This window comes from Hordeum vulgare, chromosome 6H, assembly GCF_904849725.1.
Source record: "Hordeum vulgare subsp. vulgare chromosome 6H, MorexV3_pseudomolecules_assembly, whole genome shotgun sequence".
Classification (NCBI taxonomy): domain Eukaryota; kingdom Viridiplantae; phylum Streptophyta; class Magnoliopsida; order Poales; family Poaceae; genus Hordeum; species Hordeum vulgare.
In genome coordinates, this window is record NC_058523.1 from 546,481,973 (window position 1) to 546,554,061 (window position 72,089).

At 46.3% G+C, this 72,089-nt stretch overlaps 2 protein-coding genes and 1 long non-coding RNA gene across 5 annotated transcripts; 2 read left to right on the forward strand and 1 right to left on the reverse strand.

Moving 5' to 3' along the window:
- Positions 1-16,226: 16,226 nt before the first annotated feature.
- On the reverse strand, positions 16,227-22,470 carry LOC123404691. Of its 3 annotated transcripts, none has more exons than XR_006611895.1 (3): positions 22,289-22,470; positions 17,179-17,369; positions 16,227-16,478 (listed from the first exon to the last, which is right to left on the reverse strand). It is a non-coding gene; the product is annotated as an uncharacterized LOC123404691 (long non-coding RNA). The 3 variants fall into 3 exon arrangements; XR_006611896.1 differs by lacking the exon at positions 22,289-22,470 and adding an exon at positions 18,196-18,268; XR_006611894.1 differs by lacking the exon at positions 22,289-22,470 and having other exon boundaries at positions 17,179-18,251.
- Positions 18,267-22,282, forward strand: LOC123404690 (receptor kinase-like protein Xa21). The gene is made up of 2 exons (XM_045098628.1): positions 18,267-21,198; positions 21,282-22,282. Exons 1-2 carry the CDS (start codon positions 18,267-18,269, stop codon positions 21,662-21,664), a joined length of 3,315 nt encoding a protein of 1,104 aa, XP_044954563.1. The 3' UTR covers positions 21,665-22,282.
- A 5,522-nt stretch (positions 22,471-27,992) lies between the features above and the next one.
- On the forward strand, positions 27,993-31,765 carry LOC123402797. Its single transcript, XM_045096757.1, has 3 exons — positions 27,993-28,224; positions 28,555-30,329; positions 30,414-31,765. Exons 2-3 carry the CDS (start codon positions 28,574-28,576, stop codon positions 31,436-31,438), a joined length of 2,781 nt encoding a protein of 926 aa, XP_044952692.1. The 5' UTR covers positions 27,993-28,224; positions 28,555-28,573; the 3' UTR covers positions 31,439-31,765.
- Positions 31,766-72,089: the final 40,324 nt, after the last annotated feature.

Consider the following 72,089-nt stretch of genomic DNA (forward strand, 5'->3'; position numbering starts at 1 on the left):
CCATATCCGTTGCTTGCACACCTCAGCATCTTCAATCTCACAAGGTAATGACATGGTGAGTGAAGAAATATATGTTGATGAAAATGTCATAGCCTCTATGGACACGAGCATATCTAGCACCACACATAGTGTAAATTATTGTGCTGATAGGTCATGCATTTCACCTAAAGATCCCTCGACAAATGTCTGTGGTGATATGCCTGCTTCCTCGTGTCCTCTTGATCAAAATATCTTGTTTCTCCCTAGTTGCTCTATGACTAATCATTTAAGGGAAATCAAGAAATATGATGTACTTTTGACTAATGAAGAATCTGATTCACCAAAAGAATCATCATCAACTCCTCCAGTTCACATGTGCCTCATGGCAAGAGGTAATAATGAGGTATCATCTTCCCTGTGCAATAACGATGATATTTGCGATGAGGATGATGGTGATGACTTGACTGAAAATATCTATGTGATCAGTAAAATTCTTCATAAAGCTAAAAATAACGCTCTTCAAAGGTTCCAAGATGTTCTTGCTTACTTTGAAAATTGTAATGATTCACTTAATCATGAACAAGCTAAAAGTGAACAACTTGAACATGAACTTGAGAAGAGTCATCAAGCATGTAGAGACTTAAGATCTTCAAAAGGAGAGACTGAAGTTGCTCATGCTAAACTTAAAAGGGATTTTGAGGTCCTTCTCCTTGAATGCAAGAATGTCAAGGGAGAGCTCGTCAAAACCTCTAAGATATTTGAGGAGCTTCAATCTACTCATGAGAAGTCTCTAATCGCTACTTACTCCTCTCATATTGTTGATGATACTTGTACATCTAACCCTTTCTCTTTTGAAGTATCAACATTGAAGGAGAATGTTGAGCTACGTGCTCAACTTGACTTACTAACTAGCAATTATGGGAAGTTGGAAGAAAACCATGTAATGCTCACAAGCTCTCATGCCGATCTTCTAACATCCCATAATGTGCAAAAGTTAGCTCATGAGGCTATCATCACAAAGGGAACATCAAGTGAGCCTCATGTGGACAATGGCACTACTTCTAGTCAAAGTACTATATTTCCATGTGCTAGTCCTCGTAATTCGTCTACTCACAATGTCGCTACCTCGTGTGATGAATTACTTTCCTTGCCTTGTTGCTCTAACATTGAAGCTTACACTTCCTCTAGTACTTGCATTGATACTAACCGTGCGGAGGAAATCGAAGAGCTCAAGGCCCAAGTCACTTCTTTGAAGAAAGACTTGGAACAGTGTCATGAAGGGATGTCCACACTCAACAACGTCATGTGTGAGCAAACATCTCCGAATGACAAAAATGATGTTGGAGTAAACTCAAACAAGAACAAGAGGGGCCTAGAACAAGTCAAGAATTCGGCCAAAATCATTTGCTTTAAGTGCAAAGTTAAAGGGCACCATGTTAGATCTTGCCCTCTGAAGACGAAGTCTCAAAGTCACAAGCAACAAGGGAAGCGGCCACACACTCAATCACATATTCAACTACAAGTTAAAGGAAGGCCTCTTCCCAATAAAACCCAAGCCAACACTCCCCAAGGTGAGAAATCAACTGGAAAGAAAACAAAGGGTAGATGTTGCTACTTATGTCGTGAGAAGGGTCACGTCGCTTTGTCTTGCACGAGAGGTAACTTATCCAACCCAATCACTATTGATGATACCTATTCCCTTGGGAAGGATAAGGTTGGCAATGTGTTTGCCAAGTTTGTTGGTACTCAAAATGGTGTCAAGAAAAGAACCATTTGGGTTGCCAAGCCTATTGTGATTAACCTCTTAGGACCCAACGTAGTTGGGGACCAACAAGCTCAAACTTGATCAATAGGTGACTATGGAGGACATTAGAGACTTGGATACATAATGAAGAATTAAGGGGTCTTCATCATTCATATTATCTCAAGCCAAGTCATTTGGATTATCAAGTTTCTATCTTATATCCAATGTGCCTCCTTACGGTAACTTATACTTAAACTATTTACATTGTTAGGTGTTTGCCCCTTTGCATGTTTTGGTTTTGTACCTTGCATGTGTTTGTATATGTCGTGCTTCCAACCTGCTTATCTTGAGTAATCGAGTATGGGTATGTTGGTTTGCATATCATGTACATGTGAGTCTTGTATTGAGCCTTTTTGCATCTTGCTTATATTTTTTTTGTTGGCTCTTGTGAGAGATTAATGGATTATCCCATTGTGGGGGAGTGATGTGCTTTGCACACCTCACAATCCTATAAATGTGTATACATGGGGAATACCACTTAGTTTTGATACTTCAAGATTATCTAGTTTCTATGTGGTATGTCTTACTCATGAGAAATTCAAATTCTATATGGTCCATTAAGTATCTCTTGTTGGTTTTAATCTGCCACTTGTTAATGTTATTGGTTTATCACATTATGGGAGAGTAATATGCTATGTGCATATTACAAACCTAGAAAATGTGTACATTGACGTGTTGCCACTTAGTTTTGATATTGTAAATTATCTTGTTCCTAGGTGGCATGTTAGCTCTACAAGTTTCATTTGCTTGCGTTTTAAGGGTAAAGATGATCTTGGATATATTTGTGATCTACCAATGAGTATCACTTTGAAAATACTTCTTGTCCTTGACAATTGGTATTCCCATCATGTGATAGGAATTGCTAATCATCTTTACATTGGATTTTGTGTTTCGTTTGTCTTCCTTGCCTCTTATGAATCTATTTTAACATGTCTAGTGTTTTTATAGATATAGAGAAAGTGATGACCCATCGTGTGCGTTTTGTATTCAAATGCAAATTCTATATAATGCACGTTCCTTGGGGGAGCTATCCTATTTTCTTTAGAACACTCTCTTTATTCACCCATCATAAAATCTTTTGATCCCCATCAAGTATGTGTTGATGGGAGGCAAGTCTTGCTCTTTATGATGCTTTGTGCCATCATGAAAATTTGTCGAGGGCTTGGTTTGTTGGAACCTAGCTCTCTTTTGGAAACTAGATACCTCGTGTTTGTTTTCCTTCAATTGGTTTCTTGTTGCCTTCTATTTGGCACGCGTCAATGGATATCTCATTCCTTGAGGTATGTTTTAATTGATATCCTTCAAGTGATAGTTCTTTTGTTTTAGGATCTTATTATCACTTGATGCCTTGTCTTTTGGTGACTTATCAACTTTGTGTTGAGTTGATTCTTGAAATTCTTGAGCATGCGTATCTAGCTACTATATACAACTTCTTTTGCTTGCTTTCCTTCTTTGACCCAATATATAGGAGAAACTCCAACTTGCCATAAATTGGCTAAAGTGTGCATGAAATTCAAATTCATATCTGTATGCACATATGTATGTGGAGTTTGTCCTATGTATTGCTGGTTTTCTAACTCTTTGGTCCCAATGAGTTTGGGCACCATTTTGTTTGTTTTGTTGTTCCAGGAACAACTGGAGATGCATTGGATGCTCGGCTCACCTATAAGGAAGATGTTGAGACCATGTGATTATTGGAGCCAAGTTAGGATGATCAAAGAACAACTATCTACTACATCAATCCAATGTTGTCTCGGTAACAAGTATCCACTTCATGCATTCTTTTCTTGCAAAGGACCCAACCTGTCTTTTCTTTTCCAGGTTGCATCATGGCATGAATCTCTTTATTTGTTCTCGTAGTACTTGTTTGCTTTCTCAAAGCATCCGAACGATGATGTCTTACTACTAGTTGGGATGTCTTTGATGTTCGTATGTTGGAAGTTCATATTGTACAATAAGAAAATATTAGGCCATGTGCTATGCTTCCAAGCAAAAGATCTCATTGATATATTTATGACTTCCTTTTGGATATCTAGTTTGTTCCTTCTTGTAACCATTTCGTGTGTACATCTTTCTTTGTGGATATATATCATCATGATTGTCTTCTACTTAGAATCTTTTACACATGAGAGAAGTTACATCTCTAATTAATATCCTCTTTTCTTTCACGATCATCATTGCATTTCCTTTTTCAGCTTTTGGTGGCTTCGTGAAAAGTTTTATTTTAAGTGCGTATCTTATTTTCCTACATATTGATGCACTCTTTGGCCGTGAAGATTATTTTTCCTCATGCTTGTCTTGATGAGGGTCTTGCCATTTCAATTAGTATCTCTCCTCTTGACAAGGTTCTTACTTTCTATCTTCACAATGGGTTGTCACAAGCGTTGGTTCTTATTTTGTTTATTAGTAAGCTTGTGAACCCATTTTCCAGTATGTGTGTGTGGGAATGATATGTCTTGCACTTTGTATCTCATTTCATCAAGACTATGTTGATGAGTAATGGTCATCCTTATCTTAGTCTTCTCAAGTGCTTTGCCATGACTCACACACATTACTTTGTTTGAGCCTATTCTTAAGTTGCTTCTTTTACATGTTGCTCAACCATTTGTTTTGTGCAATTGATATGCTTATTGTCTCATCTATCTTCTTGCACTCGTTGTGTGTTTTTATTAATTTTGGGGGAGCAACGATCCTATTTTGTGCACCTGTATCAAATACAAAAATCTCATATTAGTGCACAAATCATGGGAAGCTTCTCTAAGTTTGTGATAAAACACTCTATTGCCTTTATCATAATATCTTCTATTCATGTGGTTCGAAGGACCATATGATTGTTTGTTCCATCTGGAATCTTTTGATTGCTTGCCTCTATCTTTGTATGTCTTTGTGGCATACGATCCTTTTATTTGCAATCTTTGGGTCCTCAATATAGTGTGCTTTCCTCCAACTACTTATTACTGTATTTGTGTATTTTTCCGCGCTCATTTGCTGAGAAGTACACACCTTTTGGAGGACCACCTATTATATTGGCTTTCTAAACTTTTTGTCCATTTTGGCAATCGATGCCAATGGGGGAGAAGTTTAGAGAGTTTAGTTTGGATATGTTTAGACGGTTTTGCTTTTATTGCGTGTAAGCATTTACATCTTGCACGCATGCATTATTACCTTGTATGTGTGCGCTTGGTTATGCTTATTTCCTTATATAAACTCTCTTGAAGTGGTTGTCTTCAATTACCAAAATGGGGGAGATTGTTAGAGCATATATCTCCATATGTGGTTTTGGTAATTGATGACAATTCCTATGGACTAATGGTTGCCTTAAGTTATATTTATAGGATTTGTCCATAGGCACTTCTTGAAGTCCATCTGTTGGGTTCAGAGAGTTTACATGATGACCAAGATGGTATTCAAGGTATTATCCAAAGAATGGTCATAGATACACTAGGTTGATCAAGATCTTAGACAAAGAGTAAATCAAGATGACCAACACACAAAGCGTATAAGATGTACCCAGAGGAATCAAGTGATCCCATGGTATGGTAAGCATTGTCCACTACGTGTTTGTGTACTAACCCATGGTCTTTGTGAGAATCCTATGTGGGGGTAGGTGTGCTTCCATGGGCTTGCGTCAAAAGGAAGATCTCATACAACCCATGAAGGATGACGTCAAGTGGCGATCGTCATCAAGATTGTGGTGTGCAAGTTCAAGTGGATCAGCACGAATATATCATTGAAACTATTGTTAATGATCATGTGTTGATAAGGACAAGCTCATGTGCTAACAAGGACAAGATCAAGATAAGCATTCCTGAGCACTACATGCTTGATTCTTGTGGATGTTCACATGGTGGACAAATGAAGATGAATACATAAGCTAGGCTTTCCACATCGTGTATGGGAGAGCTACTTGAAGAATTTATCATGTCTTGCTTTCAACTTGAGCCAAGAAGGAACAACAACATCAAGCTCAAGTGAAAGGGCTAACCCAAAGGTATCAGTTCCTGTGACGTTAGTTGTGCGGAGTGATGATCAGTGAATAAAAGTATACACTCAAGCATGGGTCATCAGTACCCCTTTTATGATTCTTGAGTCTTTAGGGATCCCGCACTATTAAGAGGGGATCACAGGTTTTGCGATGAACTTGCTCAAACTACATCTCCACTATTTTGCTCAGACCACATCTCCACTGCTCTGCTGTTATCTGAAAACAGAACCAGTGCCTCGGACATCCGGCTTCCTCCAGACGTCCGAGGGCCGGACGACCGATTGCTTCAGAAATCCGGAATCCTATACCAAAGAAATCAGAGCCATATAACTCAGACTTCCGGCTCCCTCCGGACGTCCGAGTCCCGGATATCCGACCAGCTTCGGAATTCCGGAACTATGCACGAGAGAAACTTGAGCCATATAACTCGGACTTCCGGCTCCCTCCGGACGTCCGAGGGCCGGTCAAGGGTCGGACGACCGACCAGCTTCGGAAATCCGGAGCCCTCCAACAGAAGTATTTGAGTCATATAACTCGGATTTCCGGCTCCCTCCGGACATCCGAGAGCCGGACGTCCGACCAGCCTCGAAAATCCGGAACCTTGCACCAGAAGAAGTTGAGTCGAATAACTCGGATTTCCGGCCTTCTCCGGACGTCCGGTCGCTGTTCAATTCACAGTATTTTCAGTGATATCTACAGGCCTCGGATGACCGACCCCTGTCGGACGTCCGACCCCTCGCGGTCGCCCAGACTTCCGGAAACTATCGGACGTCCGGACCCTATGTGACTTAAAGTGTCCCCAACGGTTGTTTTTCTCTCCCCACTATAAATACCCCCCTCCCACTTCGTGAGAGGGTATCCCAACACAACCTTATCCTCATAAGAACACACTTCTACCTCACACACATTTTCTCACACCAAATCTTAGATCCCAAGAGCATTTGTGAGCCCCTTTGAGAGTTGTTCCAATCAAAAGATAGATCGTCTCCCTCTCCTCCTCTCAACCCAAGCTATTTGAGATTTGAGCAAGTTTTGAGCATTCCCCGTGATCTTATTACTCTTGGAGGTTGGAGACTCCTAGGCGGTAGGAGTCCTTCGGAGAGGAATCAATCCGTGTGATTACTCCCCGAAAAAGTTTGTGAGGGTTTGGAAGCCACCTCAAAGGCTTACGACTAGTGGTTGAGAAACGCCTTCGTGGTGTTATCTCAAAGGGAGAATAGGGTGAGCCTTCGTGGCATTGGTGTGCCTTCGTGGTAACATCCACCTCTCTAACGGTGACTAGCTTCCCTTCAAGGAAGTGAACATCGGGATACATCTTCGTCTCAGTGACCTTGGTTATCCTTAACCCTAACTCCTTACTTGTGGTTTACTTGTGTTACATGAGCATACATACATTGCATATTGTTTGTGCTCATTATATTGTATGGGCTATTTCTTGTACAAGATTAATCATTCAAGCATACCCTCTATATCCACACGTTCATACTTGCAGCCCTTGATATATCGTGTGATATAGTGTGATCTAGTATCTTGTGTTATTCACCTACTTGTCGGGTGATATAGCTCAAGTAAGTTTGTGTAACTTACTTGTGCTTGTTAGTAACTGTATTGTGTCCATCTTGGTAGATCGTGTTGTTGATACACGTTGTAGTGCCTAGTGCATTTAGGATTTGTGCTTGACAAGTACCCTCTTAGTTTATTTCCGCATTAGTTTCAAGCCAAATCCGAAGAAGTTTTTAAATAGCCTATTCACCCCCCCTCTAGGCGTCATCGAGGTCTTATCACCCGCAAAGAGGTATTTTGCCGTCAGTATTCGATCGGGTAGACGAATTTTTTTTTGCTGAAAATGGTTTGCCATCATTTGTTACAAAGTAGACGACAAAAAAGGCAGTCTAACAGAACCGCACGCTAACGGACGATGTCAACTCTTTGTCATCAGCCTCAATATTGTCTTTGCAGTCAGCCTCAGAGAATAAGACATCAAAGTATTTTTTTTATTAGAACATTATGAACCAATAACCAATTGTAGAGGCGGCCACGAACTGACGACGAAGAAGAACATAGTATCGATCAACACTTCGTTCAAGAATCAACAACAAATGAATAAATTTCACAATACAAAATTACTCTATTTACACCGATTACATCATCACTTTCTGATACAAGGCAAAACTAACTTATTACACATGAACAAACTACAGGACACGTTGATCTAAAAAATTACCTACTAAGCACCAATACGGCGACACTGATACGGCGATACGGGATATGACAATTTCTAAAAACAGTAATTCGGCGATACGGCAGGCATATATAAATAATGATAAAATAACATGCAATAAAAACTAACATAAATAAATGTATGAGATGATAACAAAATACCGATCCACTGATTGCCTAATTACTTTCATACCTTATTGTTTCTCATTTTAAAATCTCACTATCATCAATGAATAATACGACCAATTGATCATAGACTGTCACAATACAATTTAGACTGTAATATCTATTAACACGATAATATAAAATTAATAAATCTTTTAAAATTAAAAACTTGAGATTGTCAAATGACAAACATATATAAAGAGCAACTTTGGATTGCACGAGTGGGTCAAATAATGAATTGCACAAGTAACATTCTTAACAAGCACTTTTATCCAACTACTACATTAGTACAATCCACGTGCACTATGTATATGAACAGATCAACGATACATCAAGGCATGGGCAATACACAATGGCGATACTTTGAGGATACGCGTATCGCCATTTCTTTTAAATTGGAAATGACGATACTTCGGGGATACCCGTATCGAAGGCGTATCTGAAGTATCGGAATATCGGTGAAGTACTGAACGGCGATACACAAATTTCTGAAGTATCGGTGCTTCGTAGAAAATTACAAGAGAGGAGGGTTGGTGTAGCAGCCCGAGATCCAGCATGCCTAGCTGCCTTGCCACCATCCACTATGCACGTGCTCACTGGAGCTGCAGCAGGGGATGACGAGGCCGTGGACGGCGGGGGCAATGGGGCCAGGACCGGCGGGGGCGACTGGGAGCAGAGACCGGTGGGGGAAGCAGGGAAGATGCCAGGGCCTACGACGGTGAAGTGGCTGGGGACAGCAGGCGGGGTGGTGGCCGGCGAGGGCGGGGCCGGGACCGGAGGCCTGCCAGGGTGACGGGGAGCATAGGCCGGTGGGGCAGCAGGGGACGACGCTAGGGCCGACGGGGACGAAGTGGTCGGGGACGGCGGGCGGGGTGGTGGCCGGCGGTGTGTGTAGGGTCGGGAGAGATGGCGGTGGAGGAAGGATCCGGCGGAGTTGAGAGTCCCTCCGGTCTCTCGTCGCTAGTCCTCCCGGTCCTTTTGTTGGGGAACGTCGCATGGGAAACAAAAATTTTCCTACGTGCACGAAGACCTATCATGGTGATGTCCATCTACGAGAGGGGATGTGTGATCTACGTACCCTTGTAGACCGTACAGCAGAAGCGTTAGTGAACGCGGTTGATGTAGTGGAACGTCCTCACGTCCCTCGATCCGCCCCGCGGACTATCCCGCGATCAGTCCCACGATCTAGTGCCAAACAGACGGCACCTCCGCGTTCAGCACACGTATAGCTCGACGATGATCTCGGCCTTCTTGATCCATCAAGAGAGACGGAGAGGTAGAAGAGTTCTCCGGCAGCGTGACGGCGCTCCGGAGGTTGGTGATGATCTCGTCTCAGCAGGGCTCCGCCCGAGCTCCGCAAAAACGCGATCTAGAGGTAAAACCGTGGAGATATGTGGTCGGGCTGCCGTGGCAAAGTTGTCTCAAATCAGCCCTAAAACCTCCGTATATATAGGGGGAAGAGGGGGAGCCTTGCCTTGGGGTCCAAGGACCCCTAAGGGCTTCGGCCGAGCCAAGGGGGAAGGTCTCCCTCCCCAAACCGAGTCCTACTTGGTTTGGAAGGTGGAGTCCTTCTTCCCTTTCCCACCTCCTCCTTTCTTTTTTTTCTCTTTCTTTTTTTCTTCCAATGCGCATAGGGCTCTTTTGGGCTGTCCCACCAGCCCACTAAGGGCTGGTGCGCCACCCTCAATGCCTATGGGCTTCCCCGGGGTGGGTTGCCCCCCCCCGGTGAACCCCCGGTGAAGTGGCTGTGGTGTTCCAGGCGGTGTCAATTGTGAAACAATTCCACATTGTCTTAAGTGAGCACCAAACTCGAAACTCAGATATTCACCCCCACGATCAGACCGTAGGAACTTGATCTTCTTGTTACGATGATTTTCAACTTCACTCTGAAATTGCTTGAACTTTTCAAATGTTTCAGACTCGTGCTTCATCAAGTAGACATAACCATATCTACTCAAATCGTCAGTGAAGGTGAGAACATAACGATATCCGCCGCGTGCCTCCATGCTCATCGGACCACACACATCGGTATGTATGATTTCCAACAAGTCACTTGCACGCTCCATTGTTCCGGAGAACGGAGTTTTAGTCATCTTGCCCATGAGGCATGGTTCGCACGTGTCAAGTGAATCAAAGTCAAGTGACTCCAAAAGTCCATCGGCATGGAGTTTCTTCATGCGCTTTACACCAATATGACCTAAGCGGCAGTGCCACAAAAATATGGCGCTATCATTGTTAACTCTAACTCTTTTGGTCTCAATGTTATGTGTGTGTGTGTATCACTATCAAGATTCAATATGGGCAATCCTCTCACATTGGGTGCATGACCATAAAAGATGTTACTCATAGAAATAGAACAACCATTATTCTCTGACTTAAAAGAGTAACCGTCTCGCAATAAACAAGATCCAAATATAATGTTCATGCTCAACGCAGGCACTAAATAACAATGATTCAAGTTCATAACTAATCCTGATGGTAACTGAAGTGAAACTGTGCCGACGGCGATTGCATCAACCTTGGAACCATTTCCTACGCGCATCGTCACTTCATCTTTCGCCAGCCTTCGTCTATTCCGCAATTCCTGTTTCGAGTTGCAGATATGAGCAACAGAACCGGTATCGAATACCCATGCACTACTACGAGAGCCGGTTAAGTACACATCAATAACATGTATATCAAATATACCTGATTTTTCTTTGGCCGCCTTCTTTTCAGCCAGATACTTGGGGCAATTGCGCTTCCAGTGACCCATACCCTTGCAATAGTAACACTCTGTTTCAGGCTTAGGTCCAGCTTTGGGTTTCTTCGTCGGATTGGCAACAGGCTTGCCGCTCTTCTTCGAATTACCCTTCTTGCCTTTGCCGTTTCTCTTGAAACTAGTGGTCTTATTCACCATCAACACTTGATGCTCTTTACGGAGTTCAGACTATGCGACTTTCAGCATCGCAAACAACTCGCCGGGAGACTTGTTCATCCCTTGCATGTTGTAGTTCAACACAAAGCCTTTATAGCTTGGCGGCAGGGATTGAAGGATTCTGTCAGTGATAGCTTCTTGCGGGAGTTCAATGCCCAGCTCAGCTAGACGGTTTGAGTACCCAGACATTTTGAGCACATGTTCACTGACAGACGAATTCTCCTCCATCTTGCAAGCATAGAATTTATCGGAGGTCTCATACCTCTCGATCCGGGCGTTCTTCTGAAAGATAAACTTCAACTCTTGGAACATCTCAAATGCTGCATGATGCTCAAAGCGACGTTGAAGTCCCGGTTCTAAGCCATACAAGACTGCACATTGAACTACTGAGTAGTCCTCCTTACGTGCTAACCAAGCGTTCTTAACATCCTGATCAGCCGTAGCGGGTGGTTCATCTCCTAGCGCAGCATTAAGGACATAATCCTTCTTCCCAGCTTGTAAGATTAGCTTAAGATTACGAGCCCAGTCTACAAAGTTGCTTCCATCATCTTTCGACTTAGCTTTCTCTAGGAACGTATTAAAATTGAGGGTGACTGTCGCGTGAGCCATGATCTACAACACAAATATATGCAAAGTGGACTTAGACTATGTTCAAGATAATTAGAGTTTAACTTAATCAAATTACTCGCTAAACTCCCACTCAAAAAGTACATCTCTCTAGCCATTTGAGTGGTTCATGATCCACTTACACTAGCTCAAGTCCGATCATCACGTGAGTTGAGCATAGTTTCAGTGGTAAGCATCCCCATGCTAATCATATCATCTATATGATTCATGATCGACCTTTCGGTCTCATGTGTTCCGAGGCCATGTCTGCACATGCTAGGCTCGTCAAGCTTAACCCGAGTGTTCCGCGTGCGCAACTGTTTTGCACCCGTTGTATGTGAACGTTGAGTCTATCACACCCGATCATCACGTGGTGTCTCGAAACGACGAACTGTAGCAACGGTGCACAGTCGGGGAGAACACAATTTCGTCTTGATATTTTAGTGAGAGATCACCTCATAATGCTACCGTCGTTCTAAGCAAAATAAGGTGCATAAAAGGATTAACATCACATGCAATTCATAAGTGACATGATATGGCCATCATCACGTGCTCCTTGATCTCCATCACCAAAGCATCGGCACGATCTTCTTGTCACCGGCGCCACACCATGATCTTCATCAACGTGTCGCCATCGGGGTTGTCGTGCTACTCATGCTATTACTACTAAAGCTACATCCTAGCAAAATAGTAAACGCATCTGCAAGCACAAACGTTAGTTATAAAGACAACCCTATGGCTCCTGCCGGTTGCCGTACCATCGACGTGCAAGTCGATATTATCTATTACAACATGATCATCTCATACATCCAATATATCACATCACATCAGTGGCCATATCACATCACAAGCATACCCTGCAAAAACAAGTTAAACGTCCTCTAATTTTGTTGTTGCATGTTTTACGTGGTGACCATGGGTATCTAGTAGGATCGCATCTTACTTACGCAAACACCACAACGGAGATATATGAGTTGCTATTTAACCTCATCCAAGGACCTCCTCGGTCAAATCCGATTCAACTAAAGTTGGAGAAACTGACACCCGCCAGTCATCTTTGAGCAACGGAGTTACTCGTAGCGATGAAACCAGTCTCTCGTAAGCGTACGAGTAATGTCGGTCCAAGCCGCTTCGATCCAACAATACCGCGGAATCAAGAAAAGACTAAGGAGGGCAGCAAAACGCACATCACCGCCCACAAAAACTTTTGTGTTCTACTCGAGAAGACATCTACGCATGAACCTAGCTCATGATGCCAGTGTTGGGGAATGTCGCATGGGAAACAAAAATTTTCCTACGCGCACGAAGACCTATCATGGTGATGTCCATCTGCGAGAGGGGATGTGTGATCTACGTACCCTTGTAGACCGTATAGCAGAAGCGTTAGTGAACACGGTTGATGTAGTGGAACGTCCTCACGTCCCTCGATCCGCCCCGCGAACTATCCCGCGATCAGTCCCACGATCTAGTGCCAAACGGACGGCACCTCCGCGTTCAGCACACGTACAACTCGACGATGATCTCGGCCTTCTTGATCCAGCAAGAGAGACGGAGAGGTAGAAGAGTTCTCCGGCAGCGTGACGACGCTCCGGAGGTTGGTGATGATCTCGTCTCAGCAGGGCTCCGCTCGAGCTCCGCAAAAACGCGATCTAGAGGTAAAACCGTGGAGATATGTGGTCGGGCTGCCGTGACAAAGTTGTCTCAAATCAGCCCTAAAACCTCCGTATATATAGGGCGAAGAGGGGGAGCCTTGCCTTGGGGTCCAAGGACCCCTAAGGGCTTCGGCCGAGCCAAGGGGGAAGGTCTCCCTCCCCAAACCGAGTCCTACTTGGTTTGGAAGGTGGAGTCCTTCTTCCCTTTCCCACCTCCTCCTTTTTTTTTCTCTTTGATTTTTTTCTTCCAATGCGCATAGGGCTCTTTTGGGCTGTCCCACCAGCCCACTAAGGGCTGGTGCACCACCCTCAATGCCTATGGGCTTCCCCGGGGTGGGTTGCCCCCCCGGTGAACTCCCGGAACCCATTCGTCATTCCCGGTAGATTCCCGGTAACTCCGAAAACCTTCCGGTAATCAAATGAGGTCATCCTATATATCAATCTTCATTTCCGGACCATTCTGGAAACCCTCGTGACGTCCGTGATCTCATCCGGGACTCCGAACAACATTCGGTAACCAACCATATAACTCAAATACGCATAAAACAACGTCGAACCTTAAGTGTGCAGACCCTGCGGGTTCGAGAACTATGTAGACATGACCCGAGAGACTCCTCGGTCAATATCCAATAGCGGGACCTGGATGCCCATATTGGATCCTACATATTCTGCGAAGATCTTATCGTTTGAACCTCAGTGCCAAGGATTCATATAATCCCGTATGTCATTCCCTTTGTCCTTCGGTATGTTACTTGCCCGAGATTCGATCGTCAGTATCCGCATACCTATTTCAATCTCGTTTACCGGTAAGTCTCTTTACTCGTTCCGTAATACAAGATCCCGCAACTTACACTAAGTCACATTGCTTGCAAGGCTTGTGTGTGATGTTGTATTACCGAGTGGGCCCCGAGATACCTCTCCGTCACACGGAGTGACAAATCCCAGTCTCGATCCATACTAACTCAACGAAGACCTTCGGAGATACCTGTAGAGCATCTTTATAGTCACCCAGTTACGTTGCGACGTTTGATACACACAAAGTATTCCTCCGGTGTTAGTGAGTTATATGATCTCATGGTCATAGGAACAAATACTTGACACGCAGAAAACAGTAGCAATAAAATGACACGATCAACATGCTACGTCTATTAGTTTGGGTCTAGTCCATCACGTGATTCTCCTAATGACGTGATCCAGTTATCAAGCAACAACACCTTGTTTATAATCAGAAGACACTGACTATCGTTGATCAACTGACTAGCCAACTAGAGGCTTGCTAAGGACAGTGTTTTGTCTATGTATCCACACATGTATATAAGTCTTCATTCAATACAATTATAGCATGGATAATAAACGATTATCTTGATACAGGAATTATAATAATAACTATATTTATTATTGCCTCTAGGACATAATTCCAACACCTTTTTTTTCTGAGCGCTAGTCACTAGCCCAAGGAAGGATCGGGTACGGAATGACGATATACGAGAGAGACTTGGGGTAGCACCGATTGAAGAGAAGCTGGTCCAACATCGTCTCAGATGGTTTGGACATATTCAATGGAGGCCATCGGAAGTGCCGGTGCATAGCGGACGGATAAAGCGTGTTGAGAATGTTAAGAGGGGTCGTGGTAGACCAAACTTGACATGGAAGGAGTCCGTTAAGAGAGACCTGAAGGTTTGGAATATCGACAAAGACTTAGCCATGGACAGGGGTGCGTGGAAGTTAGCTATCCACGTTCCAGAGCCATGACTTGATTTCGAGATCTTATGGGTTTCAACTCTAGCCTACCCCAACTTGTTTGGGACTGAAAGGCTTGGTTGTTGTTGTTGTTTTTGTTGCTAGTCGCTAGCCCAAAGAATAGCGTTATAATCTAGTCCAGTCAATGTCAAGTATCAGGTGGTTCAATAAAAATGTGAAGTATCAGGTTGAGTTTAGCGTTATGGTGGATTATGACAATCCCGTTTGCCAATCTTTTCTAAGTGCTTGGGTGACCTGTTTTTGCATACCTTGGTGGCTAATTTTTCACATTTTTTACAAAATAAGAAAAACGCAACACAGTTCGACAACCGCAAACTGAGCTTAGTAGTACATAACTTGTCTGGTTCCACCAAATTAGATTTTCGTTTTCTCTCGATTAATTGAGCATTTTGATACAGTGCATATTTTACCAAATACCGTGCCTTTTATTCATGTATTAAAGATTGTATCAAAGAAAGTGAGACGAGGACAAAGAACCTGAAATTATCTCACTTTTTAGGCACCGGTTTGGGCATATATACATGCTTGGCACCTTGCTCATGCCCTTATGAACAGCGAGATTGATAATAGATCAGCATTCTGCATTCATCGTTACAACTTACTCCCTTTGTCAACTAATATAAAAACGTTTAGGCCCTGTTTGAAACCATAATAGATTATGATAATCTGGATTATGAAGATAGATTATATAATCTGGTTTATAAAAATAATCTAAATGGACATGTTTGGAGGCCAGATTATATAAACTGCAATCCAGGTTTTACATTGCATAATGACCTGTCTGTCCTCTGTTTTTTAAAAGAAAAGGAGGGTGGCGGTGGTAGGAATGTAATTACCTCCAACTTTACAAGGGTAATGGGTCATTAGCAATCCATAATCTGATTTTAGCTAGTGTAGAGTAGATTATGAGTTTTTAATAATCTGTCCATCTAGTTTTTGTAATCTACATCATAATCTGTCCTGTTTGAAGACAAAATAGATTATAAAAACTGGATTATATAATCTGGATGGTTCTAAACAGGGCCTCAGATCACTACTTTGATGATCTAAACGCTTTTATATTAGTTGACAAAGGGAGTACAAGTTATGGTATAGTGCTCCCAGCCTTAGGTCAGGTAAATGTGCAGTAGACCAGCATTAATCGGTACACCAGTATATTATTTTACTATGGCGCAACCGAATATACATATATATGATAATTCCTCAAAACAACAGTGACGAAAATAGTGTAAAAAGAGAAGAATGTCATCGAATATTCATTTCTGAGCCTAGGCTCATCGGCTTTCTGCGGAATGGTAATACCGGGGAAAATGCTGGAATGTATAATCGTTCATCGCGGTCCACAGCTGCATTGGCAGCAAAGACAAGGTGGACAAATGGGCCCGGCTTCTGCAAAAAACACACACAACTTGGTTATAGGTTACTACTCCCTCTGCACCTAAATTACTGTAGTTGAAGAAAACTAGACTAGTTCTCCCCAACTACTATTATTTAGGTATAGAGAAAATACAACTCTACATGTATATCTGGTAATAAAAGGAACCACGTTACCCATCTTCACTATAATGGCCTTAACTTCTAGCAAAGCATAGGACATCCAATCAAATTACTTTGTAATGAATTTTAACTCCATGTTAGTTAATTTTGGCCTCACAGACTTGTATTTGTAATTTTTATATAAAATATGTCTTAGAACATTTTGTTCTACGGTTAGAGGTTTCAAAAAAAAAAAAACTCCATGTTAGTTCTAGAGGCTGGGGGTGTGCCCTCCTTTTCGAATAATAATAATAACAATAATAATAAGGGTTTCTACTATATTAAACCTAAGGTGATCTACTCCTGATGGCTCATCAGAGTGTATCAGGTGAAAATGAGAACATTCCTGGAATCAAACTAATAGTCAGGATATCATGAGATGCAGGGAGATTATTTGTCCTGGTAGTTCCCGCAAAAAGAACAAATAGTAAAAACTAAAAAGTAGACATTGCCTTATTAAAAAAACTCCATTTCTGTGAATAAAACTGGTATCAACCTGCTCTAAAGAAAGCTACAGATTTCACTTAGTAGATTCGCAAGGCAGAGTACATACGTGATGAAGATGCCGCACGGTTCAGGAAAACGAGCAGAATGATCCCAGTTGTAACAACTCGAAGAACCAAGAGGTACCACCAAGCCATTGTGAGGCAAATGAAGGCAGCTGCATTCACTATGGTTGGTTCTTATGCTTCGTCTTCGTCTAAATAAAGGATCTGTACCGGTAATACAGAAAACATGCAACAACTAAACAAGAACTTTCAGTAACTTTGACTGGAAAGACAGTGATGTTTTTTTATAAGACGGCAAAGTAAACAGAGAAAATTTTGTCAAAGGTGAACAAGAATCTTTGACCGGACCATGTTGAATGGGAAATGGTATTCCGATGGCAGCGGCGTGCGTGCGTGCTCCTATTTTTCTGCATCAACTACTTGTTACGCAAAGCAGCACACGACGTTTTACGGAAACTTCTAAGTTTAATATGGTCACATTAGTCACTGTCTACTAACGAAGTTGGACAGGTTCTTCTCCCGAAACTTTCAAAACATCATTGCCCCTAATTTTCTTGTTCAGGGACATTGACAAACCTCACATTAGTTACGGTCTACTAACAAAGTTGGACATGTTCCTCTCCTAGAACTTTCAGAAACGTCTTTGTCCCCAGCTGTCCTATTCAGGGACAGATAAACTTATACGACTTGCAAACCTCGCATTAGTTATGATCTACTAACAATGTTGGATAGGTTTTTCTCGCAGAACTTTCATAAAGTTCATTGCCCGGAAATTGTCCTGTTCAGAGGGTTAGAAACTTATATGACTTATTACTACAAACTAACAAATCTTATAGTCCAAGTTAATATTATTCAATTTTTGACATACATCCAATGTGGACATGTATTGACTAACAAACTGGTACTCTTCCACCGAGGAAACTCCAACCATAGTTCCAGAAGTTTATAAACGGCACGTTGCAAAGTTTCAGTTCTGAACCAAAACTAGACTTGCATGCACCAAGAACAATCAGCTAAAGACTAGTGAATAGTGACCTGACCTCTACAACCCAGCAACATACCTCTATAAAAAGCAAATTATTGCTCTTCCAGAATCAGATCAGCCCAAAATTCACGGTTTCATATCAACCAGATGGGTTGGGCAGTGGTGTTGGCCATCCTCATCTCATCGGTTTTGCATCCCTTGTTGCTGACAACTTTAGCTGATGAATCCGACAACAACCGAGACGCTTTGCTCTGCCTCAAGTCTCGCCTCTCCATCACCACATGGAACACCACCTCACCAGATTTCTGCAGTTGGCGTGGTGTCTCGTGCACAAGGCAGCCACAACTACCAGTAGTGGTGGCCTTGGACTTGGAGGCACAAGGCCTCACCGGCGAAATCCCACCCTGCATGTCCAACCTCACCTCGCTGGTGCGAATCCACTTGCCGAGCAACCAGCTCTCCGGTCATCTCCCACCAGAGATTGGCCGGCTCACTGGACTCCAGTACCTCAACCTCAGCTCCAACGCGCTCAGCGGAGAGATCCCGCAATCACTGTCGTTATGCTCTAGCCTTGAGGTCGTGGCACTGAGAAGCAACTCCATTGAAGGTGTGATCCCGTTGAGCCTCGGTACGCTCCGCAACCTTTCCTCTCTAGACTTGTCCAGCAATGAACTTTCTGGTGAGATTCCACCTCTACTCGGGAGCTCACCGGCTTTGGAGTCTGTCAGTCTCACCAACAACTTTCTCAATGGAGAAATCCCGCTGTTTTTGGCAAATTGTACCTCACTTCGCTACCTTTCTCTACAAAACAACAGTCTTGCTGGGGCCATACCGGCAGCTCTTTTCAACAGCTTAACCATCACAGAAATACATATTTCGATGAACAATCTTTCTGGGTCAATTCCACTTTTCACAAACTTCCCTTCAAAGCTCGACTACCTCGATTTAACAGGGAACAGCCTAACCGGAACTGTGCCGCCCTCAGTAGGAAATCTCACACGGCTTACCGGTCTGTTAATTGCGCAAAACCAGTTGCAGGGAAACATTCCGGATCTATCCAAGCTATCAGACCTGCAATTCCTTGACCTCTCATACAACAATCTATCAGGGATAGTGCCACCATCTATTTACAATTTACCTTTGCTGAGATTCCTTGGGTTGGCCAACAATAATCTTCGAGGAACACTTCCTTCTGATATGGGGAACACTCTTTCTAACATCAATTCATTGATCATGTCTAACAATCATTTTGAGGGTGAGATTCCGGCATCGCTAGCCAATGCCTCCAGCATGGAGTTCCTGTATCTCGGCAACAATTCGCTGAGCGGGGTGGTTCCTTCCTTCGGCTCCATGTCGAATTTGCAGGTTGTAATGCTGCACTCAAATCAGCTAGAAGCTGGAGACTGGACATTCTTGTCATCCTTAGCAAATTGTACAGAGCTGCAAAAGCTGAACTTGGGTGGAAACAAACTAAGCGGTAATTTGCCGGCTGGTTCTGTAGCAACCCTGCCGAAAAGGATGAATGGCTTGACTCTGCAGTCAAACTACATATCTGGCACCATTCCCTTGGAGATTGGGAACCTGTCTGAAATTTCCCTACTTTACCTTGATAACAATCTTTTCACAGGGCCTATACCTTCTACTCTTGGCCAGCTAAGCAATTTGTTTATTCTTGACCTATCCTGGAACAAGTTCTCTGGAGAAATTCCACCTTCCATGGGTAACTTGAATCAGCTGACGGAATTTTATTTACAAGAAAATGAATTAACTGGAAGCATACCCACAAGTTTAGCTGGCTGCAAGAAATTGGTGGCACTAAACCTTTCCAGCAATGGCCTCAATGGGAGCATCAACGGGCCCATGTTTAGCAAGTTGTATCAGCTGAGTTGGTTACTTGACATATCACATAACCAGTTCAGAGACTCCATACCTCCAGAAATTGGTAGCTTGATAAACCTTGGTTCCTTGAACCTTTCGCACAACAAACTCACAGGTAAAATTCCATCCACACTTGGTGCATGTGTCCGGTTGGAATCACTGAACTTAGGCGGGAACCACCTAGAAGGAAGCATTCCACAATCACTGGCAAACCTGAAGGGTGTCAAAGCATTAGATTTCTCCCAAAACAATTTATCCGGTACAATACCAAAATTCCTTGAGACATTCACTTCACTGCAGTACCTAAATATGTCCTTTAACAACTTTGAGGGGCCAGTTCCAATAGGTGGAGTCTTTGACAACACAAGTGGTGTTTCTTTCCAAGGAAATGCACTTCTTTGTTCAAATGCTCAAGTCAATGATTTACCCAGGTGCTCCACCTCGGCATCTCAGAGAAAGCGCAAGTTCATTGTTCCATTGTTGGCAGCTCTGTCAGCTGTTGTTGCATTGGCCTTGATCTTAGGGCTGGTTTTCCTGGTTTTCCATATTTTGAGAAAGAAGAGGGAGAGATCAAGTCAGTCTATTGACCACACATATACAGAGTTTAAAAGGCTAACATACAATGATGTAAGCAAAGCAACGAATGGCTTCTCTCCAACCAATATAGTTGGTTCTGGGCAATTCGGGATAGTGTATAAAGGTCAGTTGGATGGAAAAGACAGCTCGGTTGCTGTTAAAGTATTCAAACTTAATCAGTATGGTGCATTGGATAGCTTTATTGCTGAGTGCAAAGCTTTGCGGAACATCCGGCACCGAAATCTCGTGAGTGTCATAACTGCATGCTCAACTTACGATCTGATGGGGAATGAGTTCAAAGCTCTGGTCTTCCAATATATGGCAAATGGTAGCCTTGAGAATCGACTTCATGCTAAGCTCCAGAACAATGCTGATTTGAGTTTGGGAACAGTGATATGCATAGCAGTAGACATTGCGTCTGCTCTGGAATACCTTCATAACCAATGCACCCCACCAGTGGTTCACTGTGATTTGAAGCCAAGCAATATACTCTTTGACGATGATGATACTTCGTATGTCTGTGATTTTGGGCTAGCAAGGTTAATTCATGGTTATTCATCTGAAGCTCAGAGCAGCTCAACAAGCATAGCTGGACCAGGGGGGACTATTGGATACATCGCTCCTGGTGGGTAACTAAAACTAGCCTGAATTACTATTTTACTTTTGATTATAGTGCTTGTCATAACTTTTTGTTTCCAATCGCTGCAGAGTATGGCATGGGCAGTCAAATCTCAACTGAGGGCGATGTCTATAGTTACGGAATTATACTTTTAGAAATGCTAACAGGGAAAAGACCTACGGATGAAACATTCGGTAATGGCCTTACACTCCAGAAGTACGTAGATGCATCACTTTCAGAAATTGAACGCGTTCTTCGCCCCAGTCTTATGCCAAAAATTGGAGATCAACCTACTATTACCCCCAAAATAGAAGAATACAGGGCAACTACAGTGATGCATATCTGTGCTCTGCAACTCGTTAAACTTGGGTTGTTATGCTCCGTCGAGTCACCAAAAGATCGCCCAAGCATGCATGAAATTTACAGCGAAGTAATTGCTGTAAAAGAAGCATTTTTCTCAATGAACAGTTGAGAGATACACTACACGCCTAGAACAGTTTTGATATACTGCACATAGATTTATGTCGCAAATATTTCCGTTTATTTGGATTGTTTTCTTCATTCTAAAGGCCAGGTACCAAATTGCTGAATCTTTTTATGTAAATTTCACTATGCATTGATGTTAAAGGCCCGAGCTATTCTGTCAATTTGAACTTTTCTTCAGAGATAAAAGGCCGGTAGCTCTGTTTTCCTATTGCTTTCATCAATGCCAAAGCAACTTGGCCTCCCCCGCACAAATGTGTGGGGCGGACAATAATCAATATTTACAGCTGAAATCTCTGCATTGGTGTTGGAAGTTGCTTCTTTTCTAACCAGAAGTCTCTCAATTTGCCTCACTGCTAAATAGCCGAAACACTAGCTAACATTCCTGTATGATGTGTCAAGTTTGGAGCACCCAGTAGGCCAGTACTGGTACTAGTAGTATTGGTGGTGGCTGCAACGAAGCCCAATCTCTAGGGACTGCGACTACAAGTCCGATTAATCCTGGTTAAATCAAGTTTGAAGCAAAAACTGTACAAGATCGATACGGTAATTTTGGTATTTGACACGGAAATAACAGGACTAGAAAAGAAAATAGCAAACCCTAGGTGCTCACTTTGGCCTCAATCGGGAATGGGGCTGCCCTGCACGTCGTGACGATGGCCGTCGGCCGCGCAAGGCGGAAGGTGGCCGCTGGACGTCGACCTTCGCCGGCGTGGTCTTGGCGCTCCGCGGCAGCTTCCTGCTCTTACTTGTTGTCCCGCGGCCTGTTCCCTGACTCGACTTCCTCCTCTAGTACTAGTACTTGAGAGGCGCATAGTTAGAAAGAACAAGACCAATCCCGATTAGACTAGCATGTTGTCATTTTTTTATAAACGAAAACTCTATGAAAATCAAATGTTATAGGCGAGAATCGAACATTCCTGGGCTGGCTGCAAACTCCCGCGCCAAATCAACTGAGCTACGTCACTCTCTGAGAGGCGCATAGTTGCAGACGAGACGACAAACAAGAAAGCTTATTTTGGATTTTGGACTTGCTTTTCCTTTCTTATTTTTCTATTTTTTTTTGAACACAAAAGAATATTCACGTCTGTTCCGTGGTAAACCGAAACGAAGACAAAATATTAATGACTAGATTCATTTTCTTCGAACAAAAATGGGAGTAATTTGATAACACCCGAACGTCAAGTATGAACACATGGCAAATCAAACGTTTACAATGACAAATGTAGTTGGTGCAAGAATTGTAAAATTAGTTAGCAAACATGACAATTTTGTGTAAAGAATTACCATGTGCGTTAATTAAAGTCATCATCCTCAAGTCAACTAAGGTTTATCCATAAGGTTAGGTACTTACCATTTTCGAAAAGAAAACAGAATAATTTCTTGCGGAGGAACAGGAACAAGAACGGCTTTATTTTTTAAAGGAGTAGTACTCACGAAAGATAACTTGCTCAGGGCATGTAACTGTAGATGTTATTTTTGTATCAACAATGAATCTATCAAATATCTCTTTCTCGAAGGTTCATTGGCTAGACTTTTATGACGTACTATTCATATAGCTTTCAATATAACCCTTCATTGATTATGAACACGTTATTTGGGACGTGGCTTAATGGAGTGGAAGTTAACAAAGCTAAACATATTTGGATAGGAGTATGTGCAATGCTATGGGCTATATAGAAGAGTAGGAATGATATGATTTTTAATAGGAAAAACTTTACTAATTTGTTGCAAGTCATAGATAGAGCAATTACTTTAATTCGTATGTGGTCGTTACTCATGTCTGCGGAGTCTATTGAGCGTTTGGTTGCTGGGTGCAACAGGTGAGAAACGGCAGCGCAGGCTATCTTCAACCGACATGGATGACGACAAACTAAGGGCTAGGTGTATACTCATCGTAGTAGTCTGTGTTGATATGGCCAAATGTGGCATGTAATTTCCGTTTTATTTCGAGCCTTCGTGCTCTAGCTGAATCTTGCACTTTGTTTGAACTCACGTGCTTAAATAAAATGGCTGCATGGCCGGCGGCTATTTTCCTTTTCAAAAAAATAAAAATAAATTTGGTTGCCTACGTGAGTTGTTGTGTGAGGCCTAATCCAGCGCGCAACAGTGAACAGTTTGTGGCCGGCACTGACGCTAATATCAGCCTCCGTGTACCCGTCCATGAGAAGGCCGGTGAAGCTCCTGCGAAAGGAGTCAGCTCGCCCCATTGACTCGCTGCATATGCGTTGCGATTCTGGCGTCCTACCTCAGCCTCAGCCTCAGCCTCCGTGTTTTCTCCTTTCGAGGAATCGATGCCCGCTGGTCACCACGAGTGGACGTCTCCTGATCAAAGTCAACCCACAAGTTAAGCTAAGCTAATCCAAGCTAGGTAGTAGCACTAAAAGGAAAAGGTTGCCCCATGCTTGCACGCTAATGGCCTGCAGCACAGCACAACACGATTTTTTGAGATGAAAACTGTAGGGGGAGCAGCACGTACAATCCGTGTACTGATAGGCTCTGGCTGTAGTAACACGAGCATGGCAGAGCGTGCCAGCCATGTTAGAGCATCTCTAACGATCCCGCAAAAGTAGTCAAACTCTTAAACTTTTTAGGTTTTATAATTTTTAATCTAAAAAAGTGTTCAGAACAAAAAACGTAAAAATGGTTCAATCCGTAAAATTTTTCATGGGCATGAAAAAGTAATATACGAAATCCTTATATTTGAAGATTGGAAGGCCGAACCGAGGGGACCCCGTATACCGGTCAAACCTCGTCGGAGCAAACACGACGCCGTGGAGTTTATCGGAATCCGTCCTAAACTCGTCAGAATTCATCACCGGACACCGAAAAAGGCTGCTAGACGCTGCAATCGATCGCGGCCAGTTCGAATTGGACGAGCTCGACCTTCTTTCATCTCATCTACAAATTACTAATTTAGTGTGTACTTGTCTATCCTTCTGTGAGGGGATGACGGAATATATATGGAGTTTGGGTGTAACTGACCGAAGATGAATGCAAGGGCTTTCTTCAACCTGATAGAATAGCGATCCAACAGCAGAATTGGTGATTGAGTTGTTTCTCTTCTTACTGCCTAATTATTTTTGAGCATCCTTTAAGTAACACTTAAATTTTCAAGTGATAAAGCGTTTTTTATTGAAAAAATAATTTTGAACGTGTTGCTCCAACTTGTATTCTTTATACTTTATACGGCTTTCTTGATGTTGCTTACTTAAACATAATAAAAAATGCCAGGTAACCATTTTTTGCAAATGACAGTCAAGATACGGATTGTTCCTCTCGATGCGGATTGTTCCTCTTCCTCCTTGCAACAACGTGAATTCCTCCTGCCATAGCCCAATCACCCGGCCGGTCTCAACATCAGAACGCTGCAGCGTACTCTTTCCCCTGAAATCTACCGATCCAAATTCGTTTTATCAGCAACTAATGATAAACAGAATATGCATTTTTTAAAGGTAAACGTTCAAAGTTTCGGAATTGTTGTTTGTATGCCAATCCATCGGCTAGGGGCACGGAGACCGATAAAAAGATGAGATCGAGGTCTTCCCAAGCAAAGACTACTAGTAGCATCTTTGCCCCCCAACTGCAGCAAACTCGATCGCAGCGCACGCGTTCCTCGATCGCGTACACATGCGACGACATGCCGCTCGGTGCTACTCGCCTACAATTTCATGCGTGTGTGTCATGTCGCCAGATCCACGAATGCCGGTTAATTAAGCTCCAAGCCAGGCCGCGCTTTTGCATGCATGCCCCGCCCCTTTCCTTCGTCCATTCGCATTATGTATGTACTTGGAGAAAAGTTTAGCAAGTCAGATGACTGCGCTGGCACACCGTATTGTACTTACTGCCATGGTTTAGCGAGGGCACACGCTACTGTACTTGTTTGACATTTTGACGAATTATTAAAAATGTTGGATTGATATATTATTACTAGACTCAATTAATTTAGAATGCCGCTAGAGGAAGTACTCTATAGGTGCTAGCTAATGTGCTTTGTCACAATGGAGTACATTTTTTTTGCGGGGTTTGTCACAGTGCTAATTACCACTACATTTGTCCTGGTTTACTATTTCCCTCGTATTTTGAATTATATTTTTACCATGACTTTAATTAGTAAAATAGGTAATCAAAATAATATCACTGAAAACTACCTTCCAAATACGAATCCAACAATATAATTTTTGGAGCATGCATTAATATTTTGCTAGTCAAATATATCACTTAATTTTTTGGAGCATGCATAAATATTTTCCTAGTCAAATATATCACTTAATTTTTTGGAGCATGCATAAATATTTTCCTAGTCAAATATTTTGCCTCCATGGCTCCATCACTTAAGCCATCCATTGTTCACTTTCATGTTTGTGTACACTGGTGGTATCCACAGTGAGGAGCATCGACAATAGCTTGAGATGGTGTTTGGATACGTTTGAGTCCCATGACTAAAAGTAATGAGACTAAAACTTGCTAGCCTCACCCATGCTTGGATCCAAGTACTAAAGAGACTAAAATCAAGTTAATGAGCATTTATTATCCTCCAAACCCTCCAATCCAGAACTTGCATGAGGAGTTAAATGAGGAGAGAGAGGACTAATGCACATTTTAGTAGGGGTACCCCTGACTAAAAGATTTTAGCCTCAAGACTAGTTTTAGCCTCTCTTTAGTCAGGGGTGCTTGGAACTTTAGCTTCTCAAAGAGACTAGTTTTAGTCAGACTAGTTTTAGTCTCTTGGATCCAAGCACCCTCTGAGATGATTTGTACATCACCGGGCTCACGGTCCATGTCTCTAGTAGAGGGGGAGTGATAGGGGCAAGGGTAGAGAAACAAACTTATTGACTACGGTAACATGGCGGCGGCGTCCACTCCATCAAGGCCGTTGGCTAGTTTTTGCCACCAGGAGACCCATTGCCGCCTCTACTCGTGCCACTGTCTTTGCCTATTCTAGGGGGCATTGATCTCTTCGATGCCCCTTGATATGTCGGGTAGAACAATGTGTTGAAGGCTAATCGAGAGGGATTTATGCGCACTGAGCTTAGGAGGAAGTAGACCTAGACAAGGATGGCCCGGCCCGACAGGCCGGACCCGAAGCCCGATGTCCGGGCCGGACTCGACACCTTCCAGCCCGAAGCCTGGTGAAAAATGATTTTAAGGATTTTATATAAATACATGGATAGTATAATATAGTATAACTAATCCTCAAAAAATGTTACATTGCTATTTTAAAACACAGAAACCATGCGTTTTTTGGCGTTGTAGGCCAGCCCGGGCCCAAGTTTGGGATTTTGAGGTTGGGCTTTTTAAAATCTAGCCTGAAACTCGGCCCGCCCCGAAGATGCCCAAGTCTAGGACGAAGGATGCATACATGGAAATGTAGGGGAGGTTGTCTGGATGCGCAGTGATGGCTCATGTATGACCTCATTTGTCACATCATCGATGCGTTAGAATAAAGTGGTGGTGCAAAAGAATCTCTCCGTTCGAAGATCAAGGCGGTGATATGGAAGATCGCTGGAGATGGAACCTCAGGGAGGTCGGATCGAAGATGGATGTAGGTGAAAAATCAAGGTTATTGGGTTACTTCGGCAACTGTACAAAGAGAAGGGAAAATATGGTTTAGGGCATGTGCGCCCGAGCGCCTCTTATCTAGCCATCCATTCTCTGCATCGCGGTTCATGCAAATATGTTTTTTTTGTTTTTCTCACATAAAACATGTTTTGAACTTCAAAATTTCCAGCCTAACATAGATTTCTAACTAGAATGTGGGTAAAATTTTCAGATTTTTTGGTCCAACACAAATATACAAAATGAGATTTTTAGATTAAAATGAAGTTTGTGAGATTAAAATGAAGTTTGTGAGAGTATGGCCACGTCACGTCAGGTCAAAACTAGTAAAGCCACCGTCACAAACAAAATCTATCCAACATGGTAAGTTTGTGAGAGAAAATTGGAAAAATTAATTCAGATGCAAAATTTAAGGGACGAAAAGCACACTAGTCTCATTTTGTCACAATCTCCATATACCTTTTTTGAGTAAATCATCTCCTTACTTGGGGAAGTTTTCACTTGCCATGGTGCACGTGCTTGGAATGACAAGGTAACTTAAGCATGCATGCATGCTTTTGCTATCCATGTGAGGTGAACGATCGATAGGGAGCGGCGCCGTTTGTGCGTGCCGTCATGAAGCTCCGGCTAGCCCGCTTCCGTCACACTCATCCTCGTGATGCATGCCCGATTGCTTGCTACTATCTGATTTGCGCATCGATCGCCATTGCTTATAAAAGGGGGAGCACACACGATGCATCACAGCCTAGCTTATTAGAGATCCTCAAGCTAGCCATCCGATCCACCCAGAGAATGATCACAAACTAGAGTAGACTAGCTCGATCGTGTATCTTGCCATCTTTTACCCTTCCTGTATCTTTGTTTCTTCCTTTTGCCTTTAGCTTCAGTAACTGCTAGCTGTTGATTCTGCTCCAGCAAACAACATTCCTGATTCTGATCCATGTGAAGATCGGGCTAGCGTTCGTGCTGGGCAATTGGTCTGTATCTAAGGTAATCTCGTGTAACTCACAAGCGAGTCCATCCTTTTAGTCCGTTGCCTTATTATTATTATTTTTGGAGAAAAACTTGCTTGTTCTTGTCTGAAGTGTCTGAACCCGCGTTCGCTTTGCTGAACTCCTACTGCACCGATTAAATCAGATGCCATTGCTGACTAGTCAAGAAATTCATCGTAGTACGTAGCTTGCATGCTGTTTAAAGTAGCTGCAGAGACTTTCGTATTTGCATGCTAGCTAAGCAACTCGGCAGCATAATTAAGCGAAGCTAGTAGCAGTAGGTGCAGTCTTGGTCTCACAGGTAACAGGTTATTTTTCAAATCGGCAGGTTCCCGCCATCGATCACCATGGGCATCACCCGCGCGCACATCGTCAAGAATGACTCCCTGGAGGACAGGCTGGGCGACTACGTCGGCGGCAAGCCGAGGCGCGCGTCGTTGGGGGCGGCGGCGAAGCACTCGTCGCGCCTCGTGGCGGCGCTCACCTGCCTCCAGCTCGCCTTCGCCATCTACGCCACCTTCCTGCTCTACTACATGAGCCCCGCCGTGGACCTCCGCGCCAAGCCCGACTTCGCCTGGGCCACCCGCATCGCGCAGCGCTGGAAGCAGAGCATCATGCCGGGGGCGCCCGGCGGCGGCGGCGACCCGCTGTCGCCGCAGGAGGTGTGCGAGCACGAGAGCATCGAGTTCGAGCAGAAGAAGTCCACCGACGCCCTCATGATCCGCCTCAAGCGCGAGCTCTACGACGAGGTGCTCGCCTTCCAGCGCCGCTCCTTCGCCGCCGAGACGCTCCCCGAGCTCCTCCGCATGCGCTCCCGCTGGCCGTCCCCGCCGTCCGACGAGGTGAGCCGGCCGCGGGTCACGGTCATCCTCAACCACTTCAAGCGCCGCACGCTGTGCGCGCAGCTGGACACGCTGCGGCGCCAGACGCTGCCGTTCCACCGCGCCTGGGTGCTCGCCTTCGGGAGCCCCAACGAGGCCTCGCTCCGCCGCATCGTCGAGAGCTACAACGACTCCCGCGTCAGCTTCGTCGCCTCCGGCTACGACTTCAAGTACTACGGCCGCTTCCAGATGGCGCTGCAGGCCGAGTCCGACTTCGTCTACGTGCTCGACGACGACATGATCCCCGGCACCCGTATGCTCGAGATACTCTGCCACGTCGCCGGCACCGACAAGTACCGCAACTCCGTGCTCGGCAGCATCGGCCGCATCCTCCCGTTCCGGGGCAAGGACTTCACCTTCCCGAGCTACCGCAAGTTCCGGTCGCGGGAGGCCGGCCTCTACCTCCCCGACCCGGCCTACGACATCACCGTCGACCGGATCGTGCAGGTGGACTTCCTCTCCAGCTCCTGGTTCCTGGCCACGGAGCTCGTCAAGACGCTCTTCATCGAGACGCCCTTCACCTTCATGACCGGCGAGGACCTGCACCTCAGCTACCAGCTGCAGAAGTACATGGGCGCCGGCTCTTTCGTGCTCCCCGTCGACCCCAGCGACAAGGAGACGTGGGGCGACAGCGAGCACCGCCTGGCCTACGTCTCTGAGACGACGGTCATCTTCAAGGACATCGTGACTGTGCGCGATGAGCAGTGGTGGCGCGCGCTCACCTCCGGCTACGTCACCCAGTGGGCGGCCATGAACCCGCAGAAGGTGGACGCGCTCTTCTACGCGCACTCCCTCGGCGAGGTCAGGGCGCTGGCGCCGCTGCTCGAGAAGTTCCGCACAACCTCCGGCCGGAAGGCGTACCTCGTCGTGTCTGGCGGCGGCCACTGCCCCTGCGAGGAGGCCGCGGCCGTGCTCAAGTGGCCCAAGGTGGTGTGCAAGGAGCGACGGTTCAAGGTGTTCGACCTGGCCCTCGGCGCGCTCTCCGGCCCGTCTCGGTCCGAGGTGCCCGTGCTGCAGGCCGTGTACTCCAGCATGCGTGGCCTAGTCCGGATGCACAACCCCAGCGTGCTCGTCGCCGTGGCCGATGTCGACGGCAAGGTCAAGGACGCCCTCCGCATGGCCGCCGAAGCCGCCATCAACCAAACCGCCCTCGTCCTCCTCCCCAGAAAGACCATCCCCAAGGTGCTCTGGATGGCCACCCTCCGCCCCGCCTCACTGCCAAGTAAGTAACACATTAACCGATCGATCGTAGATCGTACCAATCGATCATCTTCTACAACCATTTCACGGAACACTTGCGTTGCAGACTGGAACAAGATGAGGATCTCGGTGAACATCATCACGCAGACGCGCGCGGGGTCCCTGGGGCGGCTGCTGAGCTCGCTGAAGAACGCCTACTACCTGGGCGACGAGGTGCCCATCAGCTTCAACATGGACAGCAAGGTGGACGCGGCGACACTCAACACGGTGAACACATTCGTCTGGCCGCACGGCGGGAAGACGCTGCGCCGCCGCATCATCCAGGGCGGGCTCATCCGCGCCGTGAGCGAGAGCTGGTACCCGGCCTCCGACGACGACTACGGCCTCCTGCTCGAGGACGACATCGAGGTGTCCCCCTACTACTACCTCTGGGTCAAGTACGCGCTGCTCGCCTACCGCTACGACCCCACCGTGTCCCTCCCGGAGCTCTCCTCCATCTCGCTCTACACGCCCCGGCTCGTCGAGGTGACCAAGGAGCGGCCGCGGTGGAACGCCACGGCCTTCTTCGGCGCCACCAAGCACGGCGCCAACACGCCCTACCTCCACCAGCTCCCCTGCAGCTGGGGCGCCGTCTTCTTCCCCAAGCACTGGCGCGAGTTCTACGCCTACATGGCGGCGCGCTTCACCGAGGACGCCAAGACGAACCCCGTGCAGATCCCGAGGTCGCGCACCAACGGCTGGCAGGCGTCGTGGAAGAAGTTCCTCATCGACATGATGTACCTGCGCGGCTACGTCAGCCTCTACCCCAACTTCCCCAACCAGACCAGCTTCTCCACCAACCACATGGAGCCCGGGGCGCACATCAGCGCCAAGGACAACAAGCTCAAGCACAACAAGGGCGACTTCGAGGTGCCGCTCGTCGCCGACGACTTCGCGCCGCTGCTGCCGTCCGGCAAGATGCCGCCGGCGTCCAAGCTGCCCGTGCTCAACCTCTTCAACCAGCCAGTGTCCATCAAGGGGCTCAAGGCCGCCGGGGCCAAGCTCCGGCAGGACGTCCTCAGCTGCGTCGCCACCCAGCTCGTCTCCGTCGACCACGTCACCGGCTTACCCAAGAACTGCACCGCCTTCTGAGTTCTGCGATCAGCTTCCTCTGACCCCATCAGGTTGCATAAACTACGGCCGGCCGGCATCCTGCGCATTCGCATGCATCCTCATCAGTCTCTCCAAATTTATTTTCCGTTGGTCCATCGACAGACCGTCTACATGTTTGTATCGATTCTTTGCTAATTCACTGCGCTCTACAATGTAATGCTTTGGTGCTCGGCCGGCTCTACTTCTTCCTTCGAATCCGCCGCTAGCTGTGAATTTTGCCACGTATTTTGTTCTTCGTCCTTAATTTTGGGACTGAAACTGAAATTGTGGGTGCTCTACAAATTTAAGATGCAGCCAAAAGTGTCATGTAGGGTGTCATGAAGGCCAAGGCATTTTTTTCTTTCAATTTGGCACTTTTCCAGTTAGAGATGATTCTCAGGTTCGATTTCGGAAAGATACCTGGCTAGGCACCACCACACTTATGACCCAGTACCCTAGCTTGTACAGAATTGTCACACACTCTGATATTTTATTAGAGATGATTCTCAGGTTCGATTTCAGAAATGTAGTATAAGTTTATCACAATCAAACAAGTTTTGGGACAAGAAAACCCTGATATTTTATTTCGTAGGGATCTCCTTGCCCCTCGTTGGTATGAATTACTCTCTCGTCTAGAGGACATTCAACTAACAGGCGAGCTAGACAAGTTTTGATGAAAGCTGCATCAGAATGATAGTTTCTCAATGAAGTCATTATACTATGCAATGCTTCATAGCGATGTTCCCGTTGATAACGAGAAATTATGGAAGTTAAAAGTTCCTCTAAAAGTAAAGATATTTCTCTGGTTTTTAAATACAGGGGTCATCTTAATTAAAGATAACCTGACACGACGTAACTGATAAAGTAGTAAGACATGTGCCTTTTATCAACATGATGAGTTTATTAAACACTTATTTTTTTAGTGTAAGTTCGTTCCGGCAGTATGGACCATTGTTCAAGTAGCTTCAAATCTATACCTTACATGGCCCCTCACATACTGCACGTAATATCTTTGGCAATTGGTTGCGGGGTATTGATAAACATTTTTCTGCACATATTCTTGTGACGCGGCTGTCTTATGTTGGGCATTGTGGCTTACCAGAAAGGATGCGGTTTTTAATAATAAATGTGTTTCTTATCCTGTATAGGTTATAATAAATGTGTTTCTTATCATATATAGGTTATTTATGCATGTACGTGATGGCTTCGTATGATGACGTCTACATGACTGAAGTGTACGGCCACAAAGGTTTTCTTCCTCCATGGACGGCGGTCTAATCTTCGGATAAGATCGGCCGCAAAACAATGTTTATTTTTTGATTATTTGGACTTGTTGGCTGTGTACATCATGTTATGCAGAGGCCGGGCATTTCTTCAATGGTTGTATCACATTGATAAATAAATTAAGTGAAATGTCCTTTATCGAAAACACCTTTCGGTTTTGCTATCTTGTAACTGTTAGTTTTTTATGCTTGCGAGTAGTTTTTTATTTTTGAAAAGAAGGATTATCTCTGACCTCTGTGTCGTGATGATGCATGCAAGCATTTTATTTAAACGAATAAGTTTAAACAAAGTGTAAGGTTCAGCTGGAGCTCCAAGGCCCGAAATAAAACGAAAATACATGCCACATTTGACGAAATCAAGATAGACTACGATGATTAAACACCTAGCCTGTTAGCTTGCCGCCATCCACATCAATTGAAGATAGTTTGTGCTGCCTTTTTTACCGGTTGCACTGCTTGGTTCAATCTTTCCTTATTTAGAAATTCCTCCTCATTTTACTAGCAATTGTGACTACGATTTCAGGGTTCCGTGTTTGTTTTGATTTGGTTTGACCGTCCAAGTGATTGGAGTGTTGTTTTTAGTGTGCCTGCCTTTTTCCTCCTCCGTATGTGTGACGATTTTTTTTTTCATGTGTGTGTACATCGTCCATGTGATTCTTGGGTTTTCTGATTGTGTCGCTCTTTTTTTTCTCAGTTTTTGCTAAATGTCACACATCTGATTTCTCTTTCCCAGTCAAATCTCTAATTGTCCATTGTGCTGCTTTGCGATTTGTGACTCGTCCGTAGGAATGAATAGGTGGTTAACTGATGCGTACGTGTTGTTTTTTCAGTCGATTTTCCAGGGCTGTTTTCTTCTGCAGCTGGGTCGGCCTGTTGCCCTCTGACGCATGAATATTCTGTTTTTCAGCTTCTTTTCTTTAGTTCGTAGGTAGTTGTAGGCTTGTAGCAACAACTATTTTCCTACACGCATGGAAAACAAAAATTTTCCTATGCGCACAAAGACCTATCATGGTGATGTTCATCTACGAGAGGGGATGAGTGATCTACGTACCCTTGTAGACCGTACAGCAGAAGCGTTAGTGAACGCGGTTGATGTAGTGAAACGTCCTCACGTCCATCGATCCGCTCCGCGAACAATCCCGCGATCAGTCCCACGATCTAGTACCGAACGGACGACACCTCCGCGTTCAGCACACGTACAGCTCGACGATGATCTCGGCCTTCTTGATCCAGCAAGAGAGACGGAGAGGTAGAAGAGTTCTCCGGCAGCGTGACAGCGCTCCGGAGGTTGGTGATGACCTTGTCTCAGCAGGGCTTCGCCCGAGCTCCGCAGAAACGCGATCTAGAGGAAAAACCGTGGAGGTATGTGGTCGGGCTGCCGTGGAAAAGTCGTCTCAAATCAGCCCTAAAACCTCCGCATATATAGGTGGGAGAGAGGGGACCTTGCCTTGGGGCTCAAGGAGCCCCAAGGGGGTCGGCCGAGCCAAGGGGGGAAGGTCTCCCCCCTCCCAAACCGAGTTGGACTTGGTTTGGTGGGTGGGAGTCCTTCCTTCCCTTCCCACCTCCTCTTTTTTTTTCTCTTTGATTTTTCTTCCAATGCGCATAGGGCCCTTTTGGGCTGTCCCACCAGCCCACTAAGGGCTGGTGCGCCACCCTCAAGGCCTATGGGCTTCCCCGGGGTGGGTTGCCCCCCCGGTGAACTCCCGGAACCCATTCGTCATTCCCGGTAACTCCGAAAACCTTCCGGTAATCAAATGAGGTCATCCTATATATCAATCTTCGTTTCCGGACCATTCCGGAAACCCTCGTGACATCCGTGATCTCATCCGGGACTCCGAACGACATTCGGTAACCAACCATATAACTCAAATACGCATAAAACAACGTCGAACCTTAAGTGTGCAGACCCTGCGGGTTCGAGAACTATGTAGACATGACCCGAGAGACTCCTCGGTCAATATCCAATAGCGGGACCTGGATGCCCATATTGGATCCTACATATTCTATGAAGATCTTATCGTTTGAAACTCAGTGCCAAGGATTCATATAATCCCGTATGTCATTCCCTTTGTCCTTCGGTATGTTACTTGCCCGAGATTCGATCGTCAGTATCCGCATACCTATTTCAATCTCGTTTACCGGCAAGTCTCTTTACTCGTTCCGTAATACAAGATCCCGTAACTTACACTAAGTCACATTGCTTGCAAGGCTTGTGTGTGATGTTGCATTACCGAGTGGGCCCCGAGATACCTCTCCGTCACACGGAGTGACAAATCCCAGTCTTGATCCATACTAACTCAACTAACACCTTCGGAGATACCTGTAGAGCATCTTTATAGTCACCCAGTTACGTTGCGATTTTTGATACACAAAAGTATTCCTCCGGTGTCAGTGAGTTATATGATCTCATGGTCATAGGAACAAATACTTGACACGCAGAAAACAGTAGCAACAAAATGACACGATCAACATGCTACGTCTATTAGTTTGGGTCTAGTCCATCACGTGATTCTCCTAATGACGTGATCCAGTTATCAAGCAGCAACACCTTGTTCATAATCAGAAGACACTGACTATCTTTGATCAACTGGCTAGCCAACTAGAGGCTTGCTAGGGACAATGTTTTGTCTATGTATCCACACATGTAAATGAGTCTTCATTCAATACAATTATAGCATGGATAATAAACGATTATCTTGATACATGAATTATAATAATAACTATATTTATTATTGCCTCTAGGGCATAATTCCAACACAATCACCATCATGGCCTCAACTGGGCGCTGTAAGATCTCCCAATGGCGTGCGCCTCCTCCCCCCTCACCCGATTCGTCTTCGCCATCAAAGGTCTTTGAGGGGGACGCTGTTGACTCCACTATTTCTCTCGTGGTGGTTGTGGGGTCGATCGGAGAGTAGACGATGGTGGGCAGCTGCGACGCATTGTCCGCATGGCAACAACAGAGGTGGAGCGATGCGAAGCAGGTGCAGGTGGCGGTTCTGGTCGGAAGGAGGCAGTAGGGGGGGGCTTAGGCTGGGTGGTGCGGCTGGCGACAGGTGAAGGGAGGCCGAGTGGTACCAAAGGCAGAGGTTGTCCGCGATTGTGGCCTGTAGAGGCCATTGTTGCTAGTGTTGGGGAACGTCGCATGGGAAACAAAAAAATTCCTAAGCTCACCAAGATCAATCTATGGAGACTAACATCTATGAGAGGGGGGGGGGGTGCATCTACATACCCTTGTAGATCTCTAAGTATATAACGCAGTTGATGTAGTCAAACATCTTCACGATCTAAATCGCAATCCGTCTCGCAATCCCATCATGATCCGTCCTGATATGGTGCCGAACGGACGGCTCCTCCATGTCCAGCACACGTACAACTCGATGATGTTCTCCGTCTCCTTGATCCAGCAAGCGAGGGTGGATAGGTAGATGACTTCTTCAGCAACGCGACGGTGTGACGGTGGTGGTGGTGTAGTTGTCCCAGTAAGGCTTCGCCAGGCACTACCGGAATATCTAGAGGAGGAGATGATCTAGATGGAGAGGGAGAGGCTGCATCGTTGCATTGATGTGTTGCAGCCCTCTCGCCCCTCAAGTATATATAGGGGTAGGGGTGGAGGTACCCACCCCTAGGGTTTCCCCTTTAGGGCAGCGACCAAGGGTGGAGGCGCCCTAGAAGTGGCTTGCCACCCAAGAAAAGGTGGCGCCACACCTAGGGTTGGTCCTCCCACAAGCCTTAACGGATGGGCCTGGGTGGGGAGGTGTGCCCAACCCACGAGGGCTGGTGCACATCCCTCCCATCCCATGTGGCCCCTCCGGGGCTGGTGGACCCCCGCAACCCTTGAGACACTCCCGTACGCTACCGGTGATGCTCGAACCTTTTCAGGCGACCAACATAGAACTTTCCATATATCAATATTTACCTCTGGACCATTTCAGAGCTCCTCTTTACCTCAGAACTTTCCAACACTGATGATGATGCATGGTTGGTAAGGTTCGAATCTCATGGTTGAGATTTCTGGTTATATAGTCAAAATTATACCTTTTCGACCGTACCTACACGTCGTCGCCGTCAGCATATGACATGGGAAGATTGACTTGCTGCAGCGGTTTGTGACCCAAGGCCCTTAACAATCAAACACACTAAGCATCATTAGAATGATGGCTAACCAGCTACGCCACATGGCACATGCTGGTTGGTCGCAGTGAGATTTTATTTTTATTTTTTTAAAGTTCTTTTCAAAAGCCAAATAGCTACGCCACATGTCGCATGCTGGTTGAACGCAGCGAGAAAGTTTTTGATTTTTTAGAGTTCTTTTCAAAATAAAAGTGAGATTTTTTTTCTTTTTAAGAATTTTTTTAGGTTGTTTTTTTAGATGGATGTGCTATTCACATGATATAAGATTTTTTTTTTAATTTCAAGATGAAGGTATGATGCACATAACTTCCTCTGAAACGTCGACAGTCCCTAACCACTAGTGAGGCTTCATTCATGGCTGGTATGGAAAGACGAGCCCTGTTCTCAATTGTTGGTTGTTAGGTTTCTGATTATATAGTCAACATTATACCTTCTTGGTTGAATCACGTGCTATTCAGTCGGTCGTCCCATCACTTTCTTTTGTTTTCTGATGATGATCTTCCAGTCAGAAAACCAAGCCCCAACCTATCATCCCTTGTTGTTGCCTACTCCGTCATTACATGTTGATTGCAGTTAAAGATATACTCAAGGTTAATTATTTTTTGTACTGACCGCACGTATATCCTTAATGTCATGCAAGAAATATATTGAATTTTATGTTTTATTATGATCATTCTGCTGTTTTTTTTTCCTTGGGATCTTGATTGGTAGCACGAAGCTTGAGCTAAGGCTGCAAGGAGTTCAGCAATGGGAGCCTCACTAATTAAGACCAGAATGATCCAGGAGTTCCTGAACATACTTCCATCGACGACTGGAAGCACCGGTCAGCGAGAGAGTTTGTTGCGACTGGTTAATGCTAACATCGTAATCACCGACGAGAAGCTACTGACATGTCACACTCTATAGTAGTGGGTGTCTATTTTTCAGGAAAGATACACATGAAATTCTGACTGTTAACCCACATTTTTCATGGCACAATGGTCTCTTAATTTCTTGAAAAGGAGGCACAATGGTACTTATCAATGATACATATCAACACGAAACTATCCTTGCATCCGCATGTTGCACACAATCGATAAGTTTTATTCCATCCTTTGCATCCGTATGTTGCCCACAGCGGATAAGTTTTATACTAGCAAAAGAGCCCGTGCGTTGCAACGGAAGCAAACCATACAACATATCTTAACCTAATAATCATCACTTGAGACCTTTATTTAAACTTACTGCATAAATAGAATTTAAAAATTGTTAAATAAATAAAATAACATCATACTTAGATTGTACGCATCACTATAGATTCAAATTACATTATAAATAGAAGTTTAAAAAATTAAATAGGTAAGATACATTATATTTCGATTCAACACATTTTTTGAATGAAAATTCATATGTAATAATTTAAAATTAGAGTTGCAGTTTAAAAGATATAATTGTTAAAGTATTTGTTAATTATAATTGGACCGCAGATTAATTAACAACATGGATCGGCCTCGTTATGCAGAAAATGGATGGTACGCTATTGATTAAAATTGCAGCATAAATATAATTTTAAAATTGTTAAATAGATAAAATAACATTATATTTAGATTGTGCGCATCACTATTGATTAAAATTACATTATAAACAGGATTTGAAAATAAATAAATAGATAAACTAACATTATATTCAGATTCTATATATTTTTCTAATAAAATTTCATATATAATAATGTAAAATTGAAGTTACCGTTTAAAAGATATGATCTTTTAAAGTATTTTGCACTTATAATTGAACTACAGATTAATTAATTAAAAACTGTAGGGGTGTTTTAAAAACATACGGAAAATGATTGTTTTTTTTTACTCAAGTATGTACTGCGGGTTTATTTTATGAAAACTGAAGGAGGTTTCTATAAAAATTCCATAAAGAGGATTCGTTCTCTCACTTAATTATGTACTGGGGATTGATATCGGGAAACTACACGGGGTTTCTCGTAGAAATATAAAAAACGATTCGTTTCTCACTTAAATCCGGACTGTGGGTTGATTTCGGAAAACTCCAGGATTTTTTCTGCAAAACGACCACGACGCACGGCAGAAGCACTCCATACTTTATTATTAGGGAGAGATTAAGGTTTAATGCTACCACACAAGCTGCCCAACATTTTACATGAGGAGTACACACACAAAAATCTTGGAAATATGTAAAAATATAAACCCGTTACAAACTGGTCAACGGAAGATACTTCACCATAGATCTTACTCAGCGAGGTTGCATACATCGAAATCATATTCAGATCTTCACGCCGTCGATGGCTAGTGTCCCAGTGGCATAAGTGTCATGGTATTTTTCTATGTAGTCGTTGAGCTTGATCTTCATGTATCGTGCATGTCTCTTGTCATCCACTAGCTCTAACACCGGCTCAAGTTGTGTCTCTAGCTCCAACGTATACACCAACACCAACGACAAGCGCTCTTTCTCCGCGTTGGTGACAACCCTATGCACGAGGCTCTTAAAAAACCCATTGCTCAAAATCTACATGCATAAGGATGAAATAGAGAGATATGTATTACATCTTATCTAGACAATCCAAAAAACAAGGTCAAACAATTATACATCAATACATGTAGCTGCCTACAAACACATTACCTCCATTACGTCCCCTATGTTTATAACCAGTGCATTCGAAATGATGGGCACGTTGTACCAGACGCCGTTTTTCTCAAGCTGGAGCCCCTCAACGTCGGTGAAGTTGACGGTGATTATTGAGCCGTCGGTATGGGCCTTGAGGCCCAAGACGTGGTCTGGCCTTGGACACTGAGGGTAGTAGTTGAATATAGCTTGGGTGATGGAGTTGTCGCGGATCATGTTTACGAGGTGTTCCTCTTGTAAATTGAACATCTTGGCCATGTTTTGAAGGACAATGTTGGTCGCCGCTTTGCACCTGACCGTGTACTCACACAGGACCTCTCTGCACAGTTATGGATGTCGTGTTAAGACAATTGTACCATATACTAGTAATCAACTGTCGGAGTATCAGTTTGAAAATGGATGTCGCTTTATGCATGCATGATAGCAGAATCTCCAGCAGCATGTACCATGTATAGATGGTAAAAACTTACCCACAACCTTTTGGAGAGCAGAGCAGAGCAAGGCAATAATGGAGGGGTGGTGCCCGTTTTGTAATTGCTGGCTCATGGTCTGCTGCTACCTACCACGCCTTGCTGCTAGTACCTACAAATAATGGAGGCTACTTCTGGAGAGTAATGAAGACCACTAAAAGCATAGTTAATAGTATAACCAACTGCTGGCTATAAGCAGTCTTATAACCCATCTTATAGCTAGCTTGTACAATAGTTAGGTGTAAAAGAGTACTAATTTTATCATATATGGTCCACCTTTCATTTTCACAAAACACCTAGGAGCACGTGCTAGAGCTGGCTCTTCATGAAGAGCCCGTTTCCCTTCTCTCTCCTCTTCTCTCTCATCCAACTTAGCAAAAATATAGTATTTTAATCCTTACAGCCTGCTGACTGTACCTTATTGTACTTGCTCTAAAGGTCCGACTCTGACTTGCTGCCTCTACAGTGTGTGAGCGTGAGTGACCAGAAACCGAGAAATATGGAAAACTGTTTTTTGAAAAAGGAGATTAACCCCGGCCTATGTAACAATCGATGTATACAACCATCTTTACAGCAACTTCGACGGGACGATCTAAACGGACGCGTGCTTTGTCCGCTTTGTAGTAATTAACCTAGTTATAGTCTAAAACGTGCACGTGCAAACCGAGTAGGATTAGTATTGCAAACCGAGTAGGACTTGTAGTTGGCTAGGTTAGGTACTATCTATACCTACCTAATAATAAAGCAGCTATTGCTTCCGTCGAAAAACCCACCGCGGCATTTTTATAAAAAAGCCCCTGCTACTATTAAAAGAAACAATTATTCTTAGTCTCGCTTGCAAAATATATTTTTTATTTCCACGTACAAAAATAATTGTTCGATCCTGCACGCAACGAAAACAAATCTTAGTCGGACACGCTCGCGTTCGTGCGTAGCACATGTACGCTGGCCTATACTAGGCCATGTACTGCGCCTGCTGTGCGGTTACTTTGCCTATATGGGCCTTCTCTTATGGACATAAATAAGTAACCGAAGAGTCACGTTGGGTATATTTCTGATAGCTTGGTGTATCAAGCATGCATGCATGTTTCTAAAAAGAAAATAAAATCAAGCATGCATGCATGACCAACCAAAGAAGATGAAATTGACTATTTGTGAAAGAGGCCAATTATCTATGATGGGATGCATCGTATACCAGTAAACTAAACTACGAACAAAAAAGATTGCTTCGATGGCCTAGATTAGTTCATCTTGATTTCTTCCACTCACGTACGATAGTGTGCATCTGGATGTGTAGCCTAAATAAACATGTTTGCCTACTTAAGTGTGTTTGCATTCATTTGTGATTGTCAGTTCATTAATAATATAAGTTCATAAGACATAAATTTGAATTGTTTGGAATACATGTACTCAATATTCTTTCATGCTTTTATTTCCTGATTTGTTCATGAAATACACATCGAGTTAGTGTATACTCCCTCTGTAACTAAGCATACAGAACATATTGAAGTTTTGCTCAAAGAGAGAAAGAGAGACCTTAGAACTGAACACATTTGAACACATTATCGTTGTATGAGTGTTGAGGCCACTGTCGTCAACACAAATATGATTCCATGTGAAACTAAAAGACGTGGGACTATTAAGGTTTTGAGTCATGGTTATTGGGTTAAAAACGTGTGTTATTTTTTTCCGTTGCAACGCACGGGTTTTTTTGCTAGTATAATCCTATGTATCCCTTGTAACAGATCAGATCAATCAAAGCAATAAACAAAACATGTGCGACACGCACACGATTTGGCAAACAACTCGCGTCAGGTGTTTTCTCCTCGCGTGTGTTCCGGCGACTTAGTACGTAGGTGTGTACGTACTTGTCCGGCTCGCCGATCACGTTTGTCTCCAAGCCAAGAATCGATCCACGTCTGCGACTCCCACGGAAAGTGCTCGTTTACGAGCAGTGTGACGTATATCGGGATCAAGTGCCAACAATTGGTATCTAGAGTCTCGACGATCTACGATCTACGATGACGGACAGCGACGCTGAGTCGGTCAAGTCCGGTAAAGACGGTGCCAAGACGAACATGAACAGCGACAAGGTGAAAAATGACGGCAAGTCAGCAACCAGTGGTGAAGGGATGGACGACGCCAACGTTCAGGCGCATCGCAACATCTTCTTCCAGTACTCTCTTAGGAAAGACAAACTGCTCTAGAAAAAGAGCTAGACAAAGACACTCTCCAACTTTCCCCTGGGAAGACTAGTAATGTCACGTGAGATTATGCAAAACCCGTTTCTGTATATGGGCTTCGCATTTTTTTGGAACTGACAATCCATGCAGTTGTTATAAGGGCGACACTTGATTTTCCTGTCCTGGTTTTCTAAACGGATCGAAAACCGGGTTAATGTAAAACCCGTTTTTTCTGCGGTGCGTTTAAGCTAACGCTGAGAATATATATACATTCAGGCAACAAACACACATTCGGGCTAACGTACATACACATGTCAGCTTCTAATTGACTGAAAAAAACGACTCAAAGCCATTTGAATTTTAGTCGAATGTCAAATAAACTCTTTGGATCTAGTGTTGTACAGGATTTATCCCAATAACCATATTTATTGTATTAAAGGGACTTGCCTGTGTGTCAGGGATTGGGTTGTTAATTTAGGCCTGCAAGGTTTATCTGACTAAAATTCTTTAATTATCTGGCAGTCATCTGTTTGTTCCAAGTCCAGAGGGATAGCTGACTCTAGAATAGGACCTACAACCCATTGAACCTTGGAATTTTAGTAGTTTAGCATCATACCTGACCTATTGCCCAAGCAGCTCTAACTCTAGTATTAGATTCACCGAGAGGAAGAATACTGCTTTAGGTGATTAGTTGGTCATTAGCTACTTATATGCCAGATATTTTTTATTCTTTCTGTCAAATCAGCAAATGCAGAATACCGTTAGTTAGATATGCAATGATAATTTAACTGCACTTTGTAGCTTCGGCCTTTGGGCTTGTCAAAAAGCAGAAATTGGCTACTGTAGGAGTGCTTATGCTAAATTGCACGCTGCGACTGCAGAGCAACTATATCAGCTTAACCGATCTTTCAGAACATTGCTCAAGTTCTGAATATCTACAATCCCTGGACTAACAATATGATTGATTTAATTTCATGTTCAGAAAGAGTGCAAAATAGCAAATGTGCATGTGTATGGGGCATTACTGCTCTCTGGTCTCCATGTCGATGCAATGAACCAAGGTTGTACTCCCTCCGTTCCTAAATATAAGACCTTTTAGAGATTCCACTATAAACTACATACGGATGTATGTAGTCATATTTTAGGATGTAGATTCACTCATTTTGCTCCGTATCTAGTCTATAATAAAATCTCTAAAAGGTCTTATATTAAGGAACGGAGGGAGTACATGTTAAAAGAAAGAACAATGGACAGACAGTGCGAAAGGCACTGCTGAAAATACAGAACAACTATATACCATGATGGGTTTTTTCTTTCAGTCTAGAACAGAATGATGAAGGTTCTTGTAGCGCTCTTGTCGGCTCATGGCAGCTGGGCTGATATGTCTTCTGTTGTCACTGTCCTGCCTGTGCACCAGGCTATACACTGAACAAGTGAAACATGCTAAACTTGTTGAAATTGGTAGTGGACTTTAGGCCCATTAGAGAATTTCAGAAAAATCTTTAAGGGCCCATGTATGTGGTGGCATGACAAGGTGGTGGGAAGTTTAGTCGTACCCCGCTAGTGGAGGAGAAGTTGGACCCCTTTATAAGGATCTCTCTTCCACATGCTATTGGAGAGTGAGAAGAGAAGGTGTCCTCGCGCACTCCTCCTCCGCCGCCCACCTCGCCACGCCTCGTCACGACGCACCGCAGGTTGCGGGAATGAGCCGAGCCGAGCTCATACCTACGCGTTTATTTTTGCCGGTCAGAAACGGGGAATACATAACGGACACGGCACGATCCGAGACGTCGGATCGTGGGCTGTTACCGACTCGGACGTGGGTTCGGCCCACGTCTCTCCACCCAGCCGCCTTTATAAGCAGGCTGTCGCCTACCCTAGCCGTCACGAGAATCAGATCACATCTGCCTCACGCGTTCGTTCCTTTTACTGCTGCTGCCGCCGGCGACTCCGTCCCGTTTACCGCGTACACGGTCGACGGGAGAGCAGGCCTCCGAAACCCCGCCTCTCCGGTTCCTGTACGGGAGAGGGGCAATTAGGTTTTTGGGGAGCGATCACGCGACTGCTCTCCTCCGTCCGTCTGCTTCGTCTACGTCCGCGTCGCCCTCGTCATCGTCATGTCTTCACCAAGCGAAGCTGACCGTCTCGTCCGCGAGAAAGCCGAAGCCAAGAAGAAGGTGGCAGAGGATGCTGCCGCCGCCACCGCTGCTGCTACGGCCAATTGGCCGATCGGAGGGTATGATATATTTATCCCTCTCCTGTTTCTGTCTGCAATAGTAGTACTGCCTATATGCGTAGATGTTTCTGCTATATGCGTAGTACTTGCTAGTATACTCCGTGATCAGTATGTCATGAACCTAGTCAATGCTATGTTAGTAATTATTTCATGGATTAATCTACTCGGAAAATTGCCTATTTACTCAACAATCCAAAAACCTAATATGTGTAGGAATTTTTTGAGTAATGGTTTTGTTGTTGCACTGAAACCGGATAAGTTTACCGGTACTTTTTTCAAGCGTTGGCAAACGAGAACCACCTTATGACTCACGGCTATGAATGTGTTCTGGGTAGCCGGTGTCACTCCTACGGAAACTATCACTCCTGAACAGGAGAAGATGTTTAAGGAGGCCACCCTCCTATTCCTTGGAGTAGTCATTAGCGTGATCGGAGATAAGTTGGTTGATGCATATTTACATATGCATGTTGCCAAGGACTTGTGGGAGGCGCTCGAATCTAAATTCGGGGCCACCGATGCTGGGAGTGAGATGTATGTTATGGAGCAGTTCCACGATTACAAGATGGTTGACAACCGTTCTGTATTGGAACAGGCTCATGAGATAATATGCATAGCTAAAGAACTTGAGGTTCTTAAGTGCAATTTGCCGGGCAAGTTTGTCGCGGGCTGTATAATTGCTAAGCTCCCTACTTCCTGGAGGAACTTTGCTACTACTCTGAAACATCAGAGGCGTGAGTTCTCAGTAGAGGACATCATCGGCCATCTGAGTGTTGAGTAGAACTCGAGAGCAAAGGACTCCAATGGAAAAGCGGTGGAAAGCTCTTCTGCTGCCAATATGGTACATCAGAGGAACCTCAATTCCCACAAGCCCAAGGGAAAGAATTCTGTCCAACAGAATACCAACTTCAAGAAGAAGGGAAAGAAGCCCTTCAAGAAGAATAAGAAGGGAGATGGCTGCTATACTTGTGGTTCAGAGGAACATTGGGCGAACAAGTGCCCAAACAAGTACAAGAAGCCGGCGCAGGACTCCAAGTCTGCCAATATGATTGTGGGCAACAATGAAAGTGCTGCATCTGGGTACGATAATTTACTTGCTGTATTTACAGTTTGTCAGTCCACCGATTGGTGGGTGGACACGGGTGCAAATATTCATGTGTCCGTATTGATGGGGAATGGCGCGAGTGCTTCTGTTCTTGGTGTTGGCACGGTCGATCTGAAGTTTACTTCAGGAAGGATCGTGCAGCTGAAGAACGTGCAGCATGTCCCCGCCATCAAGAAGAATCTCGTTAGTGGCTCCCTTCTGTGTAGAGAAGGGTTTAAGTTGGTATTCGAGTCTAATAAAGTATTAGTTACGAAATATGGACTTTTCGTTGGAAAAGGTTATGAATGCGGAGGTCTGTTCCGCCTTTCTCTTGCAGATTTTTGTAATAAAGTCGTGAACAATATTCATTTGAGTGTTAATGAATCTGAAGTTTGGCATTCACGTCTTTGTCACATAAGTTTCGGTGTTATGTCGCGGCTAGCAAAACTGAATTTAATCCCAACTTTCACTTTAGCCAAAGGTTCTAAGTGTCATTCGTGTGTGCAAGCAAAGCAACCTCGCAAGCCTCACAAGGCTACAGAGGAGAGACACTTGGCACCATTAGAACTCATACATTCTGATCTTTGTGAGATGAATGGTGTGTTGACTAAAGGTGGAAAGAAATATTTCATGACATTGATAGATGATTCCACTAGATATTGCTATGTGTATCTGTTAAATACTAAAGATGAGGCTCTACACTACTTTAAAATCTATAAGGCAGAAGTTGAGAATCAACTTGAAAAGAAAATTAAACGAGTCCGGTCTGATCGTGGTGGAGAGTACTTCTCAAACGAATTTGATTCATTTTGTGTGGAACATGACATTATTCATGAGAGGACGCCTCCCTATTCACCCCAGTCAAATGGGGTTGCCGAGCGGAAAAACCGTACTCTAACTGATTTGGTTAACGCCATGTTAGATACATCGGGTTTATCCAAGGCATGGTGGGGGGAGGCTATATTGACTGCGTGTCATGTCCTGAATAAAGTTCCTACAAAAGATAATGAGGTCACTCCCTACGAGGAGTGGTCGAAGAGAAGGACGACGCTCTCGTACTTACGTACTTGGGGCTGCTTGGCGAAAGTCAATGTACCGATCCCCAAGAAGCGTAAGCTTGGACCAAAGACTGTGGACCGCGTTAATTTGGGATACGCTAAGAATAGCGTAGGCTATAGATTTCTAGTAGTGAAATCTGAGGTACCTGACGTGAAGGTCGGTACAATAATGGAGTCGAGGGATGCTACATTCTTTGAGGATATATTTCCCATGAGAGATATGCAAAGCACTTCTAGACAGGAATATGAGATAACTCCTGAGCCTGCCATTCCTATGGAATATTATGAACAAACACATGATGATAATCCCGAGGAGGATAACGAGGAAACCCTTGGTAGGGGCAAGAGACAAAGGACCGCAAAGACCTTTGGTAGTGATTTCTTCGTATACCTCGTGGATGATAATCCCACTTCTATTTCAGAAGCGTATGCTTCTCCAGATGCTGATTACTGGAAAGCTGCGGTCCGTAGCGAGATGGATTCCATCATGGCTAACGGGACATGGGAAATCACTGATCGTCCCTATGGTTGAAAACCATTGGGATGCAAGTGGGTGTTCAAAAAGAAGCTTAGGCCCGATGGAACGATTGAAAAGTACAAGGCTAGGCTTGTGGCCAAGGGCTATGCCCAGAAAGAAGAAGAAGATTTCTTTGATACTTACTCACCTGTGGCTAGACTGATCACCATTCGAGTACTACTCTCATTGGCGGCCTCTCATGGTCTTCTCGTTCATCAAATGGACGTTAAGACGGCTTTCCTGAATGGAGAGTGATGGGGTTATAGTCCTAGGGTAGGGTCATAGGCCTGCCCTATAAGTCCTACCCAAGGACTATCCTTCATAAGGGATAAGGCCCTTAGTCAGTTCCGACTGAATTAAGGACTTCCCATCATCTAGTCGGTGACGAATCCTCCATCATCCAGTCGGATATGAGCATTCAGAGTGTATCAAATTAACCGACTGGATTCCACTCTGTGCATCGTAACCCCCCTGGAGGGAAACGGTCATACGTTTCCATGTGCCTTTATTAGCATTTAAGACATACGTTACCTGTAACGTAGGCATTTATTCGCCACTACTCCACTCCTGTGCACCGAACCGTTGTGAAGGGCAGCGCACTCTATATAAGCCACCCTTCCCCACTGGTGCAAGGGTTAGCAATTCACTGTAATCCATATTCCACTCGACAACAAGCTCCCAGAGCACTGAGACGTAGGGCTATTACCTCCACCGTAGAGGGGCCTGAACTCCTACAACCTCGCCGTAGCTAAGGCTCTGCCCATCCTTTCGTACCCTACACATCTACTGTCAGACTTATACCCACGACAGCTGGCGCCCACCTTGGGGCAGGCGTCTAAGCGACTTCCGGCGAGTTTGCGACTACATCTTTTCGTCATGTCATCCGGTGGAGATTTGAGCATGGGTCACGAGATCCTCTTCGGCGCTCTCTCCTTCATCGTCGACGATTCGGCATGGCTTCGGGACGCCCCTCTCGATGTCGAGGCGCTCCCCCATCGCGGGGCTACGCACTTCCGTACCGGCGCCCGCGGTATTCTTCTTCTCCAGCAGTCGGCTCCGGTGTCGACCTACACCGCCGTCACGCGCCGCAACAAGCGGTCCCGCCGTCCGTGGCTCTAGCGTTGGGTGCAACACGCCCAGGCGCGCCAGAACGCGTCTTCACAAGTGGCGGTCCTAGTGTCGGTTGTGGTTGCCCTGCCGTCCCAGCGCTCGGACTCGGTTCCGATTGAGTTTCCTTCCGAGTACTTGGGTCGCGGGCCTACAGCAGAAGTGCACATGGCCAACTCCCATGAAAGTCCCCGCCAAACTGGCCGGAACGAGCACGAGATCGGTGAAACATCCGGCGCTCGCCGTCCGCCTCGCCGTTCTGCCAGTCGGCACACTCGGCGGAGCAACGTGGAGGTGTTCCGCACACCCATCCTCAACCTGGCTGCCGCTGCCAAGATAGCCGATTCCCTTCAGCCGACTGATTCAGAGGCTGGCAGGGGGATCGAGCAAATCCGCGCCCTACTGCACACGGCGCAGCAACAAAATTCGGCGGTCTCCGAGTCGCACAACAGGATCCACAATAGTTTTGTTCATGCGAACACGCATCGGTCAGTTCACAACCCTGGTTCTCATCAGCGACACAGGGGAGGCAGCCGTTCCATAAATCCCGAAGATCGTCGCCGTTCACGCACCCCTCCGCGGGGTGGGCCCTACGGGCCCCGACATCATGATGATCGACATTCAGTCGGTGACACTTACGATCCTAGGCCTGACACGAGAGGGCATATCGCCCAGCGGAGGGTCGACAGGGGCCGAGCCCACCGCGATGGTCACGATATGGACCGTCCGAGTGGAAGCAGGACCATCGTTTCTGGTCCCGAGTGTTTCAGTCGAGCCATCCGTTCGGCTGACATCCCTCCCAACTTCCGATTGGCGACGGGGATCAGCAAGTTTACAGGAGAATCCAAGCCAGAAACGTGGCTGGACGACTACCAAGTGGTAGTCCAGATCGGAGGAGGGGACGACCACATCGCCATGAAGCATCTCCCTCTGATGCTCGATGGCTCGACACGAGCGTGGCTGAACCAGTTGGCCCCCTCAAGCATCTACAGCTGGGCAGATCTGGCCCGAGTCTTCATCAGGACCTTCGAAGGGACGTGCAAACGCCCTGCTGGCCTCGTGGAGCTCCAACATTGTGTCCAGAAGCAGAATGAGCCCCTGCGCGATTTCATTCAGCGTTGGACGACCCTCTACCACACGGTGGAGAACGTCACAGAGCACCAAGCAGTCTGCGCCTTCAAGGCAGGCGTGCGGTACAGAGATTTGTACCTGAAGTTCGGTCGAACAGGCGACATCTCCATGAGCAAGATGATGGAGATAGCGGCACGCTATGCAAACAGTGAAGAAGAGGACCGCATCCGTAGCGGCAAGCACAAAGCAGTGGCCGATGGGGATGGGAATAACACTTGGAAGCAGAAGCAGAAAGCTCCGTCCACTCCGCAGGCAGAAGCCGCAACTGTTACCAATGCCAAGTTCAAAGGCAAAGGGAAGGCTCAGTTCACCCCCAAGAAGAAGCAGTTCAGTAACCCCATCCTGGACCAGCCATGCCCGATTCACACGAAGATGGATGAAGAGGGCAACACCATATATCCGAAGCATACCGCTCGGCAATGTCGCCTCCTGATCTAGGGGTTTGGCGAAGGGCAACCGAGTGAAAAGGGCAATGAACAGGATGAGGAGGACAAGGAGGATCCGTTCCTCCAAGTCCATGCAACACTTATGATTTTTGCTGATGTTGAGAGCAAGAGTCGACTGAAGCTGGTGAACAGGGAGGTGAACATGGCCACGCCTACCAACCCCAAGTTCTTCAAATGGTCTCAGACTGCGATCACCTTTGACCAGTCGGATCATCCAGCACACGTACACACCCCAGGGAGACAGGCTCTGGTCGTCGACCCGGTGGTAGAAGGAGTCCGACCGCGGAAAGTCCTCATGGACAGCGGCAGTGGCTTGAACATCATGTACGCCGACACTCTCAAGGGGATGGGCATTCCGATGTCCAAACTCAGCGAGAGCAGCATGCAGTTCCATGGAGTCGTCCCTGGACGAAAGGCCAAGTCACTCGGCCAGATCGCGTTGGACGTCGTTTTCGGCTCCGACAAGAACTTGCGCAAGGAAAAGCTGACGTTCGAGGTGGTGGACTTCCAGAGCGCGTACCACGCAATTCTGGGCCGCCCGGCGTATGCGTGTTTCATGGCCCGTCCATGTTACGTGTACCTGAAGCTGAAGATGCCAGGCCCGAAAGGTGTGATCACTATCACATGCAATCGATAGTGAGCCGAGGAGTGTCTACAGCAGGGATCAAGGATCGCCGATCAGCAGATGGCTGTCTTCGAGCTTGACGAATACAAGAAAACAGTCGACCCCGCTGACTTGATGCGTGCGAAGAAGCCAGCTTCGGAGTCCGCATTCCAGTCGGCGGGAGAGACGAAGAAGGTCAGCATCCACCCGACGGACGACACCGCTGCCCCAACGAACATCTCCACCACCCTCGATCCTAAATAGGAAGCCGAGCTCATCCAATTCCTTCGTGAGAACTGGGATATCTTCGCATGGAAGCCCTCTGACATGCCAGGTGTACCCAGGGAGTTGGCTGAGCACCGACTGTATGTGGATCCCGCCGCTCGGCCTGTTCGAGAACGCCTGCGTTGGTCCGCCGTGCACAAGAGGAAGGCAATCGGAGAAGAGGTGGCCAAGCTTTTGGCAGCCAACTTCATTCGCGAGGTACACCACTCCGAGTGGCTCGCCAATGTTGTCATGGTGCCCAAGAAGGACAAGTCGCTCCGAATGTGCATCGACTTCAAGCATCTCAATAAGGTCTGCCCGAAAGACCATTTTCCGCTCCCCCGCATCGATCAAATTGTCGATTCGACTGCGGGTTGCAAGCGTTTGTCATTTCTTGATGCCTACTCGGGCTATCATCAGATCCGTCTGTATGGCCCCGATGAATTAAAAACCGCCTTCATCACCCCATTCGGGTGCTTCTACTACATCACTATGCCATTTGGTTTGAAGAATGCAGGAGCAACCTTTATGCGCATGATCCAAAAATGCCTCCTCGACCAGATCGGTTGGAATGTGGAGGCGTATATGGATGATATCGTAGTCAAGTCACGCAAAGGTTCCGACCTGCTGACTGACTTGGCAGAAACATTCGCCAACCTTCGTAGGTACGATATCAAGCTCAACCCAGCCAAGTGCTCATTCGGTGTTCCCAGCGGAAAGTTACTCGGTTTCTTCGTTTCCGAACGAGGGATCGACGTCAACCCCGAAAAGATCGAGACCATCGTCCGAATGGAGCGGCCGGTCAGAATACACGATGTTCAAAGGCTCACAGGTTGGCTAGTGGCTTTGAGCAGGTTTATCAGTCGACTCGGCGAGAAGGCACTTCTCTGTACCAACTCATGAAAAAATCAGATACTTTCGAGTGGACAGACGAAGCCCAAGTCGCATTCGATGACCTCAAAGTCCTACTTTCCACCCAGCCGGTTCTTACTGCTCCGCCCAGTAAAGAGCCCCTTCTTCTGTACATCGCGGCTACAAATCAAGTCGTCAGCACTGTTCTCACAGTCGAACGAGAAGAAGAAGGCAAAGCATACAAAGTTCAGCGGCCAGTGTATTACGTCTCCGAAGTCCTGACTCCTTCCAAGCAGAGGTATCCCCACTATCAAAAACTTATCTACGGGATTTACATGACTGCGAAGAAGGTGGCTCATTATTTCCAAGACCACTCGGTGTCCGTCGTTTCTGATGCTCCGTTGTCGGAAATCCTCCACAATCGGGACGCATCGGGCCGAGTGGCGAAGTGGGCAATGGAGATGTTGTACTGCGACATCAAGTTCGAGGCCAAGAAAGGTATTAAGTCTCAAGCTCTGGCTGACTTCATAACAGAATGGGTAGAACAACAGCAACCGACCCACATCTACTCGGCTCATTGGACAATGTTCTTTGATGGGTCCAAGATGTTGAATGGCTCCGGCGCTGGCGTTGTGATCATATCGCCAAAGGGTGACAAACTCAAATATGTGTTGCAGATACACTTTGATTCCTCCAACAACGAGGCTGAGTATGAAGCTCTCCTTTACGGACTGCACATGGCCATCGCACTCGGCGTCCGTCGCCTGATGGTCTATCGCGATTCGGATTTGGTGGTTAATCAAGTGATGAAGGAGTGGGACGTCAGGAACCCCACCATGACCACATACTGCAATGCAGTGAGGAAGCTTGAGAAAAAGTTCGAAGGTCTAGAACTCCACCATGTTCCGCGACTGAAGAACCAGGCAGCTGATGAGTTGGCAAAACTCGGATCCACTCGGGGACCAGTCCCGAGTGACGTCTGCCTCGAGCACCTCCACCTTCCCTCAGTTAAAGAAGATCTGTTCACAGAGGAACCAGTACAACCAAAGAGCTCAACAGATCCGACTGAAGTCGACGTACCTGCTGTGGTTGATTTGATCATGGAGATTCTTGCTGTCATCCCCGATTGGACTGTGCCGATCATTGCATATATCCTGAGGCAAGAATTACTAGAAGACAAAGTCCAAGCCAGATAGATCGTCCGTAGGTCAAAGTCGTTCACTGTCATCGACGGCCAGTTGTACAAGGAAAGCGTTTCAGGCGTTCCTCAACGATGCATCTCCCCAGAGGAGGGACAGTTAATCCTGGAGGAAATTCACTCGGGAACCTGCGGTCATCACGCCTTTTCAAGAGCAATCGTCGCCAAAGCATTCAGAGCTGGCTTCTTCTGGCTGCAGGCAAATGAAATGGCGAAAGATATGGTCGACCGATGTGAAGGCTGTCAGTTCTACTCTAACAAGTCCCACAAGCCAACATCTGCGTTGAAGACAATCCCTCTTGTTTGGCCGTTTGTGGTATGCGGATTGGATACAGTCGATCCATTCAGGACAGGCCAAGGGGGATTCACACATCTGTTGGTGGCAGTCGACAAGTTCACAAAGTGGATCGAAGCCAAGCCCATCAAGAAGCTCGACGCCCTAACAACCATCAAGTTTGTCAGGGACATCATCTCCAGATTCGGGGTACCTCACAGCATAATCACTGACAACGGAACAAACTTTGACTAGGACAGATTCAAAGGTTTCTGTACAAGCCAAGGTATCCGAGTGGATTTTGCATCTCTGGCGCATCCCCAAACAAACGGGCAAGCAGAGCGGGCAAATGGACTTATTCTGCAAGGTTTGAAGCCTCGACTCCTGCGAGAGGTGGGACATGCCGCTCGCGCATGGGTCACCGAGCTACCTTCGGTGCTTTGGGGTCTCCGCACAACCCCAAATAGATCTACAGGGCGATCCCCGTTCTTCCTCGTTTACGGAGCAGAGGCAGTCCTTCCGAGTGACTTGCTTCACAATGCTCCACGGGTTGAACTCTTCTCCGAAGCTGAAGCAGAACAAGCAAGGCAAGACGGAGTGGATCTTCTAGAGGAGGAGCGCGAGATGGCACTGACTCACTCAACCATTTATCAACAAGATCTGCGGCGTTTTCACGCGCGACACGTCTGGAGTCGTACATCCCAAGCAGGTGACCTGGTGCTCCGAGTGGATCAGCAGAGACCTCACAAGTTGGCTCCCGCCTGGGAAGGACCCTTCATCATCTCCAAGGTGCTGAACAACAGTGCATACCGACTCTACAACATCGACAGGGAAACGGACGAGCCGCGAGCATGGAACGAAGATCTTCTGAAGCGCTTCTACACGTGACCGTCGACTGAAGCAATGTAAAGAACAAGTATTGGTGAAATAATACAAAGCAGATTGAGTTTTTGCAGATTCGAAATTCTTCCGCGGTCGCAGACTCCAGTCTCAAAAAAAAACTTAGCTGCGATCACGAATCGCCTAAGTATTAACTTTCTCTGAGTGTGCACTTAACATCGCACTCGGGGACTTAGCTGCGATCCAGAATCGCCTAAGTACTAACTTTCTCCGAGTGTGCACTTAATGTCGCACTCGGGGACTTAGCTGCGATCCAGAATCGCCTAAGTACTAACTTTCTTTGAGTGTGCACTTAACGTCGCACTCGGGGACTTAGCTGCGATCCAGAATCGCCTAAGTATTAGCTTTCTCCGAGTGTGCACTTAACGTCGCACTCAGGGACTTAGCTGCGATCCAGAATCGCCTAAGTATTAACTTTCTCCGAGTGTGCACTTAACGTTGCACTCGGGGACTTAGCTATGATCCAGAATCGCCTAAGTATTAACTTTCTCTGAGTGTGCACTTAACGTCGCACTCAGGGACTTAGCTACGATCCAGAATCGCCTAAGTATTAACTTTCTCCGAGTGTGCACTTAACGTCGCACTCGGAGACTTAGATGCGATCAAGAATCACCTAAGTACAAACTATCTCCGAGTGTGCACTAAACGTCGCACTCAGGGACTTAGCTGCGATCAAGAATCGCCTAAGTACAAACTTTCTCTGAGTGTACACTAAACGTCGCACTCGGGGACTTAGCTGCGATCAAGAATCGCCTAAGTACAAATTTTCTCCGAGTGTGCACTAACCATCGCACTCGAGGACTTAGCTGCGATCACGAATCGCCTAACTTCACACCTTCTCCGAGTGTGCACTTAACGTCGCACTCGAAGACTTGTCTGCGATCAAGAATCGCTTAAATAGAAAGCTTCCTTCGAGTGTATCTCACAGATCCTCTCGGAGGCTTAGCAGACCCTCATTCAGGCTCATGTAGATGTCAAGACCACTGCCAATTACATGAGTAGCAGAACCTCATTGAGGCTCATGTAGATGTCAAGACCACTGACAATTACATGAGTAGCAGAACCTCATTGAGGCTCATGTAGATGTCAAGACCACTGACAATTACATGAGTAACAACTCGCTCCGAGTACGACCTTACAGTCGCACACGAAGACTTAGCCGCGATCACGAATCGCCTAAGCACTCAATTGCCTTCGAGTGTATCTTACAGATCCACTCGGAGACTCAGCAGACCCTCAGTGAGGCTCATGCAGATGTCAAGACAACTGACAATTACATGCTCCACATGTTTGCCATTGGTTTCACCAAGAAACGCCAAACAAAAACCACGAGCCAAAATCGTATCAACAACTCTTTGGCAAAAGAAGAGACAAAGATTCGATTCAAATTCAAAGTTCGCCTAAGGATAGTTGGCTCGGTGTAGATCAAGCTTATCCACACCAAACCACGAATGTGACGGCCAACAGCAGTGGCCAAAGTTTCTTACAACCAACACTCGGCATACCGAGGTAAAAGTTTTCTTAAACGTCGTCAGGACTGGCACTAGGACTGGCAGGCTCCATGAATGTGTCAAGGTTGATCCCGTCGACGATGCGAGTGGCGCTCTCAAGGAAGGTCTCCATGAAGTCTTCGAATCGAAGCTTTTTCGTGTTGGCGACCTGCAACGCCTTCAGCTTCTCTTCGCGAGCCTCCTTGCAGTGCACTCGCACCAGCGACAGAGCGATGTCCGCACCACAGCGAGCCGCAGACTTCTTTCACGCCTGCACTCGGTTCGGGACCTCCTCTAGCCGAGTCATCAAGCCTTCCATCTCCTGCCGAGACTCGTCTTCTGGCCAAAGCTCCTTGTCGATTCAGCTGACGACCTCTCTCAGTCGACCGATGAAAGGCCCCACCTTGCCCACGCGAATGTGCGCTCGGAGCATATCTTGATTGGCGTCCTCGCCGAGTGGAACGTTCAGAAGAATCGACCGCTCAACGTCAGCTGCCTCAGCCTCAACGTCCATTCAAAAATCTGCAAAGACAGGGCGAGCAAACAGTAAGCACAGAATGAAATGCACAGTCCACAAGCACTCGGAAAAACAGAACTTACCACCGAGAAGCGCTATCATCTTCCGGGCCCAGTCACTAACGTAATTTTCCTGTGCTATGCACCGCCTGTTCAACACTTTCATCTGTCCCATCAGCTCGGTCCTTTGTTTCCCCATTTTTCCACTTCAGCCGCCAATGCCTTGTTTGCCTCACGGGCCTCCTCCAAGGACTTTTCTCGTTCAGCCAGAACATCCTTCATACCAGCCAAGGCAACCATTGCTGCATCCAGTTCCCCAGCAAACTGAACCTTTTCAGCCCTCAGAGTCTCGTACGCTGCTCCCATCTCGCAAGTTTTCTACAAGTCAGCGCCAAGAGACGATCAGACAAATTCAACAAGGACAACAATAAAATTTCTAAGTTCTTCAGACCCCTGCCGACACAAGCAGTCGACAGCGGTCTCGGGGAGTACACCCAGTGGGTTCACTAAGAGTGAACCCACTGCAAAATAATCATACAATATCCGAGTGCATTGCTCAAACACCCACTGGGTTACAAGAGGAAGGTAAATACTTACTAGCCCACTTACTGGGATATCGTCCCGTAGTTCCAAGCTTCGCTTGTACACGGACGCGATGGAGTCGTACGCTTTCTTGGCCTCTCCCGCCATCAGCTCCGCCTGCACCATGGCCCCCTAGGCAGCTCCCACCTGATCTTCCGGGAGGCGCTGGACGTTGTACTCGACAGTCGACGGGCCTGGCTGTTGGAAATATGCCCTAGAGGCAATAATAAATTAGTTACTATTATATTTCTTAGTTCATGATAATCGTTTATTATCCATGCTATAATTGTATTGATAGGAAACACAATACTTGTGTGGATACATAGACAAAACACTGTCCCTAGTAAGCCTCTAGTTGACTAGCTCGTTGATCAAAGATGGTCAAGGTTTCCTGGCCATAGGCAAGTGTTGTCACTTGATAACGGGATCACATCATTAGGAGAATCATGTGATGGACTAGACCCAAACTAATAGACGTAGCATGTTGATCGTGTCATTTTGTTGCTACTGTTTTCTGCGTGTCAAGTATTTGTTCCTATGACCATGAGATCATATAACTCACGGACACCGGAGGAATGCTTTGTGTGTATCAAATGTCGCAACGTAACTGGGTGACTATAAAGATGCTCTACAGGTATCTCCGAAGGTGTTCGTTGAGTTAGTATGGATCGAGACTGGGATTTGTCACTCCGTGTGACGGAGAGGTATCTCGGGGCCCACTCGGTAATACAACATCACACACAAGCCTTGCAAGCAATGTGACTTAGTGTAAGTTACGGGATCTTGTATTACGGAACGAGTAAAGAGACTTGCCGGTAAACGAGATTGAAATAGGTATGCGGATACTGACGATCGAATCTCGGGCAAGTAACATATCGAAGGACAAAGGGAATGACATACGGGATTATATGAATCCTTGGTACTGAGGTTCAAACGATAAGATCTTCGTAGAATATGTAGGATCCAATATGGGCATCCAGGTCCTGCTATTGGATATTGACCGAGGAGTCTCTCGGGTCATGTCTACATAGTTCTCGAACCCGCAGGGTCTGCACACTTAAGGTTCGACGTTTTTTTATGCGTATTTGAGTTGTATGGTTGGTTACCAAATGTTGTTCGGAGTCCCGGATGAGATCACGGAGGTCACGAGGGTTTCCGGAATGGTCCGGAAACGAAGATTGATATATAGGATGACCTCATTTGGTTACCGGAAGGTTTTCGTGCATTACCGGAAAAGTTTCGGGCTCATCGGTAGTATACTGGGAGTGCCGGAGGGGTGCCGGGGACCATCAGGAGGGGTGTCACGCCCCAAGGGGTCTCATGGGCTATGGGAAGAGATAAACCAGCCCCTAGTGGGCTGGAATAAGTTCCCACTAAGGCCCATAAGGTTTGAGAAGGAAAAAACACAAGGTGGAAAGAGTTTCCAAGTGGGAAGGTGGAATCCTACTCCAAGTAGGATTGGAGTAGGACTCCTCCACCTCCAATTTCGGCCAAACCTTTAGGTTTTGAGGCTGCCTCCTCCCCTCCCTCCCTCCTATATATAGTGGGGTTTTAGGGCTGATTTGAGACAACTTTGCCACGGCAGCCCGACCACATATCTCCACGGTTTTACCTCTAGATCGCGTTTCTGCGGAGCTCGGGCGGAGCCCTGCTGAGACAAGATCATCACCAACCTCCGGAGCGCCGTCACGCTGCCGGAGAACTCTTCTACCTTTCCCTCTCTCTTGCTAGATCAAGAAGGCCGAGATCATCGTCGAGCTGTACGTGTGCTGAACGCGGAGGTGTTGTCCGTTCGGCACTAGATCGTGGGACTGATCGCGGGACGGTTCGCGGGGCGGATCGAGGGACGTGAGGACTTTCCACTACATCAACCATGTTCACTCACGCTTCTGCTGTACGGTCTACAAGGGTACGTAGATCACACATCCCCTCTCGTAGATGGACATCACCATGATAGGTCTTCGTGCGCGTAGGAAAATTTTTGTTTCCCATGCGACGTTCCCCAACACTGGCATCGTAGGAGGCTCCTTGGGCATCCCAAGGCCTGCTCCAGTCGGTTTAGCAGCGATCAGCGCCGTTTCAGTCGACGACATCGTCTCAGTCGGCGGCGCGTCCATGGCGAGAGTGGTAACCGGCGGAACAGGCTCAAGGACGGGCACCGCGGCTTGCTCGGACCTCCTCTGGTCGCTCTCCTCCACATAAGTCACATCTGAGAGAAACCCGACCGAACGGCGTGAGACCACAGGAAAAAGGCAAGACCAAAGACATAATTCGTGATGCAATAATGTAAACTCTCGGAATCGCCACGACGCACCTGGCTGGGATGTGACAACGTTGTCCATGTCCATGGGATCGTCCCCCTGGCGTGCCGGAGAGGTGGCAACTCTGTTGAGTAAAATTCATTCGACCAATAAGCAGGAGTTTAGTCAAATACTGAAAGAAGATAGAAGAACCATGGACTTATGTTGAGGTGACGGGAACTATGACCCTCATCCGTGGCAAAGCCTTCCGAGGCTTAGATCCACTCGGTTTAGCCACCTTAGAGGGCTGACCCGCAGGCTCAGCAGCAGAGTCCCTGGTCCTCTTTGTGCTCCGAGCACTCGGAGCGACGGGAACGGCTGGCGAGGCACTCGGTACCACAGGAGCAGCTGGCGGAGCTGGCGGCGCACTCGAGGATGCTGGAGGAGCCGAAGGAGCCACAGGTTCATGATGGCGCTTAGTCCGAGGCTCTGGCGGTGGAGGTGGCGAGTTCTGCTCCTCATCTGCCTCTTCTTCTTCTGCGGACTCCTCCACCGTCTCCCCACTGTCGGAGACGTACTTGACGCTCTCCACGCTTCCCTCTTGGCTGCCTTCCTCCTCCTCGGCCGGATTCCCGTTCGAGACAGGAGAAAACCAGTTAGTCCACGCCTGCACAAGATACAGTCGACAACATCAGACGTCAGACAGTGATTCAAGAAAGCGATAAATCTAAGACAGTTGTGTGCACTCGACAAGTTATACTCACTTTGTTCGGAGGAGGGTTGTCCGCGCGGAAGGCCTTCACTCGCCGGGCTCCTCTAGGGTTTTCGCAGGCGCCTGTGATGTTGAGGACGCACGACGCCACCGTCTCCCCGGTCACGCACTCGACGTTAGTCCGAGTGGAATCCTCAAGCCCTGTGTAGTGCCACATGGCGTGGTGTCGAGCTTGCAGAGGCTGGATACGCCGACCCAGGAAGACCTCTAGCAAATCTATGCCGGTGACTCCCCTTCGGACGACCTCTACAAGTACATCGACCAGAGGCTGGATCTGGGTCTTCTCCGCCTTCGTGAGCGCGAGCTGCCTAGGCGGAGCCGGTCGGTCTAAGCTAAAAGGAGGCAGTCCAGTTGTGGCATTCGGGCAAGCAACGTCCTGGCAGTAGAACCATGTCGACTGCCAGTTCCTAACAGAGTCACTCAACTGAAGAGCGGGATAGCTACTTACTCTTCTTTTGGAAGCCTAAGCCTCCGCAGGGCTGGAGGAGGTGAGTTTTATCATCCGACTGGTTGCCGTTTGATGGTTTGGGATCTGGCAGAGAAGATGTGTTTGAAAAGCCCCCAATGGGGAGGACAGCCGATGAAACACTCGCACAACACGATGAAGGCAGAGAGATGAGCTATGGCATTTGGGGGAAAATGGTGGAGCTGCGCCCCGAAGTGGTTCATTATACCTTTGAAGAAGGGATGTGGAGGCAGAGAGAAACCTCGGTGCACGTGGCTGAGCAGCAAGACGCGCTCCCCCTCCCAGGGCGCCGGCTCGGTCTCGCCCTCCGTCGGCAACCTCCACGACTTGTGCGCAATCATTCCATGATCCACCAACTCCAGCAAGTTCTCCTCTGTCACCGTGGAGGGGAGGAAATCCCCCTGGATCCACCCCGCCGGTAGCGCTCGCTGCCGCCGCTGAGCAGGAGCCGCCGCCTTCCCCTTCTTCTTTCGCGCCTCTAGCTTGCTAGTCTGCCCCTTTGTCATGGCGGAGGCTGCAGATCCGCGAGGGAGAAGGAGAAGGAAGGAGCTCGGGATGTGCAGGAGATGGCGAGAGAAGCGGGTCAAGTGCAAGTTATCCGGCGAGTGTAACTGTAATGCCCCAAGTGTAGGACTTTCCCTTTTTGTAACCTTCCATGTGGGACCACCTTGACTTTGTCATGAGAGTTTCTATGCATGTATGATTTCATATGTCACCTTCTATTTTGCATTTGCATGCATGCATCCATGCCATACCATCCTTGCCATACCTTATGATTCTATGTCATGTTAAGATTGCATGTGATATTGCTAGGTGTGATGTTGTGGTATTGTATTATCTTGTGTGATGCATGTGATGTTGGGGTGTGATGGGCAGGAGTGAGTGCTAAGTATTTTCAAAGCTCTTGGCTATTTAAAATCCTTTTCCCTCCTATTATCTCATGTCAAAATTCCATCTTCCCAAAAGTTGCTCTAAAAATGTCTTGTGTTTAGGGATTAAGGTGAGTGTGTAGTTATGCTAGTTTGGTGAATTTTGAGGGTGATTTATACAGGTGGCAATGACACAAAACAACAAACTTAATGATGTTTTGTAAAATATTTGCCTACTCTAAAAATCTTGTTCTTATTTTTTTAATTTAGGTCATATTTTTCTATGACCACGGGATTTTTTTCCTTTTAAGTTATTCCCACCAGCTTATTTGTTTTATTTCTTTTCCTTCTTTGTGTTTCTTTTATTTGGGAGAGGCTACTGGGGCCTTTCTTTTACTGGTCGCCTGTGGGCTCCCTCCTACTTGCTGGCCCGTTAATTCTTCCACCCGGCGCTAGGAGCCCATGCGAGCGAGCCCCCTCCTCCTTCCTGACGTCGTCACTTCTCCACCCCCCCCCCCTCGCGTGACTCCTTTCCGTCAGAACGAGAGAGAGAGAGGGAGGAGTTGACGGTGCTGTGGCACAAACGTCGAGGGCCCCTATTTAGCTGGGCGTCCGAGCCCTCGCCTCGACTAGGGTTCCCTCCTGCCGCCGCAATCTCCTTCGTCCCCCTCCATCTCTTCCTTTCTTCCCCAGGTAAACTTTCTGTAGGGATAGCAGAGAGTATAGAGAAGAGCTTCGTCGCGTCTACCCCTGTGTGCTCCGTCGAGCGGCAAGGCCGCCATGTCCGGGGGCTCGGGGTGGTTCCCCGCGACCCATTCCCGGCGCTAGGAGCCCGGGGAGCGACCCTCCCGTCGAGCTCGTCCTCGTCAACGGCGCGAACCGGGCGTACTGCTTCCTCTACTTTGGTCTACGGCAGAACTACCTCGGCTCGCCTTCTTCCCTCCGGTCCGGCTTCCTCTCCGTCAGATCGGACCCCCCTTCCTTCCCAAGGTGAGGCTGCGCCTCCCCCTTCCTTCCTCCTCCGTAGCTCGGCTCGGATCCGCCGTGGTGCGTGCTTACCTCTGTTCAAGTTGCAGCAGCATAGTAGGTTGCAGTGGTAGGGGTTTGATCTGCATAGAGCAGTGTTCGTGGGTGTGTTGCGCAGAGGAGGGCTTCCTCCCCCCTCGTGGCAGCAGCGCCGTGGCCAGGAGGCCTCCCCGTCATCGTTGGCGTGATCAGTTGGTCTGCCTGCTGCGTCTCCGGCGAGTAGGATAGTTCAGGGTGGCAGATCAGCACGGGGGAGTCTCTTCATCTTCTCTCTCGCGCGTATTAGTTCAGATGTCGCGCTTTAGTCCACTTGTTGTGGTGCTGGGTCCCTGATGAGTAGGGTGTGGGTTCGATTCCCCCCCTCGGCGTTGTGTGTTTTGTTAGTTTTACTGTTTTTCCTGTGCAAGAGCATCAGGGATATGATTCCCTGTTCTCTTCCCCAACCTGGCGACATAGTGGTGGTGGTGAAGTGGCTAGGTGGTGCTGTTGTGTACCAGGAGGTACTGGGTTCGATTCCCAGGACCCCTGATGCATGTTTTTGCTAATTTTTTTGCTGTCTTTTAATTTGCTCTTCCTCTTCCTTATGCTTGGGCAGCAAGGTGGCATTTTAATCCTTTTTCCTGCTAGTGTAGTTAAGAGCAGATTTCTTTGTGTGTGTGTTTTGCACACTTGTGGAATGATAGATGATGTATTGCTAGCCTTGTGAACCTATGATGATTGCATCTTGTGGTGTGAAGATACACTTGGTAGGAGTTTGTGCATGTTGTTGTGGTTTCTTGTAAGTGGTGTGCCTTAAGGTGTGAGAGATTGCACTAGTTGAGCATGTTTGGTCACATCTTTTGAGCTTTAGTGTGGACTAAGTTGTTCTTGTAGTTTTATTTGCTGGTATAGTGGGGTGTGGATGCCTCCCCCTGACCTCATGTATTGTGGTGTATGTGATGCACTAGGTGGCTAGCTATGATAAGCATGTGTAGGTGGAGCTTACTAGTTAAGCATGGGTAGATTCTTGTGGGGGTGCACCTTGAGGGTGACATGACTACAAGGGTGTTCCTTGTGGTGCATGTGAGAGTGTGTACCATCACATGCCCATATGTGGGGGTGTGCATACTCTCTTGTTAGCATAGGAATTATATTTTGTTGGGCTTGATGCTAGTGATATTGTGATATATGAGTGGGTGTTGTTGATGTGCATGACACAAACATGGGGTTCAAACCCCCATGTCACTTTGTCATTGTGCACATGAAACTCACCTATGTAGTTGTCATCTTAGAAGAATACCTTATGGAGTTGCATTTACATTTTGTTGAAAGTTTGGTCCTTGATTCCATGGTATAGGAGGAGCCCAAGGGCATGGATTTTTGTGTGTTAATAGTAGGGGTTTGTGCTCAACACCATAGTGGTGTCAACTACCTCTTGGTGACAGGTGTGTGCAAACTATGCCTAGACAAAGTGGGCATGTGGCTGGAAAATTCCAGATTTTTGAACTCTGAAAATTTCACTAAGTCTGGGATGCTGGAAACATTTTCTTCCCCTGTAGATGAGGATGTGCTGGTCATTCTGTTGAGAACTGGACTTAGTTCATTGCTAGTATTTTCAACCTGATATGTTTGTGAAGCTTCCTGTCAATTTTCAAGTCATTTGGTGTCCAGTAGCTTGTGTTTTGATTGCTGTCAAAAAGCTTCAGAATAGAAACAGAAACTCAGGTGCAGGAATTTTCACTAAGTCCCTGAGATCTGATGGTTTTGGGAAAGTTTGTGGCCTTGTATCTTCTAGAGTTTAAATCCTTTTGCTGTGATTCTTGCTGGGGCTTGTAGTGTTCTTGGTTGGCAACAGCCACATATATTATTTGTCATGTTTGAAGACCTGTAGCTATATTGCATGTTGCTCCCAAACAGCTAAGATGCAGAAACTGGAGATTATGTAGTTTTGCCATTTTGTTCAAAGTTTGTGCTTAATTGATGTTGTGGTGTTCTACCTTGCTTCATTTCATTCATGTTCGGTTATTATATGTCTTGGCTACCTGGGAATACCAGATTTGTGCCAATTGTGTGTGTGGTGTTGAATCTTTCACGTAGAGCTTCATATCTTGTTTCGTTGATTCCCGTTGATCCGTAGCTCCGTTTGCAATGTACTTTATATGATTTTGCACCGTTTTTACGAGCTGCATCTGTTCATTTCATTCCCATGCATGTCCAAATAGTTTAGTGCAAAGTTCTGTCCAGAAACTTGCTGTAGTTTATTTTGCTTGTGCTAGTGATAGAAATAGTGGTGCATGCTCAACTTTCCTCTCATGCATCATGTGATTGTTGCATTTTGTGGTGCTGCTGTTCATTGGCTGTTATTCTTATGTTGGGTGGCACCGGGAGCGGAGAACGAATACGTGGAGTCAGGAGAGTACGTGCAGAACGATCCAGAACTATTCCAAGCTGAGGATATCACAGGCAAGATGATATGACCTTGATTCCATATCTAGACTTGTTATGTTAGTTTTGATTCCATGTCATATTGCTCGCTGCCTACCACTGAAAATATATTGCCTCTTCATATGCCATGAGCCTAAACACCGTACTCTTTCCTAGCAAACTTGTATGGCTAGGTAGGCTTGCTCAGCTACTAATGTTAGCATTGTTAGTTGCAGGTGTTTTAAAATCATGTGAGGACATGAGCTTGATATCATTATATTAAATTCTGTTACTTAATTAATGTACCTATATACTTGGTAAATGACGGGAGGCCTAGCCTTTTGCCGGGTGTCTTGTTCCGTTATTGCCGCCTTAGTTACCGGTTACCGGTGTTTGATTCCATAATGATCGCTCCTAACACGTTCGGGGTTGTTATGGGGACCCCCTTGATAAATCGCGTAGTGCTAAGGCTTGTCCAGCAGGACCCAACTTTGGTTTTAATCTGCTAATCACATAATAATCTTCATAGGGAATAGCTACCCCGAGGAACTTAATCAACAAACTGGGCCAGTGCTCCTCATGAGTGTTGGCCCCACTTGAGCGATGTCCGGGGCCCCACTGGTCACCCAGAGGTTTAGCCATCCCGACGTCTAGCTCATCTGTCGTGTCCTGAGACTGAGATACGCGGCTCTTATTAGGGTCGTCGACACGACGGGAGGTCCTGCTGGTCTTGTCTTACCTTGGCGGTATATCTTGCGTATAGGAATCCCAGTGAAGCTTTGGTTTTCCCCAGAGTTGAGGTTTTCCTCTAAGGAATCCGACGAGATCACGAGATTCGTGATGGAGGATGCCTTTGCGGCCTGTGTTCGTTTGTGATGGACTAGTTGGAGCACCCCTGCAGGGTTTAATCTTTCGGAAAGCCGTGCCCGCGGTTATGTGGCAATTTGGAATATTTTGTTAACATTCGGTATTAGAGAACTTAAACATAAACTAATAAAATATGCCAACTGTGTGCGTAACCGTGACTGTCCCTTCGAAGATCTCTCTTCGATCGGGAACACGGTGGGGTTATGAGTGCCGTAGGTAGGTGTTCAGGATCACTTTCTGATCAAGTAATCCCGATCGTTAGCGTAGACCACTTTCACTTCTCTTTTGCGTAAGATAGCCACTTATTCAATCATTGGGTGCAGCAGCCTGAAACACTTCATCCCTTCCTTACCCAAATAACGTGACTAGTTTTGGCACCAAGGTCTTAGATTGCTGAGTCCCCGTGGCTCACGGATTCCTCCGAAACTCCCAGCAGGTACAGGTACCCCAGAGGCAGATGATCCCGACGGCACCCAGCTGGCGTGGCAGTACGACGAGGAGACAGATCGCATGTACGTGAACTATCCAGAGGACTGAGCCGTGGTCGTGATCGTGGGCCTGCAGCGGGTAGCATAGCATTTTCCTTGTTTTGTAGTCCGTACCGGAACTACCTTTTTTGTATATGCGTTGTACTCTGTATTATTAATAAGAAGACAGTTGAATCCCAAACTGTCTACTGTAATTATTATTTTGTGCTATGTTTACTTGCTTGCGAAACGCTTAGATGCGCTTCTTTCCTATTCGGGGGCCTCGACCCCCAGATCGGAAAGGACCGCATCTTGGTCGTTACAGTAACGAAAAACACTCGCCGTAGAAGTTTAAATAAGGTTCCGACTGGGTCACTAGCAAGTGGCCCCGAAATCTTATCCCCCGACCGGTTGCTGCGATATTAGTGGAGAAGATGAAGGCGCGGGAATCAAGGCGTCTGGTACTACTCGATTGCGATGTCGTCATCCCCGCTGAGCGCGCGGCAACCGAAATTTGAGGATCCCGGAAAATCCACCGCTGTCAGCTGACTGGTCACGTCAAAAGATACCACGGAAACACTCGGTCCCGGACAGTCCGTTTCACAAGTACATCCACTCGGATCGTTGGTCAAAGAAGGTAAAATGGATCGAGGCAAACAACGCCAAAGTCGCATCCGTACCAGTCGGATCCGTACTCCAAGCATCGCTTCGTCGTTCCAACCCCAATCCATTCGGGGACTAATGATGGGGTTATAGTCCTAGGGTAGGGTCATAGGCCTGCCCTATAAGTCCTAACCAAGGACTACCCTTCATAAGGGATAAGGTCCTTAGTCAGTTCCGACTGAATTAAGGACTTCCCATCATCCAGTCGGTGACGAATCCTCCATCATCCAGTCGGATATGAGCATTCGGAGTGTATCAAACTAACCGACTGGATTCCACTCTGTGCATCGTAACCCCCCTGGAGGGAAACGGTCATACGTTTCCATGTGCCTTTATTAGCATTAAAGACATACGTTACCTGTAACGTAGGCATTTATTCGCCACTGCTCCACCCCTATGCACCGAACCGTTGTGAAGGGCAGCGCACTCTATATAAGCCGCCCTTCCCCATTGGTGCAAGGGTTAGCAATTCACTGTAATCCATATTCCACTCGACAGCAAGCTCCCAGAGCACCGAGACGTAGGGCTATTACCTCCACCATAGAGGGGCCTGAACTCATACAACCTCGCCGTAGCTAAGGCTCTGCCCATCCTTTCGTACCCTACACATCTACTGTCAGACTTATACCCACGACAGAGAGCTAAATGAGGAAATCTATATGCAACAACAAGATGGCTTTGTGATAGAAGGTCAGGAAGGAAAGGTGTGTAAGTTGCTGAAATCTTTATATGGTCTGAGACAAGCACCTAAGCAATGGCATGAGAAGTTTAATACAACTCTGACATCTGTTGGCTTCGTTGTTAATGAAGCTGACAAATATGTATACTATCGCCATGGTGGGGGCGAAGGAGTTATATTGTGCTTGTATGTTGATGACATACTGATATTTGGAACCAACCTCAAAGTAATTGAGGAGGTTAAGTCTTTTCTGTCTCAAAACTTTGAGATGAAGGACCTTGGGGTGGCTGATGTTATCTTGAACATCAAGCTGTTGAGAGATGATGAGGGTGGGATTACACTTCTGCAATCCCACTATGTTGAGAAGATTTTGAGTCGCTTTGGATATTCAGACTGCAAAATTTCTCAAACACCATATGATCCTAGTGTGCTTATTCGAAAGTTTAAAGGCACAACTATAGATCAATTGAGATTCTCTCAAATTATCGGTTCGCTTATGTACCTAGCTAGCGCAACGAGGCCTGACATCGTGTTTGCTGTGAGCAAACTTAGCCGGTTTGTTGCAAACCCGGGCGATGTTCATTGGTGTGCTGTTGAAAGAATTATGCGCTACTTGAAAGGTACTGTCAACCACGGGCTTCACTATACGGGATACCCATCGGTACTTGAAGGGTATAGTGATGCGAATTGGATCTCTGATGCTGATGAAATGAAGGCCACTACTGGGTATATGTTTACTCTTGGGGGTGGTGTTGTTTCCTGGAAGTCTTGCAAGCAAACGATGTTTACGAGATCGACAATGGAAGCAGAATTAACAGCATTAGACACATCTGGTGTCGAAGCAGAATTTCTTCGAGATCTTTTGATGGACTTACCTGTGGTTGAGAAGCCGGTTCCGGCTATCCTTATGAACTGCGATAATCAAATAGCTATTGTTAAAGTGAAGAGTTCAAAGGACAATATGAAGTCCAAAAAACATATAAGAATTAGATTGAAGTCTGTCAGACGTTTGAGAAACTCCGGAGTGATAGCGTTGGATTACATCCAAACGGCTAAGAATCTGGCAGATCCCTTTACTAAAGGGCTATCACGTGTTGTGATAGATAGTGCATTGAGGGAGATGGGTATGAGTCCCACATGAGTTGCCATGGTAGTAACCCAACCTATATGATCGGAGATCCCGTGAAGTAGGACCTGGGAAAACAAGCCAGTGGTGAACTGAGGAGAGTAACTTTACTAACCCACTCCGTTGGAGATGCAATGCTCTCAGATACTGTATGGTAGGATGACTAATGTCTTAATGTGTTCTAAAGCTTATGTGTAAGCAAGATGCTGTCCTACAGAGCGATCTTTGGAGGAACACACCTATATGAGCTTGATTGCTGGTCACAGTCTATGAGATTTGGGTGATCTCTAATAAACTCATGAATAGGCCAGAGTGTGACTAATATGCTCCACCCGAGGGGTCACCTTCGGCAGTCTAGTACAAGTAAGACTTGTGGTGACGCTCCTTTACGCCAAATCGACAATTCAAGGCATAGTCCATTGTTCAGTTGTAAAGGGGTGTAGCTACTTGTTCTAGGTGAAGCTCAACCTTAACAGGTCTTCACTGAAATGCTGGTATATTAAAACAGTGATTGGAACGAGGGAACACGATGTGCCCTTGAGATCTGGTGGGGGATTGTTGAAATTGGTAGTGGGCTTTAGGCCCATTAGAGAATTTCAGAAAAATCTCCAAGGGCCCATGTAGGTGGTGGCATGACAAGGTGGTGGGAAGTTTAGTCCCACCCCGCTAGTGGAGGAGAAGTTGGACCCCTTTATAAAGATCTCTCTTCCACATGCTATTGGAGAGTGAGAAGAGAAGGTGCCCTCGCGCACTCCTCCTCCGCCGCCCGCCTCGTCATGACGCGCCGCAGGTTGCGGGAATGAGCCGAGCCGAGCTCATACCTACGCGCTTATTTTTGCCGGTCAGGAACGGAGAATACGTAACGGACACGGCACGATCCGAGACGTCCGATCGTCGGCTGTTACCGACTCGGACGTGGGTTCGGCCCACGTCTCTCCACCCAGCCGCCTTTATAAGCAGGCTATCGCCTACCCTAGCCGTCACGAGAATCAGATCACATCTGCCTCACGCGTTCGTTCCTTTTACTGCTGCTGCCACCGGCGACTCCGTCCCATTTACCGCGTACACGGTCGACGGGAGAGCAGGCCTCCGAAACCCCGCCTCTCCGGTTCCTGTACGGGAGAGGGGCGATTAGGTTTTTGGGGAGCGATCACGCGACTGCTCGCCTCCGTCCGTCTGCTTCGTCTACGTCCGCGTCGCCCTCGTCATCGTCATGTCTTCACCAAGCGAAGCTGACCGTCTCGTCCGCGAGAAGGCCGAAGTCGAGAAGAAGGCGGCAGAGGATGCTGCCGCCGCCACCGCTGCTGCTACGGCCAATTGGCCGATCGGAGGGTATGATATGTTTATCCCTCTCCTGTTTTTGTCTGCAATAATAGTACTGCCTATATGCGTAGATGTTTCTGCTATATGCGTAGTACTTGCTAGTATACTCCCTGATCAGTATGTCATGAACCTAGTCAATGTCATGTTAGTAATTATTTCATGTATTAATCTACTCGGAAAATTGCCTATTTACTCAACAAAACTGACTCTGTGTGAAGTCTCTGAAGTGCAATTGGTTGGTGCATGATGTCATCCACTATTTTTAGATTATATGTCAACTATTTACTGCCGCCGCGCAGATGTTTTAATTCTGAAAGTGATGGCGTACGATATTTGGATTTATTTATTTTTGTGTTGTTGACAGGATCTGTTTCCAAAGTTCTTGTACTGCTTTTTTTTAAAGCATGGAACACGTCCCAATTCGATGCAGTTTGATCCAAGTTCTGAACTGACTTCCTGTTAGCTTGCACTCGAGATTGTCAGCCCTCCTAAATAATAAGTGTTCGATCCTCTAGTAGTAATAATAATATTGTCTTGTATATATCATCAGAGAATGCTTGTCAGTTTTCATTTGGCCTTCTCGTGCGATTGTATTTACTATGCTTGCATTTGCTATGTGCGTGCTTGTTAACCTAGGTACTTGAATAAGCTGTGGTTCTGTTAGGTTTATTTGACTAATACTAGCAAAAGGGTCCGTGCGTTGCAACGGGAGAAAAAAATACCACACGCTTTTAGTCTTTTTATAATCAGTTTGATTTATTAAAATAATAAGCTAACTAACTAATGTAGTCAGTCCTATCCTATTTTGTTGAGAAATCAACCCGTCCATTGTTAATTTTATCATGATGAGAAATTGAGCGGGACAAGCAAAGCAAAACAAAGAGGCTACCTGAATTGATCAATTGACTGTTATCTTATTTCATTCATGGGGTAGAGAATGTGGGATCAGATGACAAACTGAAGGTGGTGTTTCATTCTCTGTCTCTACAACAATACAATCTTACATTCAATACATTCATTCATCAGTAAATAAATCACCATAAAACAAATTTTCTTGTCGGTGCTTGGCACACGGTTGGAGGCATGGGGAGGGGATCTCACGAGATGATGAGTTCCTGCCGGAGGAGAGGATACGAAGAGGAGAGCCAGGGTTAGGCGCCTCTATGTGGCCATAAGGAGTCGTTGTTGCCGCGCCATAACCTCGGAGTTCCCCGTGTGAGTCATGGAGGCCCGCCTCCACCTGCAAGTAATTTGCTCCGCCGCGTCTTATCCGCGCGCCGCCGCCGTTCTGCATCGAGCAGACGCATCATCCCCAGTCACTGTAGCTGTCGCGTTGATTTGATCCAGAAGTTGTGCTCGAGCGTCGAAACGGGGGCAGCAAGCGGGCAGAGGTACGGCCGTGGAGGCGGGTGGGTTGAGATCGACAACAGTGGTGGTTGAGGTCGGCCGCGGCGACGAGTGGTGTGGCAGCGGCCTGGGCACAGCCTAGGGTGGAGCAGGGTCGACGCGATGCGCTCGAGCGCCGCAACAGGGGCAGTGAGTAGGGAGAGGTACGACCGCGGAGGCGGGTGGGTTGAGATCGGCAGAGGTGGGGTTGAGGTCGGCCGCGGCGGCGAGTGATGTGGCGGCGGCCTAGGCACATGCCAGGGTGGCCCAGGATCGACGGGAGGAGGCGATGCGTACGGGTATAATTTTTTGCAGCGAATCGTTTTTTCCTTTTGCGTTGCAGATAAATGATGGAGCACGGGTTGAATAACAAAAATTACAAGGGCTTTTTTATAAAAATGCCGTGGTGGGTTTTCCGACGAAAGCAATAGCCGCTTTATTATTAGATATAGACTGTTTAAGTATCTCCCGGTCATGCTGTTTGTTCCAAGTCTGAAGGGATAGCTGACCCAAGAATAGGACATGCAACCCAAGCAACCAGGAATTGTAGTAGTTTAGCATCTTTCCTGACCTGTGGCTACATAATCCTGAGCAAATCTAACCTTAGTATGAGATTCACTGAGAGGAAGAATATTTATTTTTGATGATTAATTGGTCATATGCCAGATGGGCTTTTTTCTTTCCATATAATCAACCACCCTTTACCATTAGTTACATATGCAATGATAATTCAACTGTAGTTTGTGGCTCCAGGTTTGTCAAAGGGCAGAAATTGGCTGCTGTAGGAGTGTTTTTGTTGAGTTGCAGTATATGACCGGTGAGCGATCATACCAGCCTAATCACCTTAACTGATCTTTCAGGACATTGCCTCAAGTTCTGACATCTACAGTCATTAGACTAACGAAAATGAGTGTTTCATTTTCCTGTTTAGAAAGCGTGCAAAATAGCAAATTTGCACATGTGTATGGGGCATTACTGCTCTCAGGTTTCCTTGTCGACGCAGTGAAGCAAGATTGTAGTACATATTAAAAGAACAATCAACAGCCAGTGCAAAAGGCACTGTTGAAAATACAGGTCTTGAGTCGTCACTGTGCATTTGCACTATACACTGAACAGGTGAACGTGCTGAGCTTAACTGACCCTGTCTAGGGTGAATATCAGATGAAGGCTCTGAAATGCAACTTACAAATTATTGCAGATCCACAGTTGGCACTCGATATCATCTACAGTTACAATGTCTGACATTGTCTGCAAAAGATGCTGCCGTCTTTTGGTTTCTCTTTACTGCCCTGCAGATGTTTTAACTTCCTAAATAAGGGTTGTTCAGTTTTGGATTGACCAGACTATCTCACCGGTTTTTCTCCGAGAAGAACGGAGTTATAAAACGGACGGTAACCCCGGCTGGTC

Excerpts from the sequence above, each read along its gene's own strand:
- LOC123404690 (XM_045098628.1), top strand. The coding sequence starts at position 18,267 with ATGGGTTGGGCAGTGGTGTTGGCCATCCTCATCTCATCGGTTTTGCAT. Across the intron at positions 21,199-21,281 it reads TATTGGATACATCGCTCCTG|AGTATGGCATGGGCAGTCAA; the intron begins GTGGGTAACTAA and ends CAATCGCTGCAG.
- LOC123402797 (XM_045096757.1), top strand. The coding sequence starts at position 28,574 with ATGGGCATCACCCGCGCGCACATCGTCAAGAATGACTCCCTGGAGGAC. Across the intron at positions 30,330-30,413 it reads CCGCCCCGCCTCACTGCCAA|ACTGGAACAAGATGAGGATC; the intron begins GTAAGTAACACA and ends CTTGCGTTGCAG.